This window comes from Echiichthys vipera, assembly GCF_963691815.1.
Source record: "Echiichthys vipera genome assembly, chromosome: 5".
NCBI lineage: Eukaryota > Metazoa > Chordata > Actinopteri > Perciformes > Trachinidae > Echiichthys > Echiichthys vipera.
Genome location: NC_139830.1, coordinates 26,533,138 through 26,594,085, shown reverse-complemented (window position 1 = coordinate 26,594,085; position 60,948 = coordinate 26,533,138). Strand labels below are relative to the sequence as shown.

Here is a 60,948-nt window from a genome sequence, read left to right as displayed (position 1 = left end):
TCCCATGAGTGCTGCGGAAGAGGGGTGGGGCTGGCAGGGTGGGGGTGGACGAGGTGCTCGGAGATAGTAAAAAAAAATGTTGATGGGGCGTGCATCCCTACAGGTAAAGGCAGTGCCAAGAATAGGGCTGTGCGCTTGGGAATTGTAGTACTGGCTGATCTGTAGGTGAAGCCCAGCAGGGTTTTCTGCTCTTCTTCAGTCAGTTTAGCTGTCCAGAGTAAACAGGCATCCACCACTTGCCCAGAAATAGACCACACACACCTGCCGTACGCCACACTTTCCCTCTTGGAGATCTCTCTCCTGACAGTCATTGCTAAGTGCACAGCCTGGTTTTATAGAATTTGCTTAAATGCGTGTGATGTGTGCTCCTTGCATGCTGAAAGAGGTATATCCCAACATCAACATCAGCGTAGGATTACATGAGAGACATTTAAGTAGAAGTGTACTGTTTCAGTGAAAACATGTAGGTGTTTCAGCTACACGTGATACACAAGCTACACAAGAAGAAACATTTCATTCATGTTCAGTGTTCAAAAACTGCATTTCTAAATGGTGATGGCACTCGTGTCCACAACACGTTGTTTGTGCTCTTTCTGTAAAATGTTCTCTCCCCTTGCGGTAATTAGAACACACACATACACATGCATGTACTGACAAGTGCAATATACGCACACTTTCACAACACATCTCACTGACAAGTGGAAACAGCAGATGATGTTTTATTTTGCTCACAAAAATCTTCCACTCTGACGTGATAATTTAACATCAATGTTTATTTCAAATTGTTAAAATATTTACAAATACAAATTAGGAATGGTAAGTGCACTACAAACATACGGTAAATTGAAATGTGTTGGTTGTACTCCTAAAACAAATAATAGAAGCTGAAGTAATTCTCGAGTTGTGCAAAAAGCATCACACATCAGATGAAAGTAAAAACTTGCCCTGAAATAGAAGGTAATAAATTGCCCCTAATTTTCTATGGCGATAAAAAACAAACAGCAAATGTGTGTATTGAGTCTGAATGACTTCCCTAAAACCAACACCACAACCACATCCCCTGACCCTCACCAGCTAAAGACAACAAGCTGGCTGTGAATCCTGAGAGGGAGGAAAACATGGTGTCATCACTCTTACAACCACTGATATGACTCATGGCTTTGACAGCACGGGAGGCTTCATAAAGACAAACTGACATTCAACTATGAACACAAAAAGAGCATTGTATAAATCGTGTGGGTTGAAAAAACAAACAAAACTGATGGACGGTTCGTGTGAAATGTTGCTCTGTTGGCTGACGACACCTGCCTCTCAGTCCGAGGGAGTTTCCCCAGGTCGGACTGTCCCTGCGGTTGTCTGCTGTCCTTTACAGTGCAACACTCTCCAAAAACACCTGTAGCATTATCGTCCAGGAAAACCCCAACAACCACTGTTTTCCATACCTGGGATTTAGCACCTTTAACTGTCACCTCAGTAGGAAGATAATATGGACAATCATCTGTGTTCTTCCATCAAGAAAATGTTGGTCCTCATGTCCTTTGGCATCATATATCCACCTTTTTTTGGGGGGGTGTTTATAAATCATTTTTCATCCTTTTCCATGTCAAACAGATACTTTTATACATGAATATCACTTCTTTACAGACCTGTCCCTCCAACAAATAAATTAATTCATTTCAAGACAGATGTTTTTACTTCTGCAAGTAAAAAGTATATACACATAGAAAATAATATCTTTACTATCTACTGTATATGAAGAAGTCCATGTTTGATGTGCGTCCAACATGATAATGGCAGAATAGCAGGATGAAAGGTGGACCACAAAGATCCTGGTGACTTTAAATATTTTATTCCACATTATTCTCGTCCCCATTTTCTCAGTCACGTGCTCCTCTCTGTGGTCTCAAACACATCTCTGTATATCTGAGGGGAGGCAGAGCAATGCGCCATGGTGTATTTTTAGCTACACTTGCAGGACTTTACAATCATATTGGACAGTTGTTCCACCTGAAAGTGAAAATCAACAGAAATGTGATAAATGATCAGCAAGTGTTGCTTTCACATCAAATGTTCTGCAAACATTTCACCTCAGAATGAAGTGACTTGGCTGCAGTATAGATACCTTGTGTTGCCTGCCCACGTAGTAGAGGATTGGCAGTGGCTCCAGTGCCTGGGGAACACAGCAGGGCTGGGCAGAGGCTCCTGGGTTGTGATGCTTGTACAGGGCCAAAATCTGTAAGCAATTATATGACGGATATACATGAAAACAGAGAACTCAGCTCAGAATATCACAGACAATGTTTTTGTTTAAATTAGGAGAATGTTTTTGTTCAAATTTAGATATGAGCCCCAAATGTTTGTTTTTTAAATAGTCTTTGTATATGTCATTTAATATTTGTAAATTAAAACATTTATTAATTGATCTCGATCAAAGTGTTTTTTACTGTTTAGTTGATTAATCTACAGAATGTCCGAAAACTGCTTGTTTTCAATGTGTTTTTTGCCCGACCAACAGCAAAATCTCAAGTTAGAGAACTAGAACCACTGAATGTTTGACTGAAATGAATAATCCGAATTGTTCCTTTTCTGTCTATGAACTGGTTGATGATAACTTCAGCACTAATTTAAACCCTCGTGACAAGCTGTGACTCTTATACAACCCAGACTTAGACACTTGATGTATTCCACACCACTGCTATGTGAATCAAACCAGTCCTTTAGAAACCAGAGGGGGAGAAAAACCTTCAGTCTGAGCTGCCAAACCTTACATAGCTGTACCTTATTATTACCTGCAATATCCTAAGAATCCAGCTGACGTGCATGATAAGGAAGGGCGTAGCATGGGCCAGGGAAGAGCCAATTAAATTTGGAGCAGATCCGAATCATAGGAAGGATACACAATTTTTTTCACTTTTGTTCTGTTCCTGTCTAGTTGAGCCATGTAATCGGCTATGGATTGCACACTACAGCCAGGCGTTGCACTATACCTGAGAATATTTGTTTTCAGCATTCCAAATGTAGGTGCAGGACCCCATGCAGTAGTTAGCATTGTAGCCTGTTGGCTTATGTATCCACTTCCAGCCCAGATCTTTCCTGAAGTCGATGTACAAGCTCCTCACGCAGCAGGTCTCTGTCTGGCTGCAGAAGAGAAAACAGGACACAACTTTTGTGAAGTCTGTGATAAGATGGTGTAGAGATTCTTAGAGCATAATTGCTGTAGAAAGTACTTTCTCAAAATGTGTCAGTTTTAAAGCTGCACAAAGGATAGTTTCAATGTAAGATTACATACACATAACCCACCAGTGCAAGAATTGCAGCTGCATTTGAGAAGTCTTTCCCATCCTTAATACAAGCCCTAAGATTTACTGGTGTCTGCTATACTGCAGCTAACTCTTTTCTGAAGAAAGTGACAAATCAAATCTGTCACCATACAACACTGAGCAAGTGTTGGCAGGGTTCTGTTAGATAACAATAATACTACTGTGCACTGCAGTCATGTATACTCCTGATTTGATCATTCTTTGTGCCCAAACACTTGCATAGTAAAGGCATATTACAAAAAACTCTATTAATAATTGGACGTATTTATATATTTTCATTTTTATTTCTAAAGTCAGTGCATAACTGTGTTAAATAATCACAATCTCAGTAAAGCGCGGTGCCAATACAGTCCATTTAGCTATGAGGACTAGTTAAAGTGTTTTACTTGTCACTGCATTTTGAAGCTGCTGATGGGTTAGGTAGTCTACTACAGCTTTAAAAATGAATCAATCAAATCCAATCCAACAGAACAATGTGGTATGTGCAGAATTGCTTACGCTGTACAGGTGTCCTTTGTCTCCGTGGAGCGTTTTTTACGTGAGGTAAGGTGGCTACTGCTGTTCTGAGGGATGGACATGGTCAGGATGTAGGGTGGTTGCTGTGTCATCATTTGTAACATTCCTGTGTCTCCCCTACCAGTCTCGATCCCAGAGATGACAAAATTGAATCCACTGTCGATGTTTGTCTCGCTGCATTCACAGAACAGCCGAAGTTGGAAACCCTGCTCATCCTCTGGTGAGACAGAAATGTACAACATTGAGTACTTTAAAACTGGTTGGTTGCTTTATCTGTGAAGGTAAATGCACATAGGCTAAACCAAATAACTACACAGTCACAGTAGTACCAGATTAAGAAATAAAGCTGCTTTATCTCACCGGTCCCTTTGAGCCAGCCCTGCAGGGTCTCTGTGACATCGAAGGACAGCCATTTGTCTCTCCAATGGTTGCTGATGAAGCGAGAAGCGAGGTAGTCGGCCTTTGCCCCCAGACCCTGATACAACTCCACCCGCTGCACAGAATCTATGGCGGTTTGCTTGATGAGCATCCGTAGTTCCGCACGTGTCAGAAGGCGGTAATCCCCCACACTTTCCCGTATATCCGAGATGCTGAAGAACATTGGGATGCTTTTGGAGGTCTTGGTTGTCCCCGTGTTATTTTTTGCTGCGGGGTTTTAAACACAGAAATATTTTGGAGTTCAGGCAAAATGAGCAGGCATAATCAGGCATAATGGCCATAGTGTTTGGATGTGTAAAGAAAAAATATGCAATTTAAGTGTTCTAGTGGCTGTGTTTTAAAGAGCTATTAATGATGTTTCTTAGTCTTTCGCTATTTTATCAAAAATACAAAGCAAAACTACTGAGCACAGTGTAGCCATATTATATTTGCCTGATGTCAGACAGAACTGGCAACTCATTCCACTCCGTTTCCATCTTCAGACAGACACTAACTGATTTCCGTGGGGGAGGGGGATTAGATTTTTTTCTCACCAATCACTCGAGACCAACGTATCTGCAACACTAACGTAATTTTCGACACTGATCGTTTTGTTTAGTTTTGCTTTGGTTTTATAGGGGAACTTTGCCGTTTTCCACCGAACTTTGGGTCATTGCAGTGTGGGCAGATGAACTGTGTGTCCATATGTGTTACCAGCGTGCCTGGAGCTACCCGCTCACATACCAGCGAGGTCCCCTGGGTAACTTGTTGCAGACTTTTCCACCTGCATATACTGCTCACATTGTAATACAGAGCTAGTTGAGAATTAGCAAAGCTTCCCTTTCGTAGGGCAGAGCAAAAACCAAACTATGATGACGACAATATTGAGAAAACACATCTTCTATGTATGTTTGAAAATGCATGAAAATGGTGTTAGTCCCGCCCCTGGAGCTGACTGGCTAATCGTTAGTCATCCGCAGCTCTCTTTGGAATGATTGCTTAATCAACTGAGAAATCATTTCTTCATGTCACGGTGCCAGATGAATCTATTAACTAGGTAGAGTGGATCGATCCAAAGGTCTAGATCCAAGCAAATAGTATGTAGGAGAATATAAAATACTGGATCAGAGTTTTCTCTCTCTCTCAGTAGATACTCCATATTAAAACATTCAAACGGAATCAGAGGCACGAGGCACCTGTGTTGTTTCTCTCCTCACCCTTCATTTGTTCCAGATCAAAGACCAATATCCAAGAGGATGAGGAAAACAAGATCAGTCCTGAACAGGAAATATTTTATCTTGTATGTTTTTTCACATTTGGCAGGTGACAGTTAGTTATACAGTAAATTAACTTTACTGCAATGTCTCTTGGTACATGAACATATGAGCTGGACTAATAGTGGGACAAATGGGTGAGCAAAAACAATTCATAGAAATTAGTTTTAAAGAATCAGGTCCTTAAACTGTTTTAAAAAGTTTTTTTTAAAGCTATGAATGTTTTTTTACGCATTACACTATATACAAAATCATTTTTACAAGTAGCTCACCATCAACCAACTTCTGACTTCTGTTCACACACTGCTAAAATGGAATAACCATTCACAGTGTTACTCAATAATGTTAACTGGTGCCAAACATTCAACTGTTCCAGCTGCTGGAAAGTTGATCATAGGTAGAAAGTGTTTTGTTTTCTAACAGTATTCCTGTCCATATTTATATTCCAGAGCCTGCCTATATCATGACAGCAGAAACATTCCCCCGGCAGAGGCTGATAGAAAACAGAGCCAAGCTACTGAAGGCTTTAACACCATAAATCTACCAGCGATACATTGCAAAGGATTAAGTCGGACAGAGACATGCAAAGATAAGCGGAAGATGGAAGGTAGATGATCGAGAGTGAAACGCCATGTAGAAAGAGTGAGAGGAGGTGTAGGAGGGGGGTTTTGACAGGCGAAGAAAACAGCAAAGTGAAGAATGCACTCATGAATATAACTCACAGTTGTGAGGGCTGGAAGGGTGTGAGTGGGGGTGCAGAGAAATTGGAGATGTGTATCAATGGAGCCCGCGTCTGGCGCAAGTCCAAACCTTCTACTCTGCCTCAGCCTGCCAAAACCAGGATTCTTTGCTTTCAAGTCCGGGAATTACTCTTTGACAGGAGCTACAACCCAGCCTTGCATACTTGCGATCCAGGCTGTACCAGGATCCTCCATGTCACTGGTGCCTATGTATCATTTACCAGTATCACCATCTGTGCTGATGCTTAGGTTGTGTTTCATTCCTTGTAGTCAAGCCAAACTGAAACTGAAAAGAGCTGGCGTGGAGTGTAAAGGGAAATGAGATGACATTTTAGTGGTTCCACCCAGAGCATAGTGAAATGTTTGGTTGTAAGCGCTTGAATGGAAACACAGAGCGTCACAACAGCGTACAGTATGTGAAGAGCGGCGACACGGTACCAAGCAGCAGCAAGCACGGAAAGTCATACTCTCCATCTAGTTACAGTAAACTGAGATATATGTGTTAAGGGTTAGAAGTGTTTACGAAACAGGAAATGAAGTCACTTCCCCTGAGAGCCATATTGGCTGCAGTATCATAATTACGGTGAAGCTTTATCCTCACTTTTACTTTCCAATTAACACAGCTTGACTCATCCCCCTATCACTGAACTGTTAACCTGATCAAGTAACAACACTTTGAGGGGACAAAATGTAAAAACAAAGTATAAAATTTCTCCTCAACACTCAGCTGAGGAAAGGCCTTTCCAGATGAGGGTAAAGATAGCACCATAGCCTGCGTACTAACTTGGGTGTGGGGGGATTTGTGTGTTGAATCAGGGCCTATCTGCAGGTAAGCTGTAAGCTGCAGCTGTTGTGACAGGTAGGGAGACAGCTCTGTAATTACCAGTGGGAAGAACCAGATTCCAGCAACAGGCTATATAGTATACCTGCCTCCTTCATACACTCAGATCCACCCTCCTGCAGTCCACTCGTCAATGTCTAGTTTCCCCACCTCGCCAAGCTGTACGACCCCCATTGCTACTCTTCATTATTGTAGGGTGGCAGCAGCTGCATTTGCTCTTGAATATAATTATTACTCCGTGAGAAGTGCACTCATTTCACTCCTGAATGGGTAAAGTGGCTGGTGTCCAAAAAGGGGAAAAGAGTTCTCTCTGTAAACGAGCTGAATTACTGTCGGACCAATACTATGTCAAATGGGAGAGGTAATTTTGTGTGTGGGCTTCAAGGGAGGGATATGACTGCTCATTCACTGAAGGAATCTAGCCTAATCCACCTCACAATTACCATAATAGAGGCTAAAACTATTAAGTTCTAAAATGCACACAAATATGCATCCCCGTAGGCTACTTTGAGGTATCAGGAAAACTTGAGTTGTCCATTAAAAGTAACCACAAATTGAAGTGACACAGTATTTATTGATGATGATTTTTAAAAAATAATTGTTCTCCACTTGGCTTCCTTTTTAATTGCTGTGCTCAAACAGAGTCCTCCCTTTTACTCACAGAAGAGCAGAAGCAGGATTGTCTCCCACACCCTTTTGTGTGTGTGTTTTTTTTTAATAATTGCCAAACACTTCTGGCTAGGCCTGCGCACGAACACTCATGCACTTGGCTTTCCCAGTGTGTCGAAGTTGAGTCTGTTTTAAGGCGCCGTGCTGAGGGTTAAGACAGTGGACGGGTGTTCTCTGGCATTCCACAGAGGTAGGAAACACATGCGCCCCATGGGCACCGCTTGCACCGGACCTGAGTCACTCGACATCTCAGTGGCCATCAGCCTGCCTTCCTTCCTGCCAAGCTGCCCTGTCACAAACACGCTGCAAACATACTGATAATAAGCTCAGGAAACCCAGCAGAGAGAGAGAGAGAAGCAGAAAGAGAGAGAGACGGGTAATCATGGGCAGAGAGATATGGAAATGAAATAGAAAATGGTTCGGGAGAAACAAATATGATGGAGAACAAGTGACAGGATAAGCAAGGGAGAACCCAATGATCGAGTTACAGGAAACCCCCAATCCCTGAGGGACAGAGGGAGAGGGAGAAAAAAGAGAAAATGAAAGACAGAGAATGAGACAGGGTGAGGGTGAAGGAGTGCATTTAATGTCTTCTCTCATCTCACTTTTCTATGATTCCCTCCTGTTCTTTGGTTTTTACCTAAGCAGAAAAAAATCAAGCCCCTTTATTTTGAGAGTTCCTTTGTTCTCCCTTTGGTCTGCACACTCCTGAGCATGGTCCATCCACTCAAGTCTTTCTTTTGAAGTGGTGGATAAAAGAGGGATAATATGGATGCCTGCCTGTTAGGGTAAGGAGTGTAGGCATGTAGAGAACAATGGAGCAAAGAAACAAAAAAAAAAAACAATCTGTTCATTATAACAGTTTAGGAGTCATTGCACGGTTAAAGCCAAAAAACATTTGGCTGAATAAACAGCGTATGCATGCAAGCCAAACAAACAGCGCTAATAAAGCAGTAAAAATGCCATAGATACCACAAAGGCAACACAAAGCATACAACAGATGCAACACACAGTCCTGCGAGCTTGTAACACGTGTGATCTCTGAACTCCTCCTGCCTGAAGATGTTGGGTGGAGATCAGAAGGTGTACACATGTTGAGAGAATTTATGGAGTTATTATGGAGTTTGGAATTGACCCAGTCATCGGGCATATGCTGATTAATTTGGACTGTAGCCACTAATTAGCAATTGCCTGAGTTATTTATGATGACTTGTGGGGCCAACATGTGAAATGTTAAACTTTGAACAATAAAACGCCTTCTTTGGTTTTGGATACATGTGTATACACCTTATTCCTAGCGCTCATGATACCTTGCCTGAATAATAGGCACAACATCTAGCGCAAACGGGAACCGGCATTTTCCATGGTTCACTAATCCTCTTGAAAATGATTGGCAAATAAAACTTGTGGGAACACCACCTGTTACACCTCAAATCCTCATACCTCTGTCTTCTCCTATTGAGGGATTGAACCTGAATGAGTGGCCTCAGATAACGTACATTGGCATATTTAGCTACTTTATTGACTTTATTGACTTTGTAGACCATAGACTATACATTAGATGGCGATAGGCACGACCCCAGTTCAGAGAAGTAAGCTAAAGTAAAATATATTTTAGCCACCTACAAACAAAATAGTTTATCTGCATTCTATATATAAACTTCCCATTGCCGTCATACAGACCTTCATGCCGTGGAACTGAACTCATTTGATGTCATTGGCAAAAACATTAATAACCTTGCAAAAACTGGAGTTGCTGGTCTAATGCTGCATTGATCAGTTAGCAGTTGTGTGACTTTGGTGTTTTTAAAAGGGTTAAGAGCTAACAAATCTAACAAACAAACAAACCGACTGAAGAATAGATTGCGGCTTGAGTTCCCCTCAGACAGCGAGGTAAAACAGTGAAAATATCCAAAATATAGCATACACTTAAACTGATTGTTTTAATAGGCTGCCGTTTTTAAGATGTCTAAAATACTATGCTGGGTACTCCTGTCTGCTTCTCCAGTATACTACACTGACTATGGATAAGTACGACATACAACCCTTCTTTAAAACCCTAAACTATCCATATAAATATCTGTTAAAGAATACAAAGCAATATTTTCTAAATTGAGGGCAAATTATTTTTACTGTTGCCATGTAGCCACCATGGTTAACCGCTGGGATTAACTAGCTTACTGCTACTTCTGCTATCTAACCAGAAGTCTCTAATCATTTCTGCAGTAGTGTCCCAAAGAAGAAGGTGGATACAGTAGTTCTACTTCCAATGGGCACCTGTTGATATCCCTGTCTGAAGAATTTTTCAAAATATAAACATCATCTCAAGGATCTTTGCTTCCATGTGTGTGTGTCTTGAGAAGTGTGCCTCAATGCCTGTAAATACAGGAGCATGAATCAGAGTGGTACTATTCTTAGTGCTGTTGTTAAGAATTGCCCCCATTCTTAACAATGGGTGTCCATACACGTTTGCATGACTGATGTGTGCATGTACTGCTGTTGTGAGTTATCTGGTACTCACCGGTCATGTTGAACTTGTGCAGCACCTTGGCAAAGTACTCCTCCTCCTCCTGTTCTGTAGAAATGGGTGTCTGGGCCTCAGTCTGCTGCTCCCTGAGCATGTCCTTGGTGCTGTTGTAGAGTGACAGCAGGTTGGTAGGTATGTCCTCCTCATCGCCTGCCTGATCCGGCTCAGGCTCTTTTGGCAAACGCAGTTTGCTGAGGATCTGGCTCCTGATGGCCTCGATTCGCTTTTTCTTCACCATCTCCAGGTCCAGTGTCTTACATGTAGACATACCACTTACGTTGCCCACTGTGTACACAACCATGAGCATCAAGAACGCCAGCTCCATGGTGCCAACCTGACTGTTTCAACCACTTATGCGTTTTGGGTCTCAGCAAAATCCTCCCTGACCTTTTCTTTCACTGCCTTGCCACTGACCGGGGATGCTTTGGGAACAGTGAATCACTTTGTGGAGAGGTGTGAGTGAGGCAAGGTGTTTACACACAGCAGAACAATTAAAGCAGTGTGGAGAGTCCTCAAAGTGCAGGACTAGTGGTGCCACCGCTGTCACTGCTGCTGTGAAAACCACCTAGCACTTGTGTCTTCTTGGCGTAGAATCAGATGGAGAGAATCCCAGTAGGCAGACAGACGTGGAGTGATGAGCCAGCCTCTGACTCAGCCACACAGGTAATACAGTGACATCCCAGATGCTGAAATGAGTCCAGAGCGGAGCTGTCAAATGCTAACAGAGCCCAGCCAAACGTGCATACAGACAGCACTCCCAAAACTCAGAAGACCTTCAGTGAGTCCAAAACAATCTACCAACACATCTCAACAGAGCTGTTTTTGTACTCACAGAACAACTTGTTGATTTCAAGGCTCCCCCAGCAATATAAAAATTAAATCCTGTCTTACTCCAAGTATATAAACCTCCACGTGTCAGCTGAGGGCTCGGTTTCTCACCAGGCAGTCTCTTTACATGTCCCCAGATGCGAGTGAATGTAAAGGGAGCTGTATAACATTCAGCAAAATGAAGAGTGGTTCGTGCTTATTTTCTGAGTCTAAGGCTTTTCAGCTGACACTGCTTCCTGTCCTCCTTGACCCACAAGGTCTGTTCACAGATCATTCAGGACTACCCTGTACATGGATGTGAAGTAGACCCTCTCTAAATGTCTGTCAGGAAGAGAAAATAGAAAAGATATATCCTGTGATTAAATCGGAATAACGGCCTTCTTATTTCTGTTTTTAAAGTTTGATCAGATGACCCCAGGGTCTTTGAGTCAACCCGGAGCTAATCAAATATCCACAGTGCAAGGAAAGAACTCTAAAAATCTCACTAACTTATTCTACACCAGTTCACAAACCTATGCAGTCAAGTCATCCAGAAACGTCCACACAGAAAAACATCGGATAAACTTGTGTCGCTCTCCACTCTGACTACCTCTTTTTAGCAATAGTAGCATGTGATCTGTGTACAGCTGCAGCTCACTAGAAAATGCTTTCAACGCCTCCGACTCATGCCTCCTTCACATACAGAGCAGCTGTCTCTATGACTGTCTTCATTCTCAAACACAATAATGTGATCTCTGTATATCACGCCTTGGATCAAAACAGCTCAAGCAGGGTGGCTGTTAGAAGATAAAAACATAGAAAAACTCTCCCTCTGTCAATCACTCACCATCCTTTTGTAACAAAATATTAAGTTTGACACACCTTCTCTGTAAATGAGTGTAGCATCCAAACACAGCAGCACCGACAGCAGTAGCAGGAGTAACAGTCCCTCTTAGCTCACAGGGTTCTGAGAATCAGATTGCAGTCTTGTCTCTGTCCTCTATCCATCCATCGGTATCACCTCATTTATGCCCTCTGCTGCTCCTTCACACCTTCCCTCTTGTGTCTCCTCTGACACAACTCCCAATTCGCACTTCTATTTAACTCCCTGTCTCTCTCCCTCTCTCCTTTTACTTGTCAGAGCTTGCTGGTGACAAAGTGATTTGTGGGAGCTCTAAGCTCAGCTAACTTCTCTCTCTCTCTCTCTCTCTCTGTCTCTCTCTCTCTCTCTCTCTCTCTTCTTTTTTTCTGGTTCCTGTTACTCGTCTAATAGAGCGAGGAGCTCTCCGCCCAGGAAATGAGGGTAACGGCCGCAGTGTAAAACATCTGCTGTTAAACAGAGCTCTGCTGCCTGCCTTCTGTCCACATCAGGAAGCCAGGAGCTGAACACGCTGAATGACTGACTTTAGAGGCACCAGTTCACTCGCACTCTCTAGCCTGTCTGCCACTGTGGCTGTGATGACTGACATGTCAACAAACCCTGCAAAGCACTAGATGTCCCACCAACTGACCGCCACATTTACCTGGTGGCGGCGAGGGTGAAGGCTAAAGAAATAAAAGAGGTGCTTGGGACCAGCATGTCTAAAAGTAGAGCGATGAATGTCAAGGGATGGAGAGCCAACAGGGCTGGACTGTGTGGTGCACTGACCTACGTCTGGGTGCTTTTTAGAGGTTGGATTGTGTATTTTCAAAAGGAAGGCTAGACTAAAACAAACTGGTGATGGTTTCAATCATTTTGTCTCTGTCTGAGGGATGATTCATCAGGGAAGTAAAGATTGTAAATTGCCATTCAGTCTTTGGTCTTTCCTTTCTATTTTTAGATTTTGCCCAAATGTGTTTTCCTTGTCTATTGTCTTCCATTCATAGTGACAGCTATGAAGAAAGAGCTATTCAGCAAACACTGGCAATATGCTGTGGCATTTTACGTAGGGAAACTCAAGGCAAAAATCCCCTAAAATACCAGCTTTAATAACCAACAAAAAACAATGATGGCTCTTACAAAGGTACTATAGACAATTTGTCCAACAGTTTCAACAGCACTATGTCTCTGATGATCAATGACAAAAGGGTGAAAACAATATGATTGTGTCTTTCAACTGTCAGCAACTATTACTGTAACTTGTGTTGTGTTGTTCTGTGGGAGCTTTGATGGGTGCACACTGCTGCCTGGTGGCCAAAGACGGTAAGTCGTTTATAGGAGCTCTGATGATTTCCTCTTGGGGACGTCGCTGTCATCCCCCTCAACTGACAACATTTTGTCTTTTCCTGCTCTGCACTTAAATTAGCTACATATTATATTTACCTACATTCCAATGACTTCCAGTATCTTTCAGCCTACATTGCAGATTCACTGTCGTTTTTATAATAATTCGCAAGCTCTCACATTTTCTACAGCGGAGTTCTTGAATACATACATTATACATACACATACATACATTATACATACATACACTATGGAATATCGAAAAAGCCATATGAGATTCAGGCTCTGTGAACATTTTTAATGGCAGTTAATTGTTTTACTAATTCTCTCATTTTTATTTATGTTTTTAGTTTAACATATATATTTTATCATCTACTGTCTTTTTATTGTCTCATTGTATTGTCGTTTTGACTTTTTTTTAAATGTGTTTCATTTTTGTTATTGTACATTTTTCATTGTATTTATTTATTTGTCATTGTATTTTAAGCTACTTCTCGTGTAAAAAATTGTGAAAAGTGCTCTGTAACGTTTATTATGACAAAATACATATAAGGGATATAATAACAGTAGTGTAGTTGAGGTAAAGAGGGTTACCATAATTATAGATCTTCTTACTGTATACCTTTCTCTGAGAGATTAAGTGCATACAGTAGCAGCAAATTCTTTTACATATAGGTTTAGATTTGGTTAACAGCAGTCATGTTTTTGAAAACTGAAGATTAATAAGATTAATATTTCCTCTTTCACTCCTTTACGCAGAGATGCATCCTGCGATAAAGTGAAGGGTGTCCGAGCACTATCACAAAGAGAATATGAAATCAACAGAGCAAGATAATGAACAGACATGCTTCATCTTGATCCATCAACACAAGTGTTCTTCTCGTGCAAATGAACCTGAAATATATATAAAGTAAATATTATGACTCTGCTCTCCATTGGTCTTTCAACATACTGCATGGGCCTCTGAACACAACAACGTACGTACCTCACTGGCCCCATTAAACCAACACGTCTTACCAGTCTGCCATGGGGCATTTCATACCCTCCACCACAAGGCCTCCATGCCAGCACCTCAAGGTGTCTGTGTGTCTCTGAGCACAAGAGTGCAACATGGTCTGCTTTCCCATCATTCGCTGTGACGTCCTAAATGCTTCTGCAGAGGATAGAGCTGCTGCGGCAAAGTCCAAAGTCTCACAGCCAGACGAGCCGAGGGAGGACGCTGGGGGAAAAATATTAACAGTCAACAGAGAGAACAGAACAGTCTATAAATCATGCTACCACATCAGAGTACATGTCATATCTGTGGCAGAGTGACATGGTGCTGTGGCTTCTTTCAGCAGTCTTTGTGACTTTTGAGCAGTAGAATCGGGCATGCTCTGGATCTCTATTTTGGATAACAGCACATATATTAATAAGCAAGCATGGAAAGAACACAGCATGTTCCTGATTCAGTACATAAGCAGTGGTGAAACAAGCATCATTTACTCAAGTAAAAATAGCTACACAACAATGTAAAAATATAAAATGAACATGTGAGTAGGGTGTGGAAGAATGAAAATGGCAATATGGAATGTGGCTGGAGTTTAGGCCTACAAGTCAAGTGCATTTAAAATCTCACTAAAGTAAAAAGGACAGAGGTGTCATCAGTGAAATGAAACTTACTAAGTATCAAAAGTAAACGTTATGCAGCTGGGCGGTAGTAGCTCAGTCCATAGGTGACTGGGCTGGGAACCGGAGGGTTGTTAAAATGAAAAATAAGAGAGTGAAAATTGAATTTCCCAATTCGCGGGACTAATAAAGGAATTCTTCTTCTTCTTCGGAATGGCTGCTGTCAATGTTACATGACAATAACATTATGATTCTTCTAAAAAAAATAAGCATTTTTTTGTTGTAGCTGGTCAATTTGAAGCTCCTTGTATACTTACAGTAGACTTTATGTTGTTGGGTATATTAAAATAGATCATATTGTAGCCTATAGGTTTGATAATAACTTTTGGATGTAACATCTTAATATTCAAAGATAAATGTAGAGTGTAACTCAAAATCGTAGTTCTTATGTACTAATAATTACCTCACACCACTGATTATAGGTCAAGTAAAGATAAAAATAAATAAATAAATATTTCAAAATGATAAATATAATATATTTCTACACTAAAAAATACCTAGGCCTACTGTGCCAGTGTTATTTTCTCCTCTATCTCTACATGTTGCACGTAGTAATTGTTGTATACTCACATATGAACAGGTCAAGTTAATTGCCATTTTTATTAATACAATTAGCCTTCATAAAGGTTATTTGACTACTTACATTAGAGAGCGTTTGTGGGATTTTGCATCTGTTCAACGGCATTTAATTGTAACTTTAAATGAACAAAAGTAGTGGTAAAAGTAAGTGTTTATAGAATTTGTCGAAGTATTTTACACTATTAGCTAGCTTAATTGATGAGGAAAACTAACGGTCTGGGCTGCTTCCGCCTCCTCAAGTGCTGGCCACCCGTCTCCATGGTTACAACAAACGTGTATCCTCGTGCGTGTTCCGTGTAACTTACGTAGCTAGTTTTGTGAATTGCTATCCTGCATGTATTTCCCCGGTATTACCACATTTCTGCTTTTTTCTGCGCCGTTTCTAAGGGGTAAGTTAAACGTCGTAATGATTATGTATCATTTCTGTGTTTATGAATATACTTGACATCGTGTCAGAATGAAAATGGATACAAAGTGGAGACTTGCGCTGAGGGAGTGGACTGACATAAACCAGAGAGGGTTACCAAGGGAATGACGACGCACAGGACGAGGACACAGCGCGGGGAGGGAGCTTTAGCGGCAGAGACAGACCTGTGAAACAGCCCGCTTACTGCTGCAGTACTTCATGCCACATTATGAATTTAAGCCCAGAGAGGCTGCGCACACATACGCGTTCTTTTGCGGACTTTTGGTGGACGTAAATCCGCACATTCGCTGCTGACTTGTCAATGAAGACACGTTCAGGTTCCGGACAGGTGAGTGTGCCTCTCACGCTGGCTGTGTGACTAAAAACTGTAGTTCATAAAGTCAGCATGAGTTGACTGGGCCTACATCTTCTGTGGAATTATCTTTAATACAATCCATTTAACAGGCTACATGTTTTAAGGTTGAACAGTGTTAGAGAAAAACTGTAAACCCCTAAGGAAATAGACATGTATGAATGTTCTTTATTTGGTGAATCTATTACATTTCAGAAAAAACCTTTGTGTTTCAACAGGTGACAGCTACTGACTGCCCGATGGAGAAATATGAAAAGCTGGCCAAAATTGGCGAGGGTTCCTATGGTGTGGTGTTCAAATGCAGACACAGAGATACTGGACAGATAGTCGCCATCAAGAAGTTTGTGGAATCTGAAGACGACCCCGTCATTAAGAAGATTGCATTACGAGAAATACGTATGTTAAAGGTGAGAAGAGATTAGTATCACCCAATAGTATCAAGTTTTCTCAATCCAACACCACAGGTGGACACGTGCATCTAAACAGGTACACATGTGATCTTTCTGTCACTTTGTTAGGATCGTGTCATTCCCAGGTATCATACACACACAAGTCATGCCAGTTGAAAGAGCATTTATGACATTTAAACTTTAAAATAAAGACACAAAACACATAAACAGCATAAGAAAAACCAGAAAATAACAGGCCATTAGGCAGACTTTAGAACCTATCTTTGGGCTGTAGAGCACTGACAGTGTTCATATTCTCTGTTGGTCCTGCAGCAGCTGAAACATGTGAATCTGGTCAACCTACTGGAGGTTTTTAGGAGGAAAAGACGGCTCCATTTGGTGTTTGAGTTCTGCGAGCAGACGGTCCTCAATGAGCTGGACAAACACCCTCGAGGGTAGGTCATGTCTGCCACGTGTGTGTGTGACTTGATAATCATTCACATTAATCTTCAGGATATCTGTTACCTATTTTATAGGTGTCTCTCTAAGAATCCATGACAAAAGTGTAGTGGTGGAAAGTACATTTACTCAAAATTCTGTACTTTACTTGAGTAGCCTACTTCCCTTTTATGTTACCATATACTACGTCACAACATCACAGACAGAAAATGTGTTCTTTTTACTCCACTGCCAACTGATCCTGAATCAGCAGCCAGGAACAACTTGACAAGTTCTCAATCCAAGACTGGAGACCAAGACTCGATGCCTGATTAATATTGTACATCTATGGCCAGTATATAACATACGATGCACTATAAATTAGTTAAAATGAGCTTGTTCTCAACCAGCTAATTTTAATTCTAATGCTGATAATATAAAATAATAACTTCATTCATTCATTCATCTTCAACCGCTTGTCCCTGTTGGGGTCGCGGGGGGCTGGAGCCGATCCCAGCTGACATCGGCCGTGAGGCGGGGTACACCCTGGACAGGACGCCAGTCTATCACAGGGCACATAGAGACGAACAGAGACAGACAACCACTCAAACCTACGGGCATTTTTAGAGACATCAACTAACCTTACACGTGCACGTCTTTGGACTGTGGAAAGGAAACCGGAGTACCCGGAGTATTATTGTAACACTGACATGGGCCTTTATGCTGCATAATTGGTACTTTTGACATGTCAATTACATTTTGCTGGTAATACTTCCTTTTACAAAAAGTGGCAATCCTTAATATTTAAGTCAGTGGTTTATTTGGCGACACCCTATTTACTGATTGTACCAGAATACTGGGGGAAGCAGAACAAACTATTGTGTTGGGTTCGCATTAGCAGTTACTGTGGCTCAGTGGTAGAGTGGGTCACTCTGGGGTTCGAACCTGGTAGAGCAGGTTCGAACCCCAGCTTCCCAGATCCGCATGTCGAAGTGTCCTTGGGCAAGAAACTGAACCCCGAATTGCTCCCTGTGCTTCGCATGGGAGTGGGAATGTGGTGTGAAAGGTAAGATTAGATGGTATGTAAATGTCCACTGCCATCTGTGTGAATGTCAGTGTGAATGGTGACAAACACTGTGAAAGCACTTTGAATAGTCAGAAGACTAGAAAGGCACTATATAAGTACAAGTCCACTTACAATTTACTCACTGCATCTTTCCGTGAATGTCAACAGCAAATATTTGATAAACATTGCAATACTTTCATCACTGGGCCAGAGGCTTTATCCCCATCGCGTTACTTACTTTAATTTTGCAACACATCGTGACTTAACAAATATTTCTTTAAATGAAAGTCTTCAAGATTGCCACTTTAAGAACTATATGGATGCAGGAAATGTAGTTATATAGCGGAGTATTTTAGGATCTGAACACTTCTTCCACCATTGCAAAAGTGTGCCTCTCTTATTAAGGAGTTATTTGTGTGGCAAACAGTTTACCATGTAACTTTTTGGGTGTGCATGCTTACATGAAGAGCAGCAGAAAGGAACAGGGTGAATTACAAAGTGGGAGTCAAGACTGTCCAAGACAGCGGAGTGAGGGGGGTAGTTGGAAGTTGAAAACTAAATATTATTGAAGTATTCAAGGGAAAGGTTCTTCTTTTTTCTATGCTTTGAGAACTTGTCGTGCAATCTGTAGTCACAAGATTTTAGTGGAGTTTTTGTCATGTGAAGTCACACAGCAAGCCCAGGTCACAATGGCTAGATGCTGACTGAGCATTTTCCCTTTTCCCACAAGGCTGCACTGCAGCAGAAACCCTAGCTGCTCCCGAATACAAAGGCGCTGTTGCTGTTAGTGACAGGCCTAATGTTACCTCGATGACAAGAGGTCTGCGTAAAGCACCACTTTTAAAAAAAATTAGACAAAGAATACAGGACTAGTAAATAGGATTTGTTTCGTTTCTCTAACAACAACCAATATTTCTGTCTTCCGTCCTGTGCAGGGTACCGGAGGCTCAGCTGAAGAGTATAGTGTGGCAGACTCTGCAGGCTGTTAACTTTTGCCACAAGCACAATGTCAGTATATTTAAACTGGTACTCAATCTAATGTTTTTTTACTGTGATTTTTCTGTATTTCTTATTTGGTGTTCAATTTCTTATTAGTTTGTTTCTTCTTTTATGTCTCAAAGGATGGAGTTTTTCTAGAATGCGTTAAAACAATGCCATATGCGCAGTACATTGGTCTCTGTAATAATTTCCTCCTTGTCGTTCTGGCAGTACAGATATCCAGTCCTAGTGTGACAACACTATGAAAGATGGGGGACAAAAATCCACAGCCGTGCTTGCAATTATTTATTTTTTTAAGACAGTTATCTCGAGAAATCATTATCATTTAATTTGACATCACAAGCTAATTAAGTCATTATCAAGGACAAATTATCCTTTTTCTCTTATTACTCAGATTTATCAGAGATCGGAAGGTCCCAGATTGAGCTGAGGGTGAAAGGATGTGGGACTGCGTCCAGTTTTTGAAATAATTGGATTATATTAGATACATGTGTCCCTTAATATGCGGGTTATGAATGACAAGGCTAATAGAAGAAATCTCTACATACAGACACAAGATTAAGCATTTGTATGCATCAATGTAAAGATATTCCAAAGTCACTATTACTGTCTTTACGTATTCATGGATGGCGGATTTGACCACTGAGGTGGGAGTGACTGGAATGGCACTACTGATCTCTTATAAACATAAGTTATGAGAGGAAACAATCTCAAGATAACAAAATAAGCTGGGATTGGCTCCAGCCCCCCGCGGCCCCGACAGGGACAAGCGGTTGAAGATGAATGAATGAATGAAAAATGAATTGAGATAAAATTGCAAGCACGGCTATTCTTCCGTAACAGCCATAAGCTCCAGCTGGTTCATTTTGCATTTTTTTGACACAATGAAGACTGTATTTGGTCCACCATATTTTGCAGTGGACGAATGATTAGAGCAACAGATAACTCTCTCAACATTTTAACAGCACCTGATTATTGTTTTAACATAGACTTGAAAAAATCTGAACATATTCTTCAAGTTTGATTTCTTCATTGTTTAAGCATTTGAAAAGAAAAATCTCATAATCTCTAAATCTCTTTACAGCAAATCCCTTTATGGCATCTGTGACAATAGTTTACAAATTCCCAGAATCTGACAAAATCTTCTTACATTCCACCAGATCCGTTTTTTTTTTTAGTTTAAAACATTTGTCTGGAAAACTGAGAGAATGTAGTGTAGAGTAGTTTGGATTATGAGCAGGACTCTTTTGAACTAGCATCTCAAACCACAAAACTTGTGAACAACTCTAACTTGTCTAACTAGATTGAGCATAATTTCACAGCACAGTCAGTAAACGCTGACTTTGTAGTAGGCTTCAGCTCCAACAGGACTCATTGGAGTCTCGGTGACTGCAATGCAGTATTCAGTTTCATTTGGTTTCTGATCTCTTGCTATTGTTCTTCCACATTAATAAAAGCCTCTTTCTCCGTCACCAAGAGACCGCGTATCACGTTGCCGAATCCTTGATGCTGAGTGTTTGTGTTGCAGTGCATCCACCGTGATGTAAAACCAGAGAACATCCTCCTCACCAAAACCGGAGTCATCAAGCTCTGTGACTTCGGCTTCGCCCGCATTCTGAGTAGGTCGTCCAGAGAGCGAGTGCATTTATGTGCATTTAGTGTTAATCTGCCTCTAATGACTTATTCAATACGGAACTTGAATCAACTCCTGCTGCTGATCTCCTCACTTTCAATCTTTCAATGAATGCATTGTATAGGGAGACCGTTCAGCCAGTTAGTGCGTCTTTGTGTAGTGTGTCTCTGTTTACCCTTCCTGCCTTAGGTTCCAGCGTTATGTTACCATACATTAGCATGTAGTCATTCAGCATGCCTTGTAATCCCTTCCTCTACAATGTACGTGTTATTTAAAGTTCATTATTCAGCATCTAAGTGTATCTTAAGTTATGTCCATCTGCTTGTGTGTGGGTATTCTCAGCAGGACCAGAGGATGATTACACAGACTACGTAGCCACACGATGGTACCGGGCCCCTGAGCTGCTGGTCGGTGATACTCAGTACGGGCCCCCTGTAGACGTGTGGGCTCTGGGATGTGTCTTTGCTGAGCTGCTTCATGGGAATCCACTCTGGCCTGGGAAGTCTGACGTTGATCAGCTCTACCTCATCCGAAAAACTCTAGGTACACTGAGGGGCTACACCAAATGTGGCTTAACAGAAACAATGGGCCTCATGCAAGAACAACTCATACGAACAGATGCATTCTTAAGTAGCTTGTACGAGTGATTTAGGAGAACAAGTGTCCCAGACCTGTCGTAGGAGTCATATGCACTTAATCTGCTGTTATCCAAACCTAAGTTTTTTGGTCAATTTATGTTTATACAATTTTGAGCTCTTGCAGCCTCTAACACTTTTCAGGTGACATGAGTTAGTCTGTGTTGGTTCAGGATTTAGGCTGGAGATTGAGACGGGGCCTTTGATTATCTCGTTTCTGACCTCAGGTGACCTGATCCCTCGTCACCAGCAGGTCTTCCGCTCCAACGTTTTCTTCAGTGGAGTCAGTATTCCTGAACCTGACACGACGGTACGAATCCTGTTACCATTGAGAATGCATGTGTTTTTAATGGAGTGGACGAGGAAGTGTGCTTGATTTTATTATTTCCCATTTATTGTTGGTCTTAGGAGCCCTTGGAAAAGCGCTTCCATGGTGTGTCTCTGCATGCCCTCCAAGTTATGAAGGTATGTTTGTTCATGTGTGACAGAACTTGACTGATATAACAGCAGCACATATTATTGGTAAATTTTTAGCTCATCATAGATATATTAGTATCAGCAAACTGTAAATATTAGTCAATGAGTGATTGCAGCACAGCAATTTATTAATTTATGTGTATTGTTGCCATTGCAAAGAATTGTGTAACTATTGTAGTGGGCTAACTCAATTCCATTGAACCAGTCAAATGACCTAACAGTTCCACGTCTGCTTTTCTCTCATTCTATGTATATGGTTTGAGGTTATTTAAAAACCGTGTTAGCATCACATACTGGAGTTTGTCCACCAGACAGCACTTACAAGCTTGAGGCAATGTTAACTTTGTGTGAGCAGTCGTGCCTGGTGATGGACCCCTCTCTCCGGCTGTCCTGTGAAGAGCTGCTGGAGCTGCCTTACTTCCAGGAGGAAGGGGTCAACTGGGGCCGTGAGGGTGAGCGCCTGGGGAGACGACATGACAAAGGCTCCCGACGCAGACAGCCAGGGGTGAGTATACAACAAGGCGGCCTAATGGTGGACTGTGCACCCCGCTACAGCCACACATGTTGTTGAGTTGGTCACTGTACCTACAGCTACTTTCTTGGTCACTGTGGCTGTAGCAGAGAGCCTGTCTTTCTGAAACTTCTGTAGGCTTGAAAATGCTGCTGTGGGTTGGTTTCTGCATCCGTATGCTTACGTGCATGCATGCACACAGACACACAAAATTATACACATACACACATTTTGCCACGAATAAAGAAACATACATACTGTAAAAGTACACATATGCAACACATGTACACAGATGCAACACATGTAAAATTATTGTATATGTATTTTTTAAATAATCATATCACATGTACTGTATAAGAGAATACCACTATTTATTATGTGCTCAATTTAACTGTTGCATGTTTGGTAATCATGATATGTTATTACCTTTTTAAGCAGAAAAGCCGAACCAGGGACAGGGGTTGCAAATTAAGCATGGCTAGAATCAGATATGCAACTGATCTGTAGCATGCTATTGTAACCAGTTACAATCTGGGTTTGTTTTGCATTCTCCCTGACAAATAAACATAGAGCATACGTTTCAAACATTAGACACAAGAGCTGCTTCCGACTAACTGCTTCTTTAACATTGCTATAAATCTGAATTCAAACTAACCTTGAGAGGTTAAGAAGAAACTACCTACTTTTACCAACCACCTTTTAAGTAAATAGTCATTTTAAATGATAGTTTCTCTGACCACTGTAACGCCAAAACTAAGGTTGTTAAAGGTATTTTTACTTTTTCAATACCACATGTTAAAAAAATATAATGCAGGTTAATAATAAAACAATGTTTTATTGTGGCCATGGTGTCAAAAGAGATAGAGTATTGTTATTTTATACTAGTTGTATCAAAGTTTCAAATGATGGTACTGTGACAATATTACGGTAGACATCCTGATAAAGCATCAGCTCAACCTTTTCTCTCTCTCTTCCTCTTTCCTCCCTCTAGGCTCAGTACCTGCCTCAGTTACCACACAGCAACATCTCACCAGCACCAGATGTTAAGAAACAAGTGAAGCATAAATATCACCTGCCCAACATTTAACAAAGCAACAATTTTGTGGCTGAACTGAGGACGATGGACTTATGCTATGCTTTCTGCAATCATTTTAACACATTCAAGTTTTTGCAGTGTTCAAAGCAAGAAATGATTTATGAGCCTGAAAAGTTGTCCAGGAGGAAATGTGTACAATGTATGGAATTAAGTATTCTATGAATTTAAAACTGCTTTATGCCCAAAATCAGGCATGGTGCAACACGCATATATTCTTGGTGTGGCAGTGAAAAGGTATGTTTTAATTTTATCTGTGATTACTGTCACTTAAAGCAATTCTTACCTTTCTGGCATGTTTACACTTATCTTCTGTAATCTTAAAATGCTAAAAAGTGTATGGCGCACTAAAATGTAAAAGAAATCCACCCGGTGTTGAAACTCATCAATATTCAATTCTCATATTTTTCTGATAAAAGTCTAACAAATCATTTTATTTGGTCCGAAATAAAATGATTTGCCGAGCTCCCGTCATCCATCGCTCTGTTCTACTTCTGCTGCTCATGCTGCGTTCAAGTACCATGGGAAGTGCACTGGAATGCCTGTCAAAGTGGAACCCCCTATTAGCAAATTCGGGGTAGGTCGATCTCCCCTGAATTTGAAACTTTGCACTTGAATGCAGCATTTCTCTTTAACGCATGTGTCAGGGGACCAGGTGGCGTCCGAGGTCAGGCAGGGGGGAAGGGGTTTTACCTTGGAGGGAAGCGCTGAGTGCTCTAACTGAGAAATGCCAGGAAGGTAAGAATTGCTTTAATATTCTCTACACAGCATCAATGGTTAGGGCATTTGCACGTGCAGTTTACGCAACACTAATGGAACTATTCCTAAAGAATAGAGTCAGTAATGAAGACATTGGTACTGCACTTTCACATCTCTATACAATGATATGATATATATATATATATATATATACTGGAGATCAAAGTTAGAGAACAGATTAAGTATTAATACTTGATTTACTTTGAAATATTGTTTTTCATTGTTCAGAATTTGATTCCAGAGATTCTATGGGGTTTAGATCTGGACTCGGGGCTGGGAATTTCATTGTTTCAGTATTCTTGGCTGATTTGGAGACAGTTGCAGTGAAGGTATAGCATGTTGCTGAAGGAGTTTCACATAAACATTTGCAGTCACCCTGCCATGTAGCTGTACCAGAGACCCAACTCCTGCTGCAGAAAACATCCCCCAAACCATGACATGACATTGCTAAAGTTCAAACATTTTGTTTGGTGTCAGACTTGGGAAAGACTGAACCCAAAGTGTGTAAAGAATTCAGTTCAATTTGGAGGAGGAAGTGTCAGAGTCCAGATTTAAACCCCATAGAGAATCTCTGGAAAATCCTTGGCAACAAAGTAATGTCTAAGAAACCCACTACAGTTACTGAACTGTGGAGTCATTCAAAGCAAGGGCTCTACACTCTTCTTTTCTGACACAGTGGTTACTCTGATGTTGCTCACTGTCTTTTTCCCAAAATAAAGGTTTTTGTTGAAGTGGCTTGGTTATTTAAAAAACATGTTAATATAGCAGTGGTTTAGCCCCAGAATAAATCAAGTATTAATACTTTTATTATTAAAATATAGAATGAATAAATGCATTAGTTAGTGTGAGTTGAAGATTGTTTATTTCATTCTATAAAACCAAAATACTGAAAATATAATACAGTAGCACATATAATGCTGTATACTTGATGTGCACCTTCTTGGGTCGTAACAAGGTTTCACAAAACCTGCTATGACAGTTGACACTCTAATTTGATGGGTTCGCTGATTCAATCTTTGAACAACCATCCCCAAAGTCTGACATGTACATGCATCTGTTGCTCAGACACAAGACAGTGATACACTGGAACATGCATCAACACACTGACAGCCTGACACACAGCTCTGACTGATCACCTGCCCTCGAACTCATCAAATTACACATGTAACTCCTTGCTCATCATCACTTTGGTATAGAGCTGTAAACCACTGGGGCTTACTCTGAGGGTTAATCTACAGTCGCTCACTAGATGATTGATGGAATTTGGACAAAGCCTGCAGTATTTCTTGTTTATCAATAAAATACATGTACAAATTTTTGATTATGTGATTCATGCATTTTGCTTTAAAAAGTGCTTACAGACAATTGAGGAAACATAACAGAAATTACCCTAAACAACTCTTTAAACTGGTACAAAAAGACACTATTCAGGGGTTCTAAAGATGTGTCAACACAAAGCAGTCGATAATTGTTGGCTGTTAAATGTTGTACAAGTGCCCTCTTGAGGCCAAATTTGCAGCTGTTCCGTTGAGCACATGGAGCTGCACAGTCAGTAATTAATAGGCATACTGTAGCAGGAGGTCCGTCATAAGAACAGAATGCAAAGTGGACTTAACTGCATCCAAATGGTGGGAATTGTGTGTGTAACGGTACAAAATGGGAAAGACAGATAATTACAGTATGATGCTATAGCTTGTTCCTGCTTGGAAGTGTGCTGTCACAAAACAACAACACCATACAAAGTAAGCCAAAGTTCCAGTAGTTAGGTATCTATGTATTGACATGTGGTTCATATAAAATGTACACATAAGACAGGTACCTTATCTGCTGTTTGGGAACATTTTAGATTATTATTATTAATAAAGAAGATAAACTTTGTGTTCTGAAGGGGTTATTTAATCGGGGTCACATATGAAGTGAGACAGCCTTTTTGCAATCCATTTTAACATTTGGTAAAAGTTCTAACCAGGGCTGTACTACTTGACTCCACTTTTCTGAAGGCTTGCACTTGTCTTGGTCAAGCTGTAACTTGCTGCTGATTTAAGATCAGTTCTACAGAACTTTGTATAAATTCAATGTATTGATTAGTTTGATGTTAGAAGAAAGATCAAAGTTGTTCATTGATCCATCCCACTTCCTTAATCGCTTTATTAGCATTGGAAAGAGACGACAGCCTATTATGGTCTTGACTCGGACTCAACTGGACCTGGTCTTGAACTTGAATTGGATTTGATTAAATTGGTTGAACCTGAGATTACGTCAATCTTGTTGGATAGTGGAACTCAACTGTCCATGTGACGTTTCCATTGATCCACAAATTTTGGATCTTGGATGTGAATATTTCACTCAATACTCTTGAGTTTAATATACTGTAGCTGCAATAAGGCACCGAACAAGCTTGCAACTAACATGATAATGAGCAGGCATGTATAGATTAGATAAACAGTTTTAGCTTGTTCCACCAGGCACTGTATTTCTTACATTGTGAGGTTGTGCTAGAAGAAAGGTTGCTGTGATATATCACCAGCGGGGCGTTGCAATGATCTTGTATGTGCGAGGCAAATTCGCGAAGCTGCTGTACTCAGGGCTGAGATCCACACTGTCAGGTCCTCCAGGGCAAGAAAGGGTGCAATGCTGCAGAAGTGACACCAGGAAGATGAAGATCTCCATGCGAGCAAGGGACTCTCCGACACAAGACCTCTTCCCTGAGAGAAACCCCAAATATGACGGTGAGAATGAGAACATTTAGACACATCATAGCTCAGAAAAGAGCATGACAACACTAAAATCTGTTTAGTAAGCAGCTCCAATATTCAGCCACATTTATTGAGTGAGTGAAATAGACAGCAGTTGGGCTGCATGTACTTAATTATTTACCTGCAGAGAATGGCAGGAATGAAGGATTTTTCTTAAAGTTGCCATTCTCGTCCAGGAAGTGCTGGGGGTTGAAGGACCAGGGGGTCTCCCAGTGTTTTTCCTCTTTTAGCACAGAGTGCAACAAGGGAATAATGACTGTAGTCTGGTGGGGCAGATACAATATCAGATGGCACAGTTTTATATTATCTGGAATTGGAATTAATAAGACGTGTGATGAATAAGAATACCTTGGGGATTGTGTAGCCCCTGAAAGAGATGTCCTGCAGTGCGTAATGAGGGACGCTCATGGGGACGATATCTGTGAGACGCTGAATCTCATGGAGGACTGCATCTGTAAAGGGGAGGGACTTCCTGTCCTCCATATAAGGACAACGCTCCTGTCCAATCACAGTGTCGATCTCCTGCTGCATTTTCTCTTCAGAAGGAGAAAAAAATAAAGACATTTAGCTCCTTCTGAAACAATTAGTTGATGAATTAATTAGTAAATCATTATTATATTTTATGTACTCCAGACTGTATAAGGGCCTGTGTCCACATAGCTGCATCTTTTTTCAATTGTTCCCTATGAGGAGAGAGTGTATGCAACAGTCTAGAGAAAAGGCACTTGACCCATGCTGTTTTCCAGTGTGAAGGAAGAATGCTCATCGGCGTCATAGAACGTCACTAAGCACTGCTCCAATGTTGAGAACACTCAGAAATTCATGTCCTTTTCACTCAATTCTGAGAATACCCACAATCTTCTGCATTCACGCGCTATGTGGGGTATTTAAAAATGGTGGACGGAAAACAATACACGTTCAAATGTAAGTGACGTTATTTATAAGTTATCAGAAATATTTTGTGCCCTATTTTTAAAGATTATACAGATTTATCATGGCAATACAAAAAAAATTGTTAAGCTTAAAGACCTGTGCTATTTCCGTTTTCCCCAGAATACAACCACAGTGCCTTCTTCACCGAGTACTCCGCCTTTTTTGTGGGGAAACTGCTTTGAATAGTAAATCTCTGAACTTTTTGGAAAAAGGCGCTGGTTTTGTCACAGGTGCATTTGCGCAGGAAACTATCACATAGAAGACACATTTATCAGATCAGGAGCAGATCATCCGGACACTGAATGTTGCTGGGGAGTGTTGTGTTTTTATCCCATGCTCTTGTAAGCTTGTTGTTAACATTAATGTCATTGTCGTAGACACAAGACCCAGCGGCAGCACTTCGAGGCGTTTAGATCAGGTGTCTCGAACTAATCCAGTAAAGGGTCGCTGTGGCTGCAGGTTCATTCCAACCAAGCAAGAACACACCTGATCAAACAAATCAACTGTGTGAAGGTGATTCAGTTGGTTGAATAAGTCTAGTCAGGTGTGCAGCCACAGCAGCCCTTTACTGGATTAGTTTGACATACCTGGTTTAGATGAAGTGCTCCCTGCCAGAGCCTTTCTGACAGAAAAGATGCTACGTGGACAGAGGCCCTAATATGCCACTATAATCCTATAATAAGGAAAAAATATTGTGATATTCCAAGAAACAGCTACAACCGTAGAAGTAGCATGCTACCGCCCAGTTGTTGGTCATACCACCCAGAATTAGCAGAGGAATTTCAAAATGTTCAGTTTCATTAGTATCACATACAACCACATTCAAGGTGCAGGGCCAAGGCCTAGAAAAGAGGGAGTGGTCAATACTCATTTGAAAGTTGCTTTGTCGACAGACTTTGGTGCCAGTTCTACAGAAGTTAATGGGGAGGGCACAAGGCCACTATCCATATCTGTACTGTTGACCCTTTGACTGAAAAAATGCTTGCAAACAATAAAAGAAAACATGATGTTTACTCATACTTTTTTAAATCTGAATGTATGTGTCGGTTTTCCCTATTAATCTCTGTTGCAGCAGTTGCATAAGATTGGTTAGTTATGGATTTCAAAGATTTACAGCTTTACTACAATCAAATACATGTACTACTGGCTTGGTACCATTGACGTCATGACCGTTCCTTCTTTTAGAGGTTCCTTGGAGCTTTAGTGCCCTGCTTAGAGCGTACTCACACTGTCCTTCCGTACCGCGACCCGGGCTTTAGGGTACTTGTCCCCCCTCCCTCTCCCCCCGCGCCCCAGCCCCGTTTGTACTCACACTGCCAGGGCCGGCCAATGCTTCTTGCTGTCCATACGCCATCACGCCGTAACACGTCACACGCATTGATCGCGTGTGTGTGGCTTTGTTTACAAATCTTTCCATAGCCCTCGGAGTTTTTGTGCGTCTTGTCGACTGTTTTTGAATATTTTCATCCGACCAAATCTGCAGTAAACACTCCACCTCCGCATCACACCAATGTGAACCTTTCACCGCCATTGTTGTTATTGTTAACTGTCTGCGCATGGTCCGTCCTTCTATTTACATGTCCGAACAGGCGGACATAACGCTACTGCCGTAGGGCTCGTGCTCGTGCTCGTACACATGCGAACGCTCGTGCTCGTACATGTGCAAACGGCTCCGCTAAAGCCCACCTCTTTCAAGCGGGCTGTGGACGGCCCGCTGGCCGCAGGTATGCGCGGAGCGGGTGCACTCACACTGCTTAAGGGTACTAGGCTTTAGCTGAAAAAACGGTTTTGGCCCCGGCCAGAAGGACAGTGTGAGTACGACCTTAGTGTATAAAAATATCTGTGAACTTACAAAGTTCTTGTAAACATAGAGATGTGATTTAAATAATTCTATTGGATGTTGAATCTGTCCCCAGTGTGTGTGCAGATTTTCTTTTACACTGGATTCTGCGACCTACCCTGTATTTTGGGGTATTTGATCAGCGCACTTAGTGCAAATCTGATAGTTGAGCTGGTGGTTTCAGTTCCTGCCAGGAACAGATTCAACACTGTTGACACCAAGTTGTCATAGTGGAACTCAGTTGTGGGAATGTGCTTTTCCTGAAGAAACGAACCAGAGTCACTGAAATGACAATACAGCCCGCAGGATCACAATCCAAGATGTAGTGGTCTACAGTGCTCAGTATTTGCGGAATATTAAATGGAGTATGTGCATTTGCATTAGAGAATTACATGTAATGAGTAAGCATGCTTAACACGTCCACAGTAAACGATTCATAGATGCTTATTCTGGTTAATGGACTGAGTTCTGTCATACCTGACTGAGTCTAGTGAGGAAGCAGTCAATGTAATCTCTGGGTGAGCTGGGGTCCAGCGTGTCCTGGTGTTCCTGGATCTTTTTCATAGTGAACTCCCTCAGCTTTTCAATTTTGGCAAACCATATGTGCTGTTGTCCTGGCAGCCATTCCATCAACCGCGGGAAGATATTATACAGCTGTGGTGGAAAGAACTCGTGTGAATAATGTGTTCCACAACTAGTCGTTAGGTGAGTACAAAACCCCTGCCAACCTCTGAGGTTCTGCTCAGATAAAAATGTACTGACCGTCCCCTGATCATTTGTGTTGTAACTTACTGTAGTTCAAGGTACATGGTTTCTTTATTCGTACCCAAGGAAAGTTGGGTCGCAGATTATTTGCAGCATTTCTGTATTTGCTGTGTGTTTAATCATGTTGCTGTCAAATCGTCGCTTCTCACTCTTTTTGTGCATTAAGTTACTTCACCATTGTTTGTGCTGTCAAACATGGGGAAGTTCTCTCATTGGTCTGAACTTCGTCCATTTACATGTTTTCCTCAGTTTCAGCCTTCTCAGCCCCAGTATGTAACTGGCCAGTGTGTTGTCAAAGATACTTTAAATGTGTCCTGATTGAATGTGCCCCTCATTACAAAGAAAATAATGAGGGGCAGCACCATCCTTATCATGGTGTTCTCCACCGGCACATATTTAGAACATGTGCATTGGTTGTTTACAAATTTCAGAGAGTGAGAATAATAACTAAAAGGCTATATTCCAGTCTGTCAACTAAGACAAAGTATTAGGGCAAAAATATAATAATCTGAGATTTTGAATTTATTAATTTCCTTTACATAAATTGGTGCATTTTCTGATCATGTATCTTTTACACTACATCAACCACAAGATGTCAGAAAACTGTAGAAATGGCTTTACTTACCAAATTAACTAATAGTCAGGTTAGTTAAATCAGAAGGTTTGCAGCATGCGATGAGATCATATATTGCTTGGGTCACTACAGAGGGGCCGGAGTGCAGGGTCAGATTTCAGGATTGTGTCGTCCTAACCACCAACCATAACACTTCACTCGGCACCTTCTCCTCTTACCTGACCCCAGGGACTGCTGCCAAATTTCAGGGTGTCTGAGATTATTTGCAGAAGGGACAGGAAGTGGTCATCTTCATAGCTGAAGCGTTGACCAAACACCAAGCAGCAGATCACGTTGGACACGGTGCAGCTCAGGAAGAAGGTGGGATCAAAAAGTGTGGCTGCAGAAAAAGAATAAAGCGCATGAAGTCATCACTCTGTCCCTGCATGTTCATCTGTTCATGTCTGACATTCGGCTCAAATTATTCTCAAAACTGATAACATGATGAAAGTCACAAACTATTAATGTCAAACATCTTGTAGCTTTGTGATTTGGGCAGGAAAATATCAAAAAGAGTGCAAATCACTTAGAAACAACAATTACACACTGTGTGGGGCTGACAGTGACTGTATGGTGACTCGCGGCGGCGGAGCCGTTTTACATACATACATTTGGTACTATTTATGCGAGCCAATAGATGTTTGCTCTCCTCCTGGATCCATTCTTCCATCCCCTTGCGTCCCATCCCAAAATCTCTCAGCGTCGTCAGGGTGAAACGCCGTAACTGCCGCCAGCGCTCTCCATTACTGATCGCCAGGCCTTTAAAGATGTAGAATTGGTGAGGCTAAATCAAAATCTATAATTACAAGCTCACAATTGAAACAAAAATTATAATTACAGCTTATGATATGTGCAATAAAACAGCAAGTTGAAAAGGTGAAACCTGTGAGACTGTGACCATAGAAAAACAGAATTAAAACAAATAGACACATATTTTTGCCAAAAAAGGGCAGAAAATACCCTCAAATAACTTCATAGACGCATTTGGGAAATTTACACTAAAGAATTTCACCAAAAGGTCAAGAGAAGACAGAGTTAAGATGCCAATGCTTTAGAGGTGTTAAGGACACATGCTGTACTCAAACATATTGTAATGGTGCACATCATCACAAAATCATCATATTACCATAGCCCTTGGTAGCTTTTATCAAGAAAGGAATAGGTGCTCTGCCACTGAAGTCATCTGCTTGGTCCACCAGGGCGTCCTTCACAGCATCATACCCCACCAGGACCACGACTCGCTGACGGCCCAGGTACACAGTGACCACAGGGCCATAGCTTTCACTGAGCTGGGGGTCAAACAGTGTGCATTTGGATCTTCTACAGCAGGGGTGCCAAATTCCGGTCCTGGAGGGCCAATGTCCTGCATGTTTTAGGTTTCTCCCTGCTCTTACACACTTGAGTCTAATGATTTTCAAACTTGTCATAAGCTTCAGCTGTTTGATAACGAGCAGAGCATTAGAATCAGGTGTGTTAGAGCAGAGAGAGAAACCTAAAACATGCAGGACAGTGGCCCTCCAGGAGCAGGAATTGAGCACCCCTGCTCTACAGACATGCAAGGAACAAAGTAAACATACCCGAGCACAAAACAAACAGGTCCCAAACAAAAAAGTATATATATAACTGAGACTTGGTCAGAAAAAGTGGACTTAAAGCACAGAATATTGATATTTCTCTGTACAAATGAGATTGTTTCCACAATAACACTGAGAATCAGGTAAATAATGTCGGCGTAGGCCTACAAGGAGTTTGTAAGTTACTGAAGTTACAACACTACAAAACATACTTGTATGACAGGCTGTGAAACAAAGTTGTCAGTCTCTCATTCTCACCTTTAGCATAGTTTTGAAAGGCGCCCGTTTGTCCATCTGGAGCAGGTTTCCTATGATAGGCAGAGCAGGCGGCCCCGGAGGCAAACACACGTGTTTACGGCTCTTCAGGATGAACAGACCCAGCAAAGCAGCGAGAAGCCCCGCGAAAATGACCGTGACAGACGACTCCATGGTGCTGCACGAGACAAAACAGGGAACGCAGTCTCCGCAGTAGGCCTACACACTGAACACTAACTACATGCGTCACTGCTGCCTGTCAGGCGGTCACACCTTTGAACTTTTGCCGGAGGGGCGTTCAGGCCACTCAGTCAACAGCGGCGCTTTGCTATTTGTGCACGCACGCGCAATACCGCCACGAGTTTACCGTCAACTCATACACGTCGCTGCTGATTGGGTCAGATTCAGTTTCGGTTTCAATTCGGACTCATAATCCTATTATGAGAAGACTGCATGTTCCAACCCCACTGTTATTGATACATGGCTACTTAATATTCATAGCATAAACTGAAGGTGGTTGACTTACCTATTATGTATGATGTACCTGGATGCAAGAAACGTCCCTCCACATTTTGGAGACCAAAATTAGAGAACAAAGTATTCATTCTTGATTTATTCTGAAAAACTGTTGTTTTTTATTGTTCAGAATTTGATAGAATATCCATTTTGGCTATACCACTGCTGAACTAGCATGTTTTTTTTTGTTTGTTTTTTTAATGACCAAGGTACAAAAACCTTTATTTTGTGAAAAAAAAAACAGTGCGCAAAGTCAGAGAACAGTGTCATTGTGTCAGAAGAGAAGATTTCAACAATGTTTTCTTCTACAGCAGGGGTGTCAAACTCAGGCCCATGGGCCAAATCTGGCCCGCAGTGTAATTATATTTGGCCCGCAAGATCATATCAAGGTTCTCTGAGAGCTGGCCCGCGAGTATAAAGCACATACACGTCTACTTTTCTGTTAACAAACATGAGCATCCATGCTACCAGTCTCTTTGGACAAACTTAATCCACCCCTCCCCAAAAACGGCCAAAAGAAAGATGGAAAACAGGAGCTTTCAGCACCGGTGGGAGGCAGATGATCTGTTTATGAAGGTAAAGAGTTGTTTGTCTCGTCTTCAGAGCCAATGTGGCTGTAACCAAAGAATAAAACATAAGAAACACCAAGACAAGAAGAAGGACCTGCACTGAAAAGGTTCAACATTACACATCTGGAGAGAAGGGAAACATGCACATTTGCAGTCTTTTTTTTTTGTAAATATTGAGTTTGGCCCGCAACTTTGTCCCAGTTTTTAAATTTGGCCCACTGTGAGTTTGAGTTTGACACCGCTGTTCAACAGGATTCAAAACTGAACAGGAAGTGTAGAGGCCACAGCTTTGAATGACTTCAGCACATCTGCGCCCACAGGACATCACTAGTTTCTCACACTGCTCTGGTTTCTTTCCAAAGCTCCTACCACAGCAACTTCCTGATTGATCCATTAAGGGAATGCCAAAAAAAATGCAGCTTTAATTATAGAGCAATTTCTTATTGACCCCCATGTTAAACAGGGCGTTTTAACAGCATCATTAAACCCTTCAAGGCCTGGTACAAAAATAAATTCCAGTCTGTATGATAAGGTCATATCTCTAGGACAACACCAAGGGAACAATTAGCAGAAAAAATCCTAACATTGACTCCCACTCATGCAATAGTGTGTTCTGTTAGTTATGTCTGTTCTGTTAGCCTAGCTCCCGAGCAGTGGTGCTAATGTGGTTAATTGAGTATACATCAGCCTACCCCGAACATAATGTTTCGCATCAAACACAAATAAATGTAATGTCCTCTCATCACTGAAGTCCCTCTGGACCAGTTCTCCTCTGTCCACACATCATGCTCCTCAGCAAAGACAAGTCAAGCCTTTTTATTCTTTCTGCTGATGAGAGGTTTGGTCACTGCAGAGTGGGCTTTCAGTCCAAAAAGTCTTAAAAGACGGGACACTGTGCTGAGACAGATCCTTGCCCTGTTCAGCACTGAACTGGCCAAAACTCCAGCTGCAGTGTTGAACCGAATTCCCCATTGAGAGTCTTCTCATAATCCTGTCCTCTCGTGCACTTGTTTTACGTGGACTTAAATGAATCTGTGTCCTTGTAAAGTTTCAATCTTCTTGAAATCACAGACTGTGAACGCCAAACCTCTCTCTGATGGCTGAGAGGGTCGTCCCTTTGGCCTTCATCCGGACTACCTGCTTTCTCAGGGTTTCAGTCTCCTTAGAGCAGCTGCCATCTTAGAAAGTAACCAGTAGAGCTGCAGATAAATAGGGTGTGTCCAACAGTTAAGTCAATTACCACTAGCTCACATTAAAAAATTTGCGGTATTTCAAAAATAATCAAGAATTAATACTTTGTTCTCTAATTTTGATCTCTACCATATATAAAATACATTTAACAACAAATAGCAAGTTGAGTACAAGCCTGGATATTGTTTGCACCTTACAGCTGATGTGTGTTACACAGCTGATGCCGCACGCCAATAAAGTTCACCAGCATTGCATCACAAAGTGACTTAGAGGAAGGCCACTATAACGTTAGTAACAATACCTTATCAATACACCTGATCAACAGGCATAAGTTAAACATGTCACATTATAACTGAGCTGTCTGGTGTGTATAGATGTATTAGAGTGCAGTTGTTTTCAGGCCATTTAAGAAGATAAACACCGTCTATGTCGGTGAGTAATTATGCATGGAGCTGGGAGCTGGCTGGTTGCGGCTCGCTTCTTCTTATGGAGGTAAACAATGCTTATCTCTCTAAACAGCCACAACAGAGCTAAGATCTGTCTCCTCACTGCTCAAGAGATCTCTCTCAAACTCACTTAGAGAGGCGGTAGATGTTCTATCAAATTAACTTTTTTTTTATATTGAAGAAACAGGAAGTGATACACACAGATTAGTTGTCTAGGTTCAATTGTAACACTCAGTTGTGCAGTGCTTGATTTTTGAAAACAAGTAACATTATTAAAATGAAATAGAAAAATGATTACTCAAACAAATAGATTCACATTTTGAATCCATGTTTTATAGGTTGACAAAGTAAATAACATTTCTCTTCCAAGGTTCAATGTTGTGACTTTATTGTGAAGCCAGGTGAAGAAGGCGGAGATATTGATATGTATATAGCGACATATATATTTATAAGACTTGTTGTTGTTTGAGATTGTAACAATGCAAAGGTAAAAATGGAATCAAATGTCAAATAAAACACAGTCTGAGGTGATTTTCCCAGCTCTGTCATAAATGTCCTTATAGGTATTTCAAACAGGTATTTACAGGATTCTTTCACAGCAGGAAGTCGTTTAAATTTTGAGTCTAACTGTACAACAAACATTGCTGTGTCAAAATAAAACAGTGAATGCTGTTGGTCCTCCTCGTGGGCTACTCAAAGTACTTTAAGTGATGATAGAAGGTCTGAGTCCAGCCCTTCTCCTCACCGCGGCGTGGCGATGATCTGGTACCTGCGAGGCAAATTGCCAAAACTGCTGAACTCTGGAACGAGGTTTATGTAGTCTGGGCCTTCCTTGCAGGAAAAGGAGAAATTCTGCAGCAGTGATACCAGGAAAATAAAAAGCTCCATACGAGCCAGAGACTCGCCAACACAGGCTCTTTTCCCTGTGAAGAGATACAATCACAAACAAAGCACTGTGTGATTAAAAACAACAATTGCCTGTGATTGTAAAAGGACAATGAGTAATTTATATGGCACAAAATGACCTGTTAAGTCACGGACAAAAAATACTCACGACAAAACTATTCCATAAAAAACAGATGACTATGAAGTTGTTGAAGTTGCAGTTGATTGATGTGTTTATTTTGAACAAGTGTATAAAAAACAAAAACAAACAATTACTAAGAAAAAGTATAGTAAAGTAACTTATGAAAATATATAAAACAAAAAAACAGTAGTTTAACAGTAAAAAAAAAAAAAAGATCAACACAAACATAGGTACTGAAATACAATCTCGAAGATATCCGTTTTGTTGTCTATGGCAATAAGCTGTGATTACAGGTGTGTTTTTGGATATCACAATTTAAAGTTTCATCGTCTGTAATTATTGCTATTTACTTTGTTTGTTCCACCAGAGTTTACTCACAGCGCAGAGCAGAGACCATGAAAAAAAACAGTATGTTGCTTCGCACACAAGTGATACTGTACTGGAAGAGAAGTGTCTAACTGCAGTCCTGCAATCTACACAACACTCTCACTTTACTGCACGACACGCCTCCTAATATATCTTTTATGGATTCATGTTCTTATTTTAACCCAACCATGATCTTTTCCTAAACCTAACCATGCTGCAACTATTTGGTGGGAGTGTCGTGTAGGAGATGTGTCCTGTAGTACTGTGCACCCGTACATAGACCTGTAGGGTGTACAAAAAGCTGGATTAGTGGGTTAGCGAGATATGTTGCGCTCAAAGCCTGGGTCAGCTGTGACGCGAAAGTTGCTCTCTTTTTATCGTCGCTGTATCACCATGGTAACTTATGCTTTCAACCAAACCCGGTCCGGAGAAGGTTTTCATCTAGGACTTAGAGCTAAGTGACCTAAACCTTCTGGTTAGATCCGCTACTTAAAGCTAAGCACAGCTTATGAGAGATACAGGTTCTCATGGGAGGATATTCACTATTTGATCGTCCTTGTTGGATCTTATGTTGGCAATGTTACACAAGGAAATGGGATTTTCCGAGTCCAAGCTGGTCCAAGCCTTATATTTCTACAACAATTGACAAATGAACTCTTAAGTGAGCTTTGTGGTACCGTTGAACTCTTTCTGATTGTGAGTTTCGTATTTGTTGATCCAGGTTATCCAAAGACACCCTGGGTATGTTCAGCATGCTTTGTAACACCCCCTCTACTTGAATGCAAGGGTATTGTATCATAGGCTCAATCTCCATACATTGTATTACCTAATGTTCCTCATACGACACTAGAGACTGAGGACTGTTTTACCTGCAGAAAATGGCAGGAAAGCAGGATTTTTCTTAAAGTTGCCATTCTGGTCCAGGAAGTGCTGGGGGTTGAAGGACCAGGGAGTTGCCCATTGCTTTTCTTCTTTCAGCACAGAGTGCAACAAGGGGATAACCACAGTGTCCTATGAGACAAGATATGATATTAGTGTATAGTAGTGGTTAGTTTCTCATAACTATGATATATTGGGATTTATAATACCTTGGGGATTGTGTAACCCCTGAAAGAGATGTCCTTGAGAGCATAGTGAGGGAGGCTGAAGGGGACAATGTCCAGAAAGCGCTGCACCTCATGGATGACTGCATCTGTGAAGGGGAGGGACTTCCTGTCCTCCATGGTGGGACAACGGCCTTGTCCAATCACAGTGTCGATCTCCTGCTGCATTTTCTCTGTGCAGGACAAAGCAAAACTGATTATTAGGCAGGAACAGGACTAAAATGTATGTATAACTGTTAAAATATGATGACGGTGTCTTCCATTAGGGGACCTACCCTGTATGTTTGGATATTTGATCAACACACTGAGGCCATATCTAATGGTGGAGCTGGTGGTTTCTGTTCCTGCCAGGAAGAGATTCAACACTGTAGAGACCAAGTTGTCATAGTTGAACTCGGATGTGGGATTGTCCTTTTCCTGAGAGGACAAAGTGGTAAAAGTGCTATAAGACAACAGTTTAAAAATACACTTAAAGCAGCAGGTTAAAGGTTCTTTATTTTAATCCAGAAAGGCTTGGGCCACATACGCCAAATCATCATTGATCATAATGCTCAAAAATCCCTACAAAATACCACATTAAGACACCGAGACCTTTAGGAACACCATAGAAAAATATATAATATTATATATATATATATATATATACTATTCCCTACTATGGGGACTAACATCATCACACATGAATAAAACTGAGCTCTTTGAATCCACAAGAGTCTCAGATTTCCAGTCAGACACAATTTATGCAATTCTAGATTGTTTTAGGACCCCAGTATGCAGAAACACACTATTTTAGAATCGGTGAAAACAACACATTTATACTGCATGGGGAAAGATTGCATGTTTTACCTCACAGAGCGGGCATGTTCATAAAGGAGAGAAATCAGAGGTCAGAGGTCAATGGACCTAACTTTGGAGCATGATTGATCCCCCTTCCAGACAAACTAGCATGGAGGCCTTAGGTCATCTACATTCATATGATACAAATATCTTTATTTAGCTTTAAAACTGAGCCTGTTACAGCTTCTGACAGACAGACTAGTTAGGGCTGGCATTATTACAGGGGCACTGCCCCCCTTACTGCCATTGTTAAATGCTTATTGTAATGGATACAGGGGAGTTTTAGGATTTCCAACCTGATTGATTCGGATGAGAAAGCAGTCAATATAGTCCCTCGGGGAGCTGGGGTCCAGTGTCTCTTTGTGCTCTTGGATCTTCATGTTGATAAACTCTCTCACCTCCTCTATCTGGGCAAAAACTGTGTGGTGGTGGCCGGGCAGACGCTCCATGAGCCAGGGAAAGATGTTGTACATCTGTGTAAGGGAAGCACACAGCACGCTGCAGCTTGGTTTCTCAAGGGATTGTAAACATTTTATATGATATAAGAAGTTGAACACCATATGAAAACAAGACAAAAAAAACATGGACTATCAGCCCCTGGCTCCCACCAACACTTACCTGACCAAAAGGACTGCTTCCGAACTTTAAAACCTCAGATAGGATGTTGAGGAGGTGCAGGAACTTCTTGTCCTCATAACTGAAGCGCTCGCCAAACACCATGCAGCAGATCACATTGGACACGGTGCGGCTCAGCAAGAACGTGGGGTCAAATGGCAAGGCTGGAGGAGCAGAGGAGAACACCGTTGGATTCATCTATTCAAGATAGTGTTCAGAGGAAAAAGGTGATGAAATGTTTTACTTCAAGCAAAATGTTCAAACTTTGCTGGAGTTTGAACATTAATACTAAGATTGCAAGTAAGTAGAAAGGAGTCATTAACTAGATGTATGGTTGGTTAAGTTTGGGGCAGCCTTGACGTTCTGATCTGTTGACGGGAAATCTTTTTGAGGATGTAGGAAAGATAATTAAATTGCTATTAATATTCTTGTACAACATTTTCAAGACTGAAATAAAGTTTTCTGCAAACTCAAACAAATTTAAGACCTTATATTTAAATGGGTGTCCCAACCGTATCAAATGCTTTATAAAAGTCTAGAAATGCCATGACTGCCTGTGACTCCACATATTCTAAAACTAATCTTATATTGTTACATATATAGCATTTTGCCATGAAGCCTGTTTGGGTTTCATTAATAATCTCTGCAAGGTTGCTTCTCAGATGCCTAGCATAAACAAGTGCAAATAATTTATAATCCACATTCAGGAGTGTAATCGGTCTCCGGTTTTCTATTGACAAAGAGTATTTGTTAGGCTTAGGTATCAAGGTAATTAATTCTTGTTCCACTGTTGTAGTCATCTCTCCCTTATCAATACATTCTTTATACATTTCCATAAGCGGGTCTTCAATTATACCCCCCCCCCTCTCCGTTAAAAAGTAAAATTCAGTGGATAGACCATAAATCCCAGGAGATTTCCAGTTTTCATATAAAAGTATTGTGTAAATTCACATTGACAAGTTGTCATTCACATGCTATTTTAAATGCAGTTTAAAATGTGGTAATGAGTCAAGGCGTCCCTGGTTTTGCAGGTTATGTAACATATTCTGTGTTAACTTTGGACAAACTGCCATCAGAAGGAGATAAGGATTAAAAAATTCAGCTTAAGCAAGAGAGATACTGAGCCTTCTATCAAAGCAGCCACCCCCTCTTTGCAGTTGTTATACTTTTAATGTCTCTGATGTATTTTCTTAAGACTCCATTTGGCTGTTAATATTTAGACCTACTGTATGTTTTGTGCAGACATACATGACGTTTTTTTTCCTAGAGGTGTTTTCTTTGTTCCCAGTGTCTCTTAGTTAGTAGTATAAACATTTTTGTGATATTTCAATGTACTGTACTGAACCAAGTGTGAGAAACCATTAACTTAACTAAAGCTGTGTTTCAGGGCTGCACAAAGTGAACTTAATTTGACGGATTATGCAAAAAAACACCCTTCACATCAATAAACCCTGAGTAAAATACAGCTCCTAGAACAACAGCTAAAAACCTACCATTAGATGTTTCAATAAACCCTGTGTAAAATATGTGCTCCTAGAACAACAGCTAAAAACCTACCATTAGATGTTTCAACGCGGGCCCTCAAATATTTGCTCTCCTCTTGGATCCACTCTTCCATCCCCTTGCGTCCCATCCCAAAGTCTCTTAGGGTACTCAGTGTGAAGCGTCGCAGCTGGCGCCAGCGCTCTCCATTACTGATCCCCAAACCTGACAAAAGGAAATGTTTGCTCTTTGACCAGCTGGAGATGAAGAAACAGAGACATGCATGTATGAAACCAGTGTCTTGTGTTACCGTAGCCCCTGGTGGCTTTGATCAAAAACGGCAGTGGCCCTCTGCCTGTGAAGTCATCCGCCTGGTCCACCAGAGCCTCCTTCACTGTGTCATATCCCACCAGAACAACCGTCCGCTGCCAGCCCAGGTATAATGTCATCACAGAACCGTAGGTTTCACTGAACTACAAAAAGACAGGATCTTTTAGGGTAATAAACTATCTGACGCAATGTTATTGTGTTGTGCAAAAGTCAACATGTAATCAAAAATCAAAAGAAGGCCCTGAAAAATCAAATTTGGTTCTCTCCTGTGTTAATGACTCAAATGAGCTGTTCTCAACATCCGGAACATTAAGATAGCACCAAACAAATATTTACTAAAAATATAGTTGAGTAAGGGCGTCCTGAGCAGAAAATGAAGTCACTCTCTATCATGTGTTGGAATTGTAAACAGTTTCTCTTTTGTCTGCTGGTCCAGACATTCGTGCATGTTAGTGCCCACATTTTTTCTTTTTTTTTTGAAACAATGAATTCTATATTGTTGATTTTTTTTGTTGTTGAAGGTTTTGCCAGGATACCCTCTCTGTTTTCATAGATTAAAAAAAAAATGTTTTGCAGGTGAATCTTTTTGCCAGGATGATTATTTTTCACTGTTTGTTGTTGTAATACTCATTTGGGCCACAAGAGGCTTAAGTGCAGAACAAGTCAGAAACAATTTCAGTCAGACTTGAAAATGGAACACCATTTTTTATTTCTCACATTGCCTCTCAGCGCTACTCTCAGGATACACTATTACACGACCTTAAATCGATGGGAATAGTAAATCAATAAATCCTTACCTTGATAAAGCTTTTGAAAGGGGCTTTTTTCTCCAGTTGTGGCAGATTTCCTATGAGAGGAAGCGCAAAGGGTCCTGGAGGCAAACAATGCTTTCTACTGTTTTTGACACCAAACAACCATAGAAGAGCTAAGATTAGCCCCGCCAAGATCACTGTTGCAGAAAAGTCCATCATGCTCTCTACACTTCTCTCTCTCCTGGACAGCTCAGTCTTATGCTTGCTGTCAGTGATTTATGCTTATGTGGGAGGGAGTTGGCAGGAGTGCTAGTGAGCCATGTGACTCTACTGTGTACCTAGTGCACCTTCACCTGCTTACTTTTTTTTTGAGGCGGACAGAGCAAACATCTGACTAGATTTATATAGACAACAACAGACTCTCCCTTCCCCAAGGGTTATGCTAAAGAAATTGACATCAGTGAGTAAAAGTGTATATATTTCAAAGTTCATTTGAAAACCCAGAAGCATAAACCTGAAATTAAAACATTTAAACATAATGAAAAACCTGCAGATGGAAGCCAGTCGTCATGGCAAGATTAACATAAACTGGTGGACGCCTGTTGATCATTTTTTTTCACCAAAAGATGTTATAAACAAAACTAAATTGCTTACTATCATAAACAATAAACAACTCAACACAAAATCAAACAACACCTAAGTTGCAAAGTGGAAATACTCACGACTAAAACACCCTAAACTGATAAATTGGTCAACATTTTTGAGACAATTTACCATGCAGGCTGCACTCATGTATTTTAACATAACATACGGTATGTTGTATCTTGATGAATCCAGTCTTTGAGTGGAGCTTGAGCATGTTAAACAGTTATGTAATATGCTATGTTTATTCTCCATGCCATCAGAAAGCGACAAGGATTAAAGGATGTGGGTGAAGAGAGAGGGATGAATGTGCAATCCAACAAAGCTTTCACACTCATCTTCGATAGACGGACCACAAATCCATTGCTGTATGGATTGGGTCAATATTCTGACCTAGAATTCTAAGCTTTTGCTTGTTCCTATTTAGGGTGTTAAGTTTGATTGGAATTTGTCATTTCACATCAAGTCTGCATGGAATATGTGGATCCACAACAACAGCTGAATACACACCTTTGAATGAACCTATGTATTTAATCTTCCCCTAGATCCACTCTTTCATCCTGCTGCATCTATCCCATAAGCTCTCAATGATGTCAGTGTGAATCACTGCATCTGCCGCTACGTAGTCCATTACTGATCCCCACACCTGACAATGTGGACTGTGGAGAGAAAACGATGGCCAACAAAGCAGCAGCACATAGAACAAAACATAGTAATACAATAAATTACATCAACTTTGAAGAGAGTAATCCAGGATCCGCTAAATAAATGTGAAAAGAAGAAGTAGAATTCCTTTATTAATCCCGCAAGGGAAACTACATTTTTTTCACTCTGTTATTATTATTATTAATCATGTTACACACACACACAGGCCCGAAATACACACATGCACAAACAGGACCTATATACATGCAATTAATGGGGAGATGTCAAAGTGAAGGGGCTGCCAATGGATCAGCGCCCAGAGCAGTTGAGGGTTCGGTGCTTTGCTCAACAGCACCTCGGCAGTGCCCAGGAGATGAACTGGCACCTCTCTAGCCAACAGTCCATGCTCCATTCATGGTTCACACAGAGACTCAGACCGGCAACCCTCCGGTTCCCAGCCGAGTCACCTATGGACTGAGCTACCAAAAAAAAAGCATCCCAATATTCCACACGTCTGTTTGTGTGTTACAAACATTAGTCCTGCCGACATCACCCATTGCACCACACACGTGAAGTCAAGGTGTGAATAGTATGTTATCTTGGTTTTTTTTGTTCAATTATGTGAAGTTAAAATATATAAGAATATATCTTTAAAAAAGGTTACTTAAAAGATAGCGTTGCAACATCAATGCCATGTATGTGAATCTGTGCTTCTGTGAAACTGATTACAAACCCACACAACTTGTTCCTTTCAGGTGCACTGCACAACGGTTGGCTGTTTAGCTTTGCTGTCAATCATACCAATATTGAGCAACAAGGCTTTTGAAGTGTTGCACAACATACCTCATACAGGTGATGTTATCTAACTGCTCAAAAATGACAACGCTGAAATATTCTGCTAGACAGCAAGGAGAGGTTTGCAGCTGTTGCATCACTCAGTGGTTCTGGGCTTGCAGGATGGCGATCACAAATTTAGCACGCTCTGGTGCAAAATCTGAGGGCACACACACAAAACACATACACAAACTCAAATCCAGCACACTGTTCGTTGTTTCTGTGTGACAAATTCAGTCTCTTCATATCCCCCTCTTGTGCAAATCAGACGAAGACGCACGGTCATGGTGACAGCAGAATTTATTTAGAGTTCACCTTTGGACTGCATTTCAGGTGAGACACTGGTTTGTGCAGATGATGGCTGATGGGTGAAAAGGAAATAGAGCAAAGTGCCAATGGAATGGAGGGATTGTGGACGAGGAGAAAATATCCACATATGTCAAATTTTTAAAAAACTATAAAATGAACAGTGCAATGAGACAAAGAGTGGAGAAACACAACTGTTAACATGTCCTTATAAACGTCCGTGTGAATGTCTGGAATCATTATGCTGCTCACTACCTAAAGCTGTCCTGTGGCATGGAAAGACTGTTACGACACAGACAGACAGTGGTCAGAGGAGTCAGGATCATGAATGATTTACCTGAGGAGCATGGGCATAAAGCCAGGAAGAACACCTTCATTAATTTATAAATTAGACACATAGATAACAGACAGGTGACTAATAAATAACAACGCCCATATATTTTTCTCTCTCCCTCTCTCTTCTCTCTCTCTATATCTAGTTAAATCTAAAAAGCAAATCCTCCACAGTCAAAAGCATCGAAGTCGGAGTCTCCTTCAAAGTCAAAGCTGTTGAAGTGAGGGGAGTCCACGTCCTGGCTGCAGGCGTGGAAGGAGCCTCCTGCGGGAAGCTCGGAGAAGCCCCCCGTGCCATGGGCGATCTCTGGGGCTCTGCTGGCCAGGGGGGAGGAAGGGGAGCAGGAGTTGAGGTAGCCCAGAGCAGAGGAGGCCGCTGCTCCTCCCATCAGCAGGCACACCGCCCGCACCGCCCGGGCATCGCTGCTGTTGCCATGGCGAAGACAATCTGACATATGATGAGGAGGGGCCACAGAGACACTGCGCAGGGGCCGCCGTGGTCCACTGACTGTAGAAGTAATTTGAAGAATAATATCAACAATATAGAATTCATTGTTTTAATGAATACCCCAGCCAGTAATTTCCCTTTAACCAGAGCTGTTACTTGATCCAAAAGTTTCTCCAGCATCCAGGATGTGTGTGGGATCAAGAAGCTTTATGAATGGGACTGGACACTCATCCACTATTGAGCTGTTTTCCCATTGTGTCTGTATTCATTAATTTAAAGCTACATTAAGCAATATTTTTGATAGTCAAATTGCTAGATATCTGGAGAGATCAGTCCACATTTTGCATTCACTCCAGTACCAATTTGCAGGCACCAAGCCAGTGTCAGGAGCTCCAACAACTGCCAGTGGAAAATCTGGGCTGAAGTCCTGTAGTGGGTACTAACCAGCGAACATACAACTCCCTGTAAAACTTTGCCTGGAAAATGCAAACATAGTTTCTTCTGGTCAGTGTGCAAGGGAATCATTCTGTCTGATTTCGCAGGGAATTGGACCCAGGGACAGGCATAAAGAATAATTATATAGAAAGAGCCAATCTGCTCGCTTATGGTCTTGTTTGCTTTTGTAAGTTATGTAGGGGTTGTCATGATTCCATCATGGCAGCCCTGCGTTTTCCTTGTGTGTGTTTTTGTGTCCCTGTCTGTATTATTCCTCCTGTGTCTCTCCCCCTGTCTGTGCTGTGTGTGCATGTCTGCGTGGCTTCTTCTCCACAGGCAGCGCCAGGTGAACTCACTCTACAATCAAGCCTCCCAGAAAGCCACTGGTTTCTCTCCTGCTCATCGCCAGATCGTTTCGTCAGTCTACGTGGTGGTTTGGATCCTGGCTTCTTTGTATTTTTGCCCTGTGCTCTGTGCTTAGCTTGTGAAGCTAATCTCCTTGTATTTTTGCTACCTTGCTTCAGATTACCGAGTGTGCTGTGCAGTCTTGAGCGTTGCTTCCTCTCTGCCTGCCTGTGGACCTGCCTGTCTGCTGCCAGCTCCCCGGAGCTCTCTCACTGCATCGCCATTCCCCTACAGCGGACCTCACATCACGCCACCTGCATCCACGCACTCCTTGGTGACTTCACCTACCACATCAGGATCCTGGGACCTCGCACCACCCCTCCACCTAGGCTTGCACCTTTTTGAACATTAAAGACTGTTTGTTGCACTTTGAACCAGAGTCGAGTCATGCATTTGCATAAACAATAACAGAGGTATCAGTATTAAATTCAGACTGTTTCTTAACTTGTTAAAAACTCCTTGTAGCTGCTTTAAGTGGTGAAGATATTTTCTTAATTTGTATGTTTTTTTTTAAGTTGTAAGTTATTACATCTGGATGAGCTGATGGCGGACCTTGGTTTTGGCTTCTGTCTCTGAAAGAACCCCCTCGCTCAGTGACTCGAGACAAAGGAGGAGTGCCCTCTCCAACCCTGGGTGAGCCGGGGTCTTTATCACTGGAGGAGTCGGGCAGGGGGTCTCTGTCGGTGATGCAGGGAATGATGCTGCGCTGTCTCTGAAGGGTCATGGGTGACATGACACCCTAGACAATGAGACAAACACAAGGTTATTACATCACAAAGATACACTGTGTAATAGTAACACAGAAGCAGGGTGAATTGCCCTAATGTGGGACATTTTTTGTGGTGGACAGAGTCTATGAAACATGGATAATTGAACGTCTTCTGACAAATAATACAATATGATCGTTTTGATGCATGTATGATGATCTCTCTATTTTACTTAAAGGAAAACAACAAACATACAACCACAACCACATAAGGCAAATATACAATCGTGAAACTTGCAAAAAACAACAACCCACAGCAAACTTTAGGCTTTATTATATATATTACTAAAAACCTGCAAATAACCATTTTGTCCCACTGCACATTTCTGACTGACTTTCCAGCTGTCCCACATTAGGTCAAGCATGCTGTGACACCTTTCAAAACCACATTTCCTATAGTGGGACGTTATCAAATGTTTTGATGGACGGACATTTCATAAGCACATTAGGCCATTGCATCACCCTCTTATTATCTGAACATTTGAGCGGACATATGATTTGATAACATGATACCACAGCTACGGTTAACCAATAGTTTCACTGGCATACATGTATTTATGTGGGACCTACAGACATTAGACCTTAGGTGTCCCACGTAAGGACAGTTCAACCCACCTAAATTGTCCCTTTGGATGTTTGTAGATACATCGAAAAAAATGTTTTCAGATATTATTAGAAATGTATGTAGACTACTACTACACTACTAGAGATAAGATGTGAGGTGTTGGGATGAAGACATGAAAACAAAGCTGAATGAAACAACAGCAGGACTCAAGTCACTCACTCTTGACTCACCTCTCTCACTTTCCTGATCAAATTCAGCCACAGACTGTGAAAGGTAAAATGATGAGTCATTATTACTTAACATGTCTGATTGAAAGTGGGACAAAGGAAAACTTAATTTCAGTGTGTGTGTGTGTGTGTGTGTGTGTGTGTGTGTGTGTGTGTGTGTGTGTGTGTTTGTGTGTGTGTGTGTGTGTGTGTGTGTGTGTGTGTGTGTGCTTGTTTGTCTGTGTGTCTGAGTGTCAATATTTAACTGTGTGCATTTAACATCTGATAATGAGTGGGGCAAAGGATGTGTTTGTGTGTGTGTGAGAGAGAGAGAGGGAGGGAGAGAGAGAGAGAGAGAGAGAGCGAGAGAGAGAGAGAGAGAGAGAGAGAGAGAGACTCACTTGCAGTCATCTGGGTTGTCAGTGAGCAGCAGCAGGAACTTGTTCTGCGGCAGAATGAGGGCGAAGCAGCAGTCCCTCCTGCCCCCTGGAGGCAACTTGGGCAGGTCAATGATTTCTCGTCCCTCTACAATGGACTCACAGTTGGTTTGTAGTGCTACCACCTGATCTGGAGGGGACTCTGCATCACGGGACACCAACAGGCTTCCTTCCAGGGTCAGCACAAGGTACTTCTCCTTCCACTGCTTAAACATAAAGCCCCCTGCAGCAACATAAGAGACGGACTGGAGTTAGTCCACTTGTCTTTGCGTGTGCTTTTTGACAGTACTGTAGATGAAAATAAATCTGAGAAAGAATGATTCACTTTTTTGACAACTAATATAGACTACAGCTATATTTGAGGGAAGCCCCAACCACAGCGACTTCCTTGTTGGTCAACTACGGAAGTGCCAAAAACTGCAGTTCTCCGAGTGGCCACTAGGGACAGTTTGCACGATAGAGAAGTTTCTCATTGACCCCCATGTTAAACAGGCCGTTTTCACAGCATAATTAAACCTGTTTAAGGCCTGGTACAAAAAAACATTATAGTCTGTATGTTTAGGTCATATCTCCATGACAAAACTTAAGAGGCTAAATTGTTTGGTACAAGGCTATTTTTTGTTTTATTGGAGGTCAAAGTTTATGAAAAAAAAGGCTGTGGCCTCTTGAGTGACAGCTAGCCTCTGGCCCTAACTTCTCCTCGGAGGTAAACATCAGCCAGATGGACGCATCTCCCTCCCCCCAACGTAACATACGTGCCCTTTTTTGGTAAAAGGAAATAATGCGTCAAAGTCTGACAAGATTGCGACTCCTGTAGGGGAGTACGATTGGATCAAGTTGAGAGAACGGACCTCGAGGAAGAGGCTAAGTCCATCTTTTAAACAGTCTATGGTTTGAGTACTAGCATTAGCAACAGCAGTTCCGAGCTAGAAACTAATGCTAGCACAACATGCTCACGATGGCAATGCTTACACTCTGGTGTTTTACAGGTATAATTTGTTGACTAATTAGTTTGCCATGTTAGCATGTTAACATTAGCTAATTCATACAAAACATAAAGAAGAGCTTAGTTAGATGGCTATATCAATTTTAAAGGTATCTGTGCATAAAACGTATTAAGGAAAATCAGGGGATCACCAAACCTTGTGATTTATGCTCCTGGGACTAATGTAGGCCTAATGGCAATCATTTTAATAAAGGGAAGACCAAGTCGGAAGTTAGCATCGCCCTGGTTCCATAGACATTAGGCCAATTTTTTCATTGGATCTTTGATTATTGCAGAAAATAAGCGCTATGGTGAACAGACTTTACATGTGTTGTTCGACAAGATCATCTTCACAAATGAACACCACTTTCATGATTTTAGAAGCAAAAATACAATTCGCTAAACAAACTACACCATGGTCATATGACTAAAACGTCACCACCACTAAGCTGACAGTGATGTTTAATGTCCAAGATAGTCTTGCATTGCAGTATGGTCTGGCTGCACAAGTTAACTTTCTGGTATAGTGGAAAAAATTTCCCTAGGCTGTTTGTATTTCTTTAAACTAATCACAGTCGTCTTGAGTGGACTATGCCCCAAATGCAGCGATGGTGCCTTTCCAAAACAGATGACGTAGATAACGGGGATAGTAGAGATAGTGTAGATGGCAGGAGGGCACGTGAGCCATGTCTGGTGGATGTCAGGCTTTACACCTATGTCCAGTAGACTAGACTCAACTCTGTTGTTAGCCATCTGTTACCAAACCCCTTTTTTAAGATTTGTAAAAGCTATAATCTGTAGACAATGTGGCTTTACATTATCTTAGCTTTACAAACGCTATTGTTCAGCGGCGAACTCAGGCGTTCTGAGGGGCAGGCACAAAAAAATGAAAAGGGAAGCAATTACATGTTGTCAGGGCATCAGAGCGCAGACCTTTTCTAGCATGTAGGGCAGCCTAGAGAACACATTTTCTCCCCTGGAAGGGCAAACAGAGAGCACAGGGCCCCCTCAAATCATGTTTTATCTACCAGTGAGGCATACACGAGGACACTTTTGCAGTGTTTTTTTATATTTTTATTTTCAAACAAGGGGTGATCTTCCCTTCTCTCCCTCACCTGAATCCACCAGTGCCATTGCCATACTCATGTGCCCAAATAAGCGCTGTTCTAAACCAATCTAAACTAACTTGAGAAACTAGACACAGACAACACTGTAAGACAACAGTGTCTTCTATAATGGGGGGGAACGCTGGTTCGAGGGGCCCCCTGTGAATCTTTGCCTGAGGCCCCAACAGACTCTAGAATCGCCTCTGGTCTCTCAGACAGCAGTCCACTGTGTAATAATGATAATAGATGGAGAGCACATGTTGATGGACGGGTAAGATCTGTTCTATTTCGCCATACAGGGGATTAAAGATGAACAGCGGGATTTTGCGAAAGAGAGGGAGAGATAGGCTAGATAGAGTTATAGGGGTTTAAATGGACTGCCTGTCATTATGATATATATTTGGAAACACTGATGTGCTAACAACTTTATAGATTTGACATCATAAAAGAGTACGGTATTTTACTTTTATTGGTCCAGAGTTCAGAGAGAAAGATAATAAAAATTTCAATCTGAACTGTATTCAATAGTAAACAGTATCTTTTGCCTCAGTCCCCTGAGTCACCATGACGCCACTATCAAATGAAATTGATGGAGATATAAAACAGATGTTAAATAAGCACAAAGACACAAGACATTTGGCCAACTCCTGAATCACGACTTGGCTTTGAGAACAAACATCTCGTCATTCTGTAAAAACACATCTGGGAGCAATGATATCATACAGTGACAGTATCTCTCAGATTGATATCACCCATCTTGGAGTTGGAGTGTTGATCTGAGACAGTATTCCTCTTCACTAATTATTAAGTCTACAGCTGTTCTAAGAGAAATAAACACCAAATATATAAATACAATTGGGGGTAAATTACTGGCTGAGAAGTGTTGAATGAATGCACATTGCCAGTGAAAAAATGTTGTTGTTTTTTACGGTGTGGCTTATTTGCATTTGCGTATATAATAAAATATAAAAATATAATAATATATAATATTCAAAAGCACACTCAATACAACAAGTCTAAATGTATTTAAAAACTAGAATGTGAAAGTGAAAATGCGTCGCCTAAAGTCATGACATCCAGAAAGCATAATCATGTGAATGGCCATTTGGAATCAAAACACTCTACGTAGACCAAATTATGACATTAACTCGGACCATTCACTGTGTGCTCATCAGATTTTAAGAGTTATAAAGATAAACTCTGGTCAAGCAAATGCAATGCTAAAAAAGAGAGCACAAACATGAAGCAAACGAAACTCAGACAAAGAGGTACAGTCCATCCTCCATGAATGCGGGCAGAGAACTGCACAAGGATGAAGGAATCAGAGCAGGCCTACCATATTTCCTGAGGAAGCCTCGATGAACGCCTGCTGTGCTCATGCCTGTGGTCATCACAGCAACAGGGACTAAATGAGAGGCAGAGCTTTGATGTTGAAAAATAGGGTAAAAGAGAGAGAGAGAGAGAGAGAGAGAGAGAGAGAGAGAGAGAGAGAGAGAGGGAGGGAGAGAGAGAGAGAGAGAGAGAGAGAGAGAGAGGGAGAGAGAGAGAGAGAGAGTAATCCCCACTATTTAGGCCTTCTTTCTTTAAACCCGTGCTGTTGCGAGTAAAATTGGAACTGTCCCTGCTCATGCGCGCATAAAAATCATATGAGCGTAAAGGCCAAATAATCATAACAGCAATAGATAAATCCTACCAGCAAGATCCTGTGATTTTCATGACTGACATCACCAGATGTTGCGTTGGACTTTTCCCATACTGCTCCTCTCTTAGCAACACACACGCCTCGATTTGCAGTCTTGTACACAACATATGGGTGAATTATAATAGCTTATCATTAAACTGTCATCAAACTTGTTTCGTAGTGTACCTCTGTGCCCCTGGATGGCTTCTGAACCAGGGCGTGGATCCCATCCCGCTTAGACAGATTAAAACAGAGGGATTATTATTCTTGCACAGCTGGAAGCCTGTTGTTGCAGTGTTGTGGATAGGCCCAACCAAGATTTTAATCTGCCCACAGCTGGGATACATGCTGCCCTACAAGGAACAGCCTCCAAGATATTAAATGTTTTTCAATGCCATGTCCAAGCAGGATTAAACATCACTCTTTGTCTTGGCCTATGCGTACTTATTTATCATAGTTGGTATAATGTAACATAACAAAATGGATCCAGGAGAGACACTATCAAACGACAAGCAAGCAGATCCTTTATTCATGGCTAACTGGGATGTAAATGGTGGAAACCTGAAGATAAGGGATAAATATTCAAACTCATATAAAATAAGCAATAACACCTGTAGAAAGAAAGCAGTAAACCAATAAAACTGGATGCAAACATACTAGTTCCCTTTCACTTTCCCTTATCCAGGGAGGTTGGAGGTCACACTCACCTAGACCAAGGGTGGGGAACCCTGTTCCTGGAGAGCCACTGTCCTACATGTTTTAGGTTTCTCCCTGCTCCAACACACCTGATTCTAACAATGATTAAACCACTGACACTCTTCAGCTGCCTGATAACGAGCAGAGCATTAGAATCAGGTGTGTTAGAGCAGAGAGAAACCTAAAACATCCAGGAGCAGGGTTCCCCACCAGAACTATCCATACTCCAGAAGGACCCTCCCCCGTCATATTTCTTCATGTGCAGTATACTTCTGAATGAAAATCCAACAAACTGTTGGTCCAAGGGACAAAATCTCAAGCAACAAGGGAGCCTCCCTCACCTAATATGGGTTTATCTAGGGAGTCGAAGAGTTCTGAAACATTTGCTAGGCAAAACCAACTGATTTAGGTAAATGCCAAACCTATCTTCTGGCATTGCGGTATAATCATGAAGAAACTCATTCTCATCAAGAAACTTATATATATCAACATATCAAAGTCAAAAGGATTCTTACATGCATATGCATTCACACTTAAATTAACACTTGGTGAATGAAAAATAATGTCTGGTTTGAACAACTGAACAACAAATATGCACAAAATGTCTTTTTAAAAAGGTTGTGAAAAAAAGAAATGATCTGAAATGTTCTGCAAGACACCAGCAATATGCCAAAAACATTAGTTTGAAGCCTGTTTTTGTTTTTAGGGGGAAGTTTTGGGAAGTTTATTCCCAGTGATAGCTGTGTTATCATAAACAGATACAGCTTTACTAAAAGCCAAGTGTTGATGGAAAACAAGGTACTTATTTTTACTGTGACTGTTATTTTTCCATCTGACAGATCTGTGCTATCAAGTGGATTTTTTATGAACTCTGTGCATGCATAAAAAAAAGCAGATGTTCAAAATCGAGGACTGTCAGACTTCAGTAAGGGCTGGGCTTGTTAGGCATCTGCTCCACTCTGTGTTGCTGGTGGAAAGTACGTTTACTTAAGTACTTAAGTATGGTTGACGTGATGGTTTACTTGAGTTGACTTGATTTTCTGCTACTTTATACCTCTACTCCCCAACATTTCAGAGACACAGGATGTACTTTTATTCTACTGCATTTATGTAATAACTGTACTGACCTACAAAGCAAAAGTCCACCAACTGAAATCATTGAAACAAAAAAATGGCTTTTAATTTGGTTTACAGTCCCAACAAATGAATGTTTGGCACATCCATGACAGATTATAGTTTATTGGTTTGTCATGGTATTTTTATTTCAAATCTATTCCAACCTTAATGCTTTCAGGCCCAAAACTTTGCCAAACAACTCAACTCAGTACGTGGTATTAATGATTTCGTAATTGCTGCACTTAGGCTATGTAGGGCAGTGTAGTTAGACTACCAGTTACTTTTTTTCAGATTCAGATTCAAATAAATGATAGTATAAATTAAGATAAAACTGTATTAATCCCCAGGGGGAATTTACAGGCTACCTATCAGATAAAGTACATAAAGTAGTTCATTTTAGCTCCAGCTTCATCATTAAAGTGATGTAATACATCAATTATTTTTTCTGAAAAGGGCCTTCTCAGTATAAGTAGTATGATAATGAGTATTTAACTTGCTGCTTGACTTTAATTATGACAGACTTGATTTTGTACTTTGAACAATATCTGATTACTCCTTCCACCACTGGCTGATGCCGAGGTGCTGATTACATCGAATTCTTCTGCAGGTATAGGCATGTCAGTATTATTTTAAGACTTCAAAAAATGTGAAGGCAAGTTTATTTGTATAACAATTACAATTCAACAACAAGGTGATTCAAAGTGCGTTGCATAAAACATTAAAAGCATTGGGAAAAACAAACGCATAAAAAAAATAAAAGATTTAAAACACATAAAAAGATGGTTACGGTTTATACCTTAAATGAATGCGCCAGGGTTCATTTTGGCAGTCAAAAGTATCGATACACATATTTATATACACTTTCCAGAACTAGGTAAAAAAAAAAAAACTCAAGTGGTTTTTACTGTGTATTAACTGTATATCTGTGAGTTATTGTTGTAGCCGAACAGACCAGGAATATTTGGTCTGGCTTTGTATCCGTCACCAGCAGGGGGCAGAAGAGCCCCTGTGATCTTAAAGCAGTCACGTGTCATTACACTCTGTGATGTATCAACAGGTTAGGGGAAGCAGTTTGCGCTAAGAAGAAGAAGAAGAAGATGATGATGAAGAAGAAGAGGCGGTTAGCTCATTGTTAGCATCCCTGTGTGGCCCTGTTGCTTGCAGAGCCGGATGAAGGTGTTTCTTATGTCTTACAGCCGACAGGGTCTCTCCTTCAAAACTAACAGGTTGTTTTGTTCAGCAGTCAGTGGAGACTTCAGTCTGCCTTTGTGAGGGAGCTCATAATAACTGGTGTCCATATGACCTGTTTTGTTGGTTTCATAACTGAAGCATGTGTTTATTCACTTTAGCTTCATCTAAAAATCCCTACGTCTCCAAGTATTTGCGTTGAGTGAATCCGGTTTAATGGATTATAGTGTGGCCATAACCTAAACACTGCGGAGCTGATGCCCATCCCCCTCAAAACCCAAACATTCACTCCTTCCAGGCCCATCCAGCCCCAAAAAGTTGTGTTTTTGAGTAGAACACCCCTCTTTCTTGTACAGGACCCCCTCGGTGACCCTCTCCCCTCCCTCCCTGCCTCTCTCTCTCTGTGCTTCTATCTGGGAGCAGTGAGAGCACCATTGCTCAAGCTCCTATTGAAAAGAAAGCATATACAATGGGGTCTTTCTCAGTCCCTCTCTGTCTCCATTAAAGACCCTGGGAACACAACACTGTCCACAGAGCCACTCTTAAAGGGCCAGAGGGACCCAGGTCTTCGCAACCTGAGTCCCAGCACCTCCCATCATTTTCATGGGAAAAGAAAAAAAAACAGGAATCTACACAGCAAATCAATTATTCATGAATGCTATGTGAACTCTGCAGGGCCTTCTCCCAGGCAGCGAACGCCAACACCACGTCCGTCCAAACACACACAATCACCTCAGACAACACGACAGGCTTCGTCTGATGGGAATCAGGGACAGCAGCATTTATTTAGACTACAGCTGATGCTGCTTCAGTCTGTTTTGGCTGAAACGGTATGTTCAAACACATTCCCAGACATCCTGATGGCATAATCCTAGTTATGTGGAGCCATGAATACAAACTGAATATTCTGAATATTATTATTACCACGTATACACTCTCCCTTTTTTTCCCAGCCTCCATCAAGGTTTTTACCATGGAAGACGGTTTCATTAACCAGGTTAATAAGCCGATCTTTCAAGAAGATGAGGAGCCATGTGATTTTATCTCATTTACTCTTTTGTTCTTACATGATCAGTACAAATGAAACATGTAAACATGATGTTAAATATGTAAAACCAATAATACAAAAGTAGACGAAAATCATCTATTGTATGTATGTGTAAAATATGTATTCATTAGTATCAAGATATCATGATAAACAAGATATAACAGATATAAACAGGAGAACATTTTAAACCTGCAGGTAAAATTAAACTGTGGCACAATTAGGGTAGATATAAGATATACCTTCATTGATCCCTAGCAGGGAAATACGGTTGTTGCAGCAGAACAATAGAAACAAAAGATACAAATACGTATAGAAGGTAACAAAATGAATAATACGAGGTACACACAGTAACATACAGTGAGAAAGTAATAAAAGACTTGTATTTGTGCTATTAGTATACTTCTTTTAAACTATAAATAAGAGAGTATACTTTCAGTTGACAATACTTTTTAGATATATATTAAAGTATACTTAAGTATAACCGGCTTATACTAACAAGTATGCAGAAAAGTCTTATTAAACTTATACTTGTACTTGAACTTTTCATTGAGATGTACTTAGGTAAAGTATACCTATAAGTTCACAAAGTATACTTTAATAAACTAAAAAGTGAGCTGGAGGTATATTACTAGTAAATCAAAAGTATACCTTAAGTTAATTTGTAGTATAGTTGTTGCAGTAAAAAAAAATAAACTTAGACATAAACTAGTTGTGTAGTTGTTTAAAGTTTACTGCTGTTATACTTTAAGTTTACTTCAAGTAAAATTTTCTAAATGAAAAAGTGGGCCCATTTAATTCCAAGCACTAATAAAATAATAGTATACTACTAGTACATGACGTCACTTACTACACAGGGGATACTTAAGGAAACTTTAACTTTAGTGTACTTTATTTTGGTAAGGGAATAGAAAGAGTATTTAGGGACAAAAGGATACGATAAAGTGATAGTGATGTGATTCAAAGTCAGTATATACCTTATACGACCGATGAATCAGTCAATAGTGATAGGCTACTCTGTTTTCTCTGTATAAAAGAATATAATGCAAGAGTCAACAGAACATATTGACATAACAAAGTTTGATTTGGTCAATTATTGTGTATAATATTAAGGAGAAGGGTATAGAATAGCATAGTATATAGTCCAGTACAACACTTGTCAACAATATGACATAGTATGTAGTATATGATATATGGTAAGTATAGAATAGAATAGAAATACTTTATTGATCCCAAGCTGGGAAATCGCAGTAGGCACACTGTATATCCAGAAATCAAAACAGATGAGAAGAGAAAATATTGACATAATGTATCAAACATGAGGATTCATTTATTAGGATTAAACAAACGGGGCAGCGAAAGCAAAGCAGTGCTCTTTAATTGACAAAAGTTTAACTCACTGTGTCTCATGTATTCATAGTAAACAGAGTCATTTATACTCTGTCCGGACTAAATGTGATCCATACATGGGTCGTGCAGTCTGTCTGCCACACTGACACTTAGACTTTGTTTCCCGCGGGAAATGCGGGGCTATTTGCAACTTCTGGGGATCCGTGTGTAATTAAAAAGCGAATGGGGGATTGTGTTGAGACAATCAGCATGCCGCGGGGTTTCTCACATCCTCTGAGAAAAAGGAGGGAGGAGGAGGAGGAGGAGGAGGAGGAGGAGGGTGGAAAGAAGTTGAGTTGAGGAATTTGAATCCTGTTTGAAGGGGGAGAGAGGGAAAGAAAGAGCCAGGGGAATGTCTGAGAGAGTCTGAGGGAACCGGTGGGAAAGAGAGAGAGGGGGACTTTGGACGACAGACAGCAGGGAAATACGGTTTAAAAATAGTCTAGAAATAGATCAGACAAGTTAATCAGCGGCCCGAAAGGTTTGGTGTGCTTTTTACCGTGCGCTTTTTGCGTAAGTCAAAGTTTGGTGGACAGGGAACAACCAAAACAACAGCGTGAGGAGAAAAGCAGCAAGACTTAGGAGCAGCGCGGATCTTTTATTTATTTTTTTAGTCTGCCTCCTTAAAAAAAGGGAACCGAGACGACAGGATCCGGTTCACTTTGGTCTCATCTGTGGATAATCGCACTTTCAGCATCTGTCGGAGTCACAAGTAAACTTTTCTCACTGCTCACGTTTGGATCCCGGAGCTGCTGAGATGCGGTGATGGAGTCCGGGGATGTTTCCAAGATGACTGCTCTTCTTCTGAAGCACATTTCCAAAGGGGATCTCCTTTCAAGAAAAACCATGAGCGGGTCTAAAGGGTTCTTTTGGCTCCTCATCGTCCTTTGCTCTGCTTGGAGACCAGTAAGCGCCGGCTCACTGACAGGTAAGCAGCAGCAGCAGCAGCAGCACTTTATCCAATCTGACTAACAAACTCTTATTTGTCAACTTCAGTGCGAGTGAAAAAGTAAAATCGTAATGAAATCGTAATGAGCAATTAGCCATTCTGCTTAACTCGTTAAATGTATTTGCTTTGGGGTGGCGAGTGCAACCACAGCTGCAAGTGAGTTCCACATCTGGCCAACATGAAGGAATCCACTGCTCTCATAAAGCCTTATAACACAAGGTGATCTAAGAAAACAAGTGGAAGATTCGTGTGCACTCTTAGTTGGGACGGCAGGTACAAGGTGATGGAGGAGAGTTTGTTCTCCTGGAGTGCAGATGGAGCCTGTGTCCAGGTGCAGGTGGACACTAACGCTTTCAGTTTTGCCTTCATATGTCCCTGTGCAGTTTGTCTATTTTTATTCCATTCCTAGTTTACTTTTTTATACTTTTATTATGTATTATTTCACCGGCTCTACTTATCTGAACTGTTGGCGTCTTTGTGCTGATAAAAAATCTTTATCTTATCTCATCTTATAACTTTGACTCTTGCCGGGAACAAACCAGGTATCCACACCAGCGTTCCCACCAGTTGTGGCATTTCCGGAGAACTGAGACATTTTGAGAGATGTATTCCAGGCAGAGAAAGGGCAAGGGCTTAAAATAAATCCTGCTGGGAAGTGAGGGACTCACAACAGTAGAAACTCAGTTCATATGGCAGAACATGGAGAGAAATCGGCTGTTTTGTTTTATAAAAGGTGGAAACCAGACGGTTCTCTCCTGTTGTCCACATGCCAGGTCATTTAACATCAGCGTGGTCTGCCAATCGTCATTCAGAAGTCATTATCTGTTCTAACAATCAACTTCACTGGTAACATTTTGGAATTCATCAGCTATACTGCAGCCGGTGGGTGAAAACATGGAGTCCCTACAGGGGCCTCCACCTGTCAGCTCATGTGTTTTGACCATTATGGTCACGCTGTTTCTCTTGGAGCTGTACCTCTGCCCTCAGCAGATGCGTGACCAGGAGGGACAGAGATTAGAGACAGACACCGCCGTGATTTATAGGCTCAGACTAACGGTTTCAAAGAGAATTTTTCCCGATGCCTCAGTTCCTATTTGGATGTAGAGATGGCTGTGGCCCAGGAGCCAGGGGATGTGAGGGATGAGGAGGGGTTCAGGAGGGGCGGATGCTTTGGTTTGTGAGTCAGAGCCGGTCTGACTCAGACTCAAGCATCGAAATGATGGATGGGTTACGGGGCAAGAGTGGAGGGGGAAGAGTTGGGAGGGGAGGTGGCAAAATGTGTAGTGATGAATCCAAAGAATGGCATGAAAAGGAGGTTAAATGAGAAAAGGCCAAAGGCGCGGCAGTGAATAGAGGGGCGGAATTACGTAGTGTTAAAAAGCCAGAAAGATAAAGGAGGGAGTGAGAGGAGGATAAATGCTCAGACTGTGTCGGGTATTTTTGGTATGTGCAAGTCCACTGACACTTAACATTTTCTACGAGAGAGAGAGAGAGAGAGTGGGAGTAGAGAGGAGTGGAACAAGGACGATCATGAAAAAAAAGTGTGGGACCTCGAGGGGATTCAGGGGACAAAAGGGAAAGAGATGGAGTAGTTAAGCACAAATGAATCACTGGAGACAGGCCACACACACACACACAGACACACACACAGACACACACACAAACACACACACACACACACACACAAACACACACACACACATACACACACACACACACACACACACACACACACACACACACACACACACACACACACACACACACACACACATACACACTTTAACCTTGGCCTGCTCTCTCCGTCTACCTCTGCATTCTCATAAAAGGTTTGCAAGCTTATTATTATATGAATGCAGCACTCAGTGATGGAGAAAGAAAGTAGGGCTGTTTTTGTTCAGCGTGGCACTGGAGAAAAAAACCCAACAAAGTCAGGGCCATGCTGATTCTTGAAAGAGCTCAGCCAAGCTTAAAAATAAAGGAAGGAATGACTTTTAACGCCAAAAAGCACACAAAGACAGAGAGGCGGTGAGGCAGAGACTCAGCGGGCCTCTTCATTTATTGCACACTCCCAGAACAAGCTTTTTGAATGCTGTGTGTGTGTGTGTGTGTGTGTGTGTGTGTGTGTGTGTGTGTGTGTGTGTGTGTGTGTGTGTGTGTGTGTGTGTGTGTGTGTGTGTGTGTGTGTGTGTGTGTGTTTGTGTGTGTGTGTGTGGGTGTGAGTGTGTGTGTGTGTATTCCATGCACATTTCCAGAATCAAAGGCATGTTCTACTTATGAGTAAAATAAGAGCTGCCAAAGCATGCTATTTACATCACGTCTGTTTTCAGGAGCTGAATTGTGTGTGTTTATGTGTGTGTGTGTTAGCGTGAGATGGGTGGCGATGCAGTCCTTGGGGTCACAGCGAGGGGGGTCAGAGGTTGAAGGTTGACCATGAAACAGACTAGGAAGGCGGGTTGAC

At 41.3% G+C, this 60,948-nt stretch overlaps 3 protein-coding genes and 1 pseudogene across 6 annotated transcripts in view; 2 read left to right on the top strand and 2 right to left on the bottom strand.

The window, feature by feature from the left end:
- Window positions 1–761: 761 nt before the first annotated feature.
- On the bottom strand, window positions 762–12,241 carry tgfb1a (transforming growth factor, beta 1a). 2 transcript variants are annotated; one of them, XM_083914332.1, is made up of 7 exons: window positions 11,994–12,241; window positions 10,299–10,990; window positions 4,197–4,481; window positions 3,819–4,053; window positions 2,988–3,138; window positions 2,123–2,233; window positions 762–2,007 (listed from the first exon to the last, which is right to left on the bottom strand). In XM_083914332.1, exons 2-7 carry the CDS (start codon window positions 10,627–10,629, stop codon window positions 1,960–1,962), a joined length of 1,161 nt encoding a protein of 386 aa, XP_083770458.1. In that variant the 5' UTR covers window positions 10,630–10,990; window positions 11,994–12,241; the 3' UTR covers window positions 762–1,959. The 2 variants fall into 2 exon arrangements, with proteins under 2 accessions (XP_083770458.1, XP_083770457.1); XM_083914331.1 differs by having other exon boundaries at window positions 10,299–12,241.
- Window positions 7,977–23,575, top strand: LOC310947509 (cyclin-dependent kinase-like 1; the record flags this gene model as incomplete). Of its 2 annotated transcripts, XM_083914335.1 has the most annotated exons (10): window positions 7,977–8,153; window positions 16,559–16,747; window positions 17,063–17,184; window positions 19,169–19,241; window positions 20,761–20,851; window positions 21,208–21,408; window positions 21,728–21,810; window positions 21,909–21,965; window positions 22,333–22,482; window positions 23,480–23,575. In XM_083914335.1, the coding sequence occupies 9 exons, from the start codon at window positions 16,580–16,582 to the stop codon at window positions 23,573–23,575; spliced, it is 1,041 nt and encodes a 346-aa protein (XP_083770461.1). The 2 variants fall into 2 exon arrangements, with proteins under 2 accessions (XP_083770461.1, XP_083770460.1); XM_083914334.1 differs by lacking the exon at window positions 7,977–8,153 and having other exon boundaries at window positions 16,580–16,747; window positions 22,330–22,482.
- Window positions 23,576–25,329: 1,754 nt separating this feature from the next.
- Window positions 25,330–42,535, bottom strand: LOC310946783 (annotated as a pseudogene). Its single transcript, XR_014593867.1, has 17 exons — window positions 42,356–42,535; window positions 41,539–41,701; window positions 41,304–41,453; window positions 39,750–39,910; window positions 39,428–39,604; window positions 38,570–38,711; window positions 38,061–38,467; window positions 36,544–36,721; window positions 35,654–35,666; window positions 33,080–33,295; window positions 32,374–32,536; window positions 31,857–32,006; window positions 31,427–31,587; window positions 30,347–30,523; window positions 29,988–30,129; window positions 27,218–27,632; window positions 25,330–27,045 (listed from the first exon to the last, which is right to left on the bottom strand). The product of XR_014593867.1 is annotated as an uncharacterized misc_RNA (transcript).
- Window positions 42,536–57,872: 15,337 nt separating this feature from the next.
- axl (AXL receptor tyrosine kinase) overlaps window positions 57,873–60,948 on the top strand; it is a 31,922-nt gene continuing 28,846 nt past the window's right edge. Inside the window, exon 1 of the mRNA XM_083914677.1 lies at window positions 57,873–58,466. Within this exon, the coding sequence (XP_083770803.1) occupies window positions 58,304–58,466 (163 nt within the window). The 5' untranslated portion in view covers window positions 57,873–58,303. The remainder of the gene's footprint in view (window positions 58,467–60,948) is intronic.

Excerpts from the sequence above, each read along its gene's own strand:
- tgfb1a (XM_083914331.1), bottom strand. The coding sequence starts at position 10,629 with ATGGAGCTGGCGTTCTTGATGCTCATGGTTGTGTACACAGTGGGCAAC. Across the intron at positions 4,054-4,196 it reads GGGCTGGCTCAAAGGGACCG|AGGATGAGCAGGGTTTCCAA; the intron begins GTGAGATAAAGC and ends CTGTCTCACCAG. Across the intron at positions 3,139-3,818 it reads ACAAAGGACACCTGTACAGC|CCAGACAGAGACCTGCTGCG; the intron begins GTAAGCAATTCT and ends TCTCTTCTGCAG.